The sequence below is a fragment of the Strigops habroptila genome, chromosome 9 (assembly GCF_004027225.2).
Source record: "Strigops habroptila isolate Jane chromosome 9, bStrHab1.2.pri, whole genome shotgun sequence".
Taxonomy (NCBI): Eukaryota; Metazoa; Chordata; class Aves; order Psittaciformes; family Psittacidae; genus Strigops; species Strigops habroptila.
This window is the reverse complement of record NC_044285.2, coordinates 20,354,340-20,423,494: the sequence shown is the minus strand read 5'-3', so window position 1 is coordinate 20,423,494 and position 69,155 is coordinate 20,354,340. Positions and strand designations below refer to the sequence as shown.

General features: G+C 52.1%; 3 protein-coding genes across 5 annotated transcripts in view; 2 read left to right on the top strand and 1 right to left on the bottom strand.

The window, feature by feature from the left end:
* The first annotated feature begins 24,206 nt into the window (after positions 1-24,206).
* CD276 (CD276 molecule) lies at positions 24,207-35,237 on the top strand. 3 transcript variants are annotated; one of them, XM_030498214.1, is made up of 8 exons: positions 24,207-24,278; positions 26,718-26,862; positions 28,178-28,528; positions 29,197-29,493; positions 30,595-30,735; positions 32,347-32,388; positions 32,784-32,819; positions 34,166-35,237. In XM_030498214.1, the coding sequence occupies exons 2-8, from the start codon at positions 26,733-26,735 to the stop codon at positions 34,186-34,188; spliced, it is 1,020 nt and encodes a 339-aa protein (XP_030354074.1). In that variant the 5' UTR covers positions 24,207-24,278; positions 26,718-26,732; the 3' UTR covers positions 34,189-35,237. The 3 variants fall into 3 exon arrangements, with proteins under 3 accessions (XP_030354074.1, XP_030354072.1, XP_030354071.1); XM_030498212.1 differs by lacking the exon at positions 24,207-24,278 and adding an exon at positions 26,372-26,519; XM_030498211.1 differs by lacking the exon at positions 24,207-24,278 and adding an exon at positions 26,372-26,597.
* A 267-nt stretch (positions 35,238-35,504) lies between these two features.
* Positions 35,505-44,352, top strand: LOC115613120 (zona pellucida sperm-binding protein 3-like). The gene is made up of 9 exons (XM_030498215.1): positions 35,505-41,225; positions 42,015-42,133; positions 42,215-42,318; positions 42,532-42,709; positions 42,783-42,903; positions 43,006-43,097; positions 43,167-43,312; positions 43,576-43,686; positions 44,191-44,352. The coding sequence occupies exons 1-9, from the start codon at positions 40,824-40,826 to the stop codon at positions 44,319-44,321; spliced, it is 1,404 nt and encodes a 467-aa protein (XP_030354075.1). The 5' UTR covers positions 35,505-40,823; the 3' UTR covers positions 44,322-44,352.
* A 12,399-nt stretch (positions 44,353-56,751) lies between these two features.
* The window catches only part of INSYN1 (inhibitory synaptic factor 1), a 12,447-nt gene continuing 43 nt past the window's right edge, over positions 56,752-69,155 (bottom strand). Inside the window, exons 2-4 of the mRNA XM_030498467.1 lie at positions 68,525-68,679; positions 67,488-68,221; positions 56,752-57,723 (exon numbers count right to left, since the gene is read on the bottom strand). Of these exons, the coding sequence (XP_030354327.1) occupies positions 57,025-57,723; positions 67,488-67,670 (882 nt within the window). The 5' untranslated portion in view covers positions 67,671-68,221; positions 68,525-68,679 and the 3' untranslated portion in view covers positions 56,752-57,024. The remainder of the gene's footprint in view (positions 57,724-67,487; positions 68,222-68,524; positions 68,680-69,155) is intronic.

Sequence of the window (69,155 nt, the reverse complement as noted above, 5' to 3'; positions counted from 1 at the left end):
CCAAAGCCAAGCATCCCTACCCTACATACCCATCTCTGGAGCAGTTTTCACTGCTCTTTTAAGCTCTGGAATGTAATATTAATTTCAGATTTTCCTCAAATTAGAAGGCATCATGTAATATTTTATGTCAGCCATCACACACTATGTTTAGCATCAGGCAAAGACAAGAGCTTCCTACCATTACACCACTTGCATGAATTTAACATGACTAACAGCAACAGCGCAGCTGAGCTCTGATTTATAACTGCATTTAAACCAGTTTAGCCTCACTTAATTGATTATTAGTTTTCAATGAGTATGACAGGAATTCAAACCCTTCTCCATTTGCACCTACAGAGGTACATTATCCTGGTTAAGCACCACAAAGCTTTTCTAACAAACTAGGCCAAAAAAACCCCACATTCCCAGAGTGCTCAGTCAAGATGGGGGTTTAAAAATGCACTCGAGCATCTGGTTTTTCAAACTCCTGCTGTACGCCTTCAGTGAATTATTTCAGTCTGCCATGGTGTCTGCTGGGAGGCTGCAGCATTGCCAAAAGCCTTCTCGAGCTCTTTTCTAGGCTCTGCAGTTCAATTCTCTCTTCTTTAAATTAAAATACAGTGCAAGTTTTACCCACCTCCCAGAATTAAATCCTTTTTTCACCCACTGTAACTGGAGTTTTGCACTGATTGTATCACATCTTCCCTTTTCTAGACCACTACAGAATCACAGAATGGTTTGGGTTGGAAAGGACCTTAAGATCATCCAGCTCCAACCCCCTGCCACGGGCAGGCACACCTTCCACTGGAGCAGGTTGCTCCAAGCCCCTGTGTCCAACCTGGCCTTGAACACTGCCAGGGATGGGGCAGCCACAGCTTCTCTGGGCACCCTGTGCCAGAACCCTCACAGGGAAGAACTTCTGCCTTAGATCTAACCTGAACTTCCCTGTTTCAGTTTGCACCCACCACCCCTTGTCCTGTCTCTACAGTCCCTGATGCAGAGTCCCTCTCCAGCATCCTTGTAGCCCCCTTCAGGCACTGGAAGCTGCTCTGAGGTCTCCACGCAGCTTCTCTTCTCCAGGCTGAACAGCCCCAACTTTCTCAGCCTGTGGCCTCGGCGTGGCCTCCTCTGCACTTGCTCCAGCAGTTCCATGTCCTTCTTACACTGAGGACACCAGAACTGCACACAGTGCTCCAAGTGTACTCCCCTTCCTCTTATATTCTCACGTCTTCGATAAGCCTGTTAGAAAAGGCATTTAGTTAGTTTACAAACACACACACAAGCTATAGTGAGAGCCACCATGATCCCTAGGTGTACTCAAACCTAGCAATAATTCGCAAGATGTGGGAAGTAGTAAGTAGCTATACTACTTAGCTACACTCAGCAGCACTTTGACTCAATAGTTTTGGTAATGTGGCATTTTAAAACATGTAATGTTAAAAAAAACCCTGTATGAATTAGAGCAATCCAAGACCCTTTCTTCTTTATTCAAACCAGAACAGGACATTATAATCTAATTTTCCTCTATAAAAAGTTCTCAGGATGCAAATCAATTTAGCTGGTCACCTACTACCCTGGGCACTTCCCTCATCTGGAATGTTTGTTCTTTCAGAACATCCCTGCTTTTTCTTTAATGTATCAAAAGGTTTCCAACTTGATATCAAAAGCTGACACAGTTGACAGAAACATTGTGTCCCTGAGATTCCATGTTACATACTGAAATCCCAGCTACACCTCCAAAAGACAAGACAGACATGATGCCTCTTCCTCCCTCCTTCAAAAGAAGCTGCAAAGCACAGCTCAGCTATTCCACCCCATCTCAACATCAAAGCCATTAAGAGAAGGATAAAGGTTCTGCTGTCTTACAGGTCTTCAACGGTGTGCCATTTGGGGTATATTTACTCAACATAAGCTTCCCAGGATCAGAGTCCCTTTTTCCACACGCACCCTCCAGCAGCTGAAACACTGGGCTGGTATGATGGTGCCATTTTCCACTGCATTCTGAAGAGGAATGGTGTGGAAAAAACCCCATCTTACTCTCAAAACCCTTCTTAATTCTAACAGAGATCTCCAGGTTCTGTCACTGCATGATGAAGAACCCTTCACAGCTTCAAAAGTTACTGTCTTCTTTTCTTGACTGAGTTTACGTCAGCGTTTAAGTGGTGACTTCAACCACAGGGATGACTCAAATAAGCTTCAAGTTTATCAACTGGGCATGAATGTTTTAAAGCCCACAGTAGTTATCTTATATGGGGATAAAATACTTTCAAGTTTTGGTACAGACATTTAATCTAGGCTGGAATTATGTTTAGACCCCATCTCCTTCAACACCAAAAGGCCACGCAGTACAAGACATCAAAAAAGTGTTAAACTTAGAGTGAAAATACATTTAACATATCAAATAAGATTTTTAAAGGCATGCAAATAGTATTTCAGACAATTACTGTGATTTGAACAACTGGATATTGTATTTGACATGGAGCTTTCATAAGTCCTGAGTTACATTTTAACAGCCATTCTCTCTCTTCTAACTTTCTACATTTATGAAAGGTATAAACCAACTTTATACAAGCCAGGTTTTATATTCTAGAATTAACTGGGGGAAATGACAAGCCACTACAATCACTATGGGATCCCGATGAGCAGCTTGGTTAAAGAAGTTTAACTCAACACATAAAGGCTCTTCTCAAGCATGTAATAACAAACTGAGTGCAGGATCAGATACTAAAGGTACACATTCAGCCCCCAGCTCTGGCAGCAGAAGCAGCACCTAAACCACTGGTGGGTTTCTACCAGCAACCTGAGCACGACTCTTGTGTGGGCAGAAAGGTCAGGTGGATGGAGAAGACTGGAAGGAGATCCTGCCATCATATATGCTGTTCAAAACAAAGCACAATCATAGAGAGATCAACAGTTTCAGGGAAGAGCTCTAAAACCAGGTTACAGGTTGCTTTGGAAAGTTTTGGAGGTGTCAAGCGGCTGGGTTTAATTCAACTCCTCCTGCAGTCCTTGCAGAAGCTGGTTGAATGGAAAAGGGCAGACAGTGCCCATGTTTAAAACATTAAAATGGAAAGAATATGGAATTGCAGACCAGTCGATTCAATTTTAGACTCCAAGAAGAACAAATCTGCTTGGAAGTGCTCAGAAACAGAGAAGCACTGTGGGGAAGGAAGAACTGAGCTGTATTGATACCTATGGTTTGATATAGCCCATGACCATCCGACCTCCTGCTATAAAGTTAATAAAAACCAAAGGTGACTCTAGAGGAGAAAGAACAGAGGCAGTTTTCCTAATTTTAGTAAAGCTTTTAATACTGCGCCATACAAGGGCCTCATAACCACAAATACAATCTCATTAATCTAGTTTGGTGTAGCATGTGTGTGGGTTTTATGAGATACGGTACATGAGGAGATGGAAAACAGAATGAAATCAGACTGATATGGGCTTGAGGGGTCTCTTAAGCAGATAAAACCAACGCAAGCTGAAGTAGGGGTGCATGCTCCAGAAGATAAAACAGGACTTTAAACAACTGGGGGATGACATCAGAAGCAGGTAAGATGCCATTTAACAAGAACATCTAAGAACTACTCAGCTTAGGCAGTAAAGAAACACAAAGTAGCAGTCCTGCAATGTAAGATCTGACCACCACAAAGGATCCCACTGGACACGAGTCAAAAATGTTTCACTCTAAGAAACCTTGTTCTTAAGGTCTTGCGATGCAAACGGGAATGCCATATGCAAGACACATTGAGAGATCCTTCCACTCCACTGAATCTTGGTCTGGTCCCAGCTGGAAGTGTCCAATTTTACACATCACACTCCAGAAAACGTGACTGAAGAAAATGCACAGAGAAGCACCAAGAAGGGCCAGTAAAATGCAGCTTATCAAGAACGACCATGACAATTCACCTGGGCAAGCACAGAATCACTGATGAGAGATAACGACCACCTCCTCCCCACTCTAAAATGCATGAATAAGAAAAATAAAAAGCCTAAACCAATAGGAAAGCAGGTTTGGGTTAGATTTACAGAGGAACTTTCCAGCTAATAGATAACAGAAGCAGCTTATCTAACTTTCAATCAACCATGGGAGCTGCAGCACCTCCAGCACTTGGAAGTGAAGAAGAGCTTGAATATTGTGGCTTTACAACCCAAGGATGAATCACAGGCTAGCATTGTCCTTTACAATGGAACTTCTTACAATTGCCTCCTCTGAAGTAGTACTTGCAGGAAAAGAAACAGCTCATTGTGAAGGAGATAATGCATCTCATTCACGAATTTCACAAGAAGTAGTCTTCATACAGTAGGATGTTGTAAGGATAGTTAACAGTCAGAGTATTTCAGCATTGAAATGTAGTTCAGAGTCCCTCCCTTCGAGTGTTTCTTGACATAATTAAAACTACTGTTCTACCTCTCAGTTCTAGCAGTTATTTCCTATTTACCTGTTAGCTGAGATCTGTCAGAACTCAGTGCAATTTGAGTGTTTAGGCATTAGTCATACAGCTTGTACTTAAGTTTCCTATGCTGGAGTTGTAGGAGGGAGAATAGCAACAGTGGGAAAGGGACCAGAACTTTGAACATTCTCCTCAAAGCTCAGCCCACACTCACACTCCATAAATGCTGTATGAAACTGGTTCTTAGTTTTATCTGGGGACCATTGAAATCATGTCAGAATACAATCCGTGCAAAATGGATGAGAATCAGCAGTCAGAAATAGCATTACAAGGATCAAAGGAAGGGGTTTTCACTTGCTCTTTTAAGAAGGAACTTGTCTTAGGCAGCCACTCTTTCCTGACTTTATGGTCACTTCTATACTGGCTTTTGCCAACAGAAAAGCCAGGTTCCATTTTTAGCAAGCTAGTTAGTTCCTCCTCACTCATCCAGAGGAGGAAGAGAGCACAGCTAAACAACTATCACCTAACTTAACCTCTATTTCCACTGATGTCCAGCTTTGAACAATCCAAGTAATTCTATTAAGCCAGCTTTCAGTTTTACAAATGTGATGAAGTTTCAGATTTCCCTCCTCTACACAATACATGATAAAGACTGCTTTGAAGTGCACTTTGCCAGACCAAAGCTCTGAAAATGGAAGAGCTGGAAAAACTCCTAGCGATCCAGTTCACATGCTGGTGTGCTGAGGAAGCACTGCGGATTTCATGGGGGCAGTCCAAGCATCTATTTTAGATGAGAGTAAAAAATACAGCCTTGCTCCTTTAAATCCAAACCTTCTCAGGTGAAGTACTAGTACACTACAGTCTTTATTTTTAAACAAGGAGCTGGAGAAGCAAAGATATTGCAAAGGTTAACAATCAGCAACTGGAAAAGACATGTTATTCATCACCAAACAGCAGGCGAAGCACCATTCCATAAGGAAGACGCTTTCTGTTTGAAGCTCTAAAGTGATTTTCCAACAAATACCAATTGCAAACTACAGGTTTAACACAAATTTTCTTGACAGACTGGCTTTTTCCAGCTGCTCCTCACCCCTCTTCTAACTTCTCCTTTCTGTCACTTCACCAAACTATGCTCTGGATACAAGTGACAAGCTGGTGTGCATCAGAAATGCAGCCTCAAAGAACCCAAAAAAGTTCCTCAGAATATTCAGGAAAAGTTACATTTCTGCCATCCAAACTTTCCTGTGATCTTTAGGTATTTATGCAATAGCTTTAAAAAACAATCCATACAAGTGTCAAAAAGCTACTTCCAGTTTTAGTAAGCTTAAATCTATAGGTGGGTCTGATTCAGAGTATTCCGAATTACATTCACTCCGGAAAACTCACTGGCAATTTTACAGCTATCTCCTGTCAGAAGCAGACAAAAAAGGCAGCTTCCCAGGGTCACTCAGGATCCTACTGGGAATTTTCTGTTCCAGGTGAGTGGTGACCTGCCCTGCAGCTTCAACAAGTACATTATGGTTCCTTCACCATCCTAAACTTGTGTGGTGTTACTGCACATTCAACAGCACTTGGACTATCAGCTTTCACTACACTGACAGCTCCGTATCAATAATGGATAACGGGATTCTTGCATATACACCCTGGGATCCTTCCTTATACCTTCAAAGCACACACCTGTGTGTTAGACATGTTATAAAGGAGTTGTCACTCACGTACTTGCATACGTCTGTTCAAACCACATCTTTTTTCTAATGACTTACAATGAGTATACACAACTCAGGAAACGGCTGTACCTGCTCTTCATGCCAAAACAAAAGAGGAATTGTTCAGTTTCATGAAGCATTTCTTGCTGAAAAAAACCCCAGTTCCTCTGCAGCACGGCCTGCAACCTTTAAGCTGGCTTTCCCCTGTTAGAACAGCATTCAAATTGGGTAAAAATTCAACAGCAGCAATAAACCTCATTCAGAAGGCTCTCCACCTTTCAGTCGGCTTCAGAATGCTCTGCTCCTTTCCAACAGGATTTTCGCTCACCCAACTAAACCCCTATAGCACTGCAGACACTCAGTCTCCCTTCCCATTTAATTGCTTGGATGACCCTAGTTAACCAAATAAAAATTAATGAGCTTTCAGGACACACCTGGGCTCTGCAGTCTCACCTCATGCCAAGAGCAGCTACTGCTTGGTTAGCTTCCCATCAGGAATGGAAGTCATGATTAACACACTGAAAGGCTAAAGCTTTCCATCTATCCCAAATATTCATTTAATTGTTGACCTCCAGACACATAACTACCATCAAACACCACATGCTTGCACTGCCTACCAGCTATTTGGAACTGTTATAGCAGCTGCCAGCATTTGATGCCTTGCCTGCTAATTCTGCATAGGAACAGCTTCAGGCACACGACCCATTTAACTTGCTTGTCAGAAGACTGCTCTCCTCACTCCACCCAAATACAAGGGGAAACACAGCACAGGCAGATTAACCCTGCCACGAGGATGCTACCACACAGCATCTCCGCGACAGAGAACCAGACTTTAGCCACAACTCAGCCCAACTAGCTCATTCCTGGGAGCTCATAGGAGCCAGGTCCATAATTCCCATTGAACTCTAGTGGGATTCACCCACACCCTTTTAGGCTCCACAGAAAGCCCCTCATATTGCAGAAAGCCCACAGTTTTCCTTCATACAGTGTGGATACCACAGCTGCTTCTGTTTGGTTAACAGAGACAGACATGAGGCTCAGTTCTGGCTTCAGACTGCAAAACCTGTACATATAATGGCAATAATTCTGATCTGGGATCTTTGGGACACTATTTCTTTCATCTGCATCTCTCTCATCATTGTCAAGTATGCTGAAAGCCCCAATGTTTCTTCTGCAGCAAACAGCCAATGAAGCTGACCTTATGTTGCAAGGCAAAATTCACCTCAACAGAAGGAAAATGCGAGGACTGAGTTATATCTGCAGAGCAGAAAGGAAGGAGAGAGAAAGACGGATGAAATGATAAAAACCTGTGCGGAATTGGTATATTAGTAAGGTATCCCTCCCTTTTAGGTATATTTTCCTAGCATACATAGACCGGAGAGCCTCTCATGAGCCAAGCTTCCTGCTCGTCACAGCATTTACAGGCCAAAGCATCCCTGACATTAGTCTCCCCACGATGCTGCATAAGAAGCCACTCCGGAAAGCCCCTTCTCCAGAAGCCTGGAGCAGGGAAACCCTGGAAGACAGGCATTCCACCCGCGCCGCAGGAGCGCGCTCCGAGCAGGAGGCTCGGCTAGGCCAGCCTCTTGGCCCCACTTTGTTCTGCCACTAATTGTCATGCACTTGGCTGCAAACTCATCAGGGAGGAGGCACGCCGCGCTACATTTAGCTCATGTTATCCTGCAAGGAAGACAGAAGGGTGGCTTGCTATTTTTTTTATTTTTTTTTTCCTCCTTCTTCTTTTACTCTCCTATCAGAAGACTTCTTTAGTTGCTAAGGAACTACGGTTTTATTGCATTATAAATGATTTAAGGCAGCAATTAAACCGGCAGATGCAGGTTCAGTAGGCGGGAGATGTTCCATTTTACCGGCAGCACGAGACGCCTCAGGAGGAGCGGAGGGAAGGGGGGGGACACACACGGGACGAGCCTCTCCCTCAGCCCCCCTTTTACCTTCAGCCCCCCCTTCCCCTGAGGGATCTTAAACACGGGGGATTCCCCCCCAAAAACCGGGGTCGCAGCCCGCCGGGCTCAGGGGGCAGCCGCCAAGCCCCAGGGTATCGTGTCGTGTGTCCCCCCCCGGTTGACTCTGGTCCCCCGCCATAGCAAACCCCCCAGCAGCGCGCCCGCCCCCCGCCCGCCGCCCTCACCGTTCTGCGCCGCGGCGGGTCCCGGCAGGAGCGCGGCCGTTGCCAGCAGCAGAGAGAATGCGGCGGGGAGCGGCCCGGAGCGCGGCATCCTTCCGTCTGCGGCCGGGGAGGGGAGGCAGGAGGAGGAGGAAGGGGGCGGCGGGGTGAGGCGGGCAGCGGCGGGCGCGGAGCGGCTCCGGCTCCGACTCCGTCCTTCTTCGCCGACCTCCTACCGCAGCGCAGCGCCCGCTCTCGCGACGGCGCCGCCACCTCTCGCGAGATTTCACTGGGGCGGGGAGGGGGGGAGCGGCACCGGGCGGGGAATGGGGGGAGACGCGGGCTGAGGGGGCCCCCCTCCAGCCGCCATGTTGCCGGTGTTACCCCCCTGTTCCGGTCCCTGTTACCGGCCGACCCGGTCTTTAGCCTCCCCTCGTGACGTGCCGACCTCCTGGGCCTCCCACCGGCACTGTGTTCCTCTCGGGTGCTGCGGGGTGGGCCCCGTCTGAGGCTGTGGTCACCTCAGGGGGGGAATGGCGGAGTCTGTCCTTGCTGATCCTTGGTCTCAGGAGCACCAGGCGCCTCCTCGGTTCTGTTATTCAGGGGCTTAAAACAGCGGCACATACAGGGGAAAGGAGGCAGCCGGTGTTTTGGCTCCGGTTATAGACACGAAGGTAATTTAGGATTTTATGTGCCATTCTGCAGGGGTCGGGGGGTGTCAGAGGAACACGATCCACCCCAAAGTGTTCAGCTTTAGGTTCACACAGCCATAAAAGGCCTAAATTATTTTAAACACCATTTTCTCAATCACAGCTACTCATTTATATATACATAAAACCATAATAAATGTGGTTTTTTTCCAAGGGTCCTATCCTTATGTGCACAAGTAAGAAAAAGAGGCTGCAAGAAGTGACAGCATTTGCCCCAGGCCAGTGGTGGAGCTGGGGACAGAAAGCACAAAAGCTGGCTCCTGGATTACCAGACATGCCAAGTGTCCTGAAAAACAGCCTCTGGTGAGCTTTGGGCAGCTTTTATCTGCATTTTCCTGTTTGTAGAACACAGATTCCAGGTCAGAACTACTCTATACACTGGTTGCTCTGTACCGTGCTGGAGACCACAGCCAACAGCAAACCTAATGTAGTTATTTAAGTCAGATTTCTGACTGTTCTCCCTCACAGGTCAAAGCAAAGGGCTGGAGCCTGCAGCTGAGTGCGAGCCCATCATTGTAATGCACACCCAAAGTGGGGAGATATGAGAGTTTCAGGAGACTGTGGGACAGAGCAGCAGAGAGGGATGCTGGGGTGGGAAAAAGAGAAAATCCCTCAAAACCAGATTTTTCTGCACCTCTGTTTCCAACCCAGAGATCTCTGCAGGCACTGGTGTGCCCACAATGGAGTGGGTGCAGCGCCTGCTTGCCTGGTGGTGGCAAAGTCCAAAACTCTCCTCGTTCCGCACACTGCTCTGCCGCAGCGGCGAGAGCTTGCGTGACCAGGGCACTGATTGCACCCTTGCTCCCCCTCATCCCTCGAAGCAGCCGCTTCTCTTGGTATCCCTCATCCTTTCCTTGGCCTGCTTATGCTCAGCTGATCATTAGCAAACAGGCTCTGATTCCCTTTAGTGTTGGTGTGACTCAAAGACTGGGAAGGAAGATGGGACACACCTTTTCCATGAAAAGCCTGCTGCTCACTTGAAGCCAGGGAAGTTGCTGCTTGAGCATTTCAGGATTTTGTTGATCACAGATTCACAGCTGCAGCTTTACAGGGCTGAGGTCACACGTGAGAAGCACTAGGGCATGTGCTAGTGCTGTATATAATCCTGGCTGCCCCTAACTCTGCAAGGATGCCGTCTTGTTAGATTTGATGTGCATCAGAGATTCCACTGTGCCGTGCAACCCATGTTGGAGCATTTCCATGGTGCATTTCCATGACTCACTATTCGTGCCAGCTGAATCATCTGTGACACTACTATTTGTTTTCTTGCCATGGTGCAGAAACATCCTCTTCTTCCCTTTCTGTGGAACAGTTCTGACAGTAGCCCTTGCAAACCAGAAGGAATAGGCAAAAAGATCCAGAAATCAAGGTTTCACACAGTGGTGTCCTTCCTCCTGCTCTTTGCACGCTGTTTCACCTGCTGAATGTTAGCTCCAGAGGATTCTGCTGCAACTCCTTTTTGCAGACACCCACTCGGCATTAGGCCTTACCTACACTCAACTGTTTTCCAAGTTTGGAACTAGTTAGTGATGTACTTGCCTCTGAGCATGGTTTGTATCTGCACAGTAATACTTGTTTCGTAACCATGGCAGCTCACAGTGACTCATACTGCCAGAGGCCTGGGCCAAAGTTAGCAGAAGGCTTTTTCTTTTTTCCCCCTCCATAACCAGCTCAGCACACTTGTGTTGTTAGATCTTCCCCCCACGATTGCATAACTCACCCGTCACATTCCTCTGGCTTTGTTCTGGGGACAATCCCCAGACACACTGCCCTGCTCACCACCAGTTTCACCCTGAACATGTGCTCACTGGGGGCTTTGCTCTGCTGGAGTTTCCCTTGAAGGCTCTGGGGTGGTTACCCAGAGGGGTTAATGAAGACACTGCACAGACTTGAGATGTTGCGAACATACTACACAAGAAACTTAAGAGGTCTTTGCCATGGCCAGAAGAGGACTGTGCTGACAGACCTGGTCTGAAGCTTGCTGTTGCCTTCAAGAGCCCTTTGGGGGACAAACAGGGTTCCTACAGATCCCTAAAATATATATATTGCAAGACCTATTCCTGCCATACTCCAGTATCCAGCCATGGATAGTATAGGGTAAAAACCTGTTCTACCACATCTGAGTACATCCTCTTACAACAGGTTGCACTTATAGTGGAGAAAATGAGGATTTGCCAGCAACAGATTCAACCTAGTGGCTTGGTAGGGAGGAAAGAGGTTTCTCACAAAGGTTGGTATTCCACCAGGTTGAGTCTTCCCAGGCTTACAGGTGATTGCTTTGGTTGTGTGGGTATGGTGATTCCTGAGCTCATGAGTGGCAGGTGGCAGGGGAAAGTCTGACATGTCGAAGTTCCCAAATGCAGTAACTCAAAATCCCTGCATTTCCCTTCACGCAAGACCCATCTTTTCACTTGGGATGTCTCAGTTTTGATTCTTCTCTGATAATTCTGTAAGTCTTCAGCAAAAGGCGGTAAGAAAATGTTGGATTCAAAACAAACCCCCCACATAATCAGCAGCAAATTCATTAAAGTTTCAGTTCTCATGTTTCAAAGCATCATCATCCTTTTTTCTGCACAATCTTTCAGCCTGTCTTTTTGTGACAGGAAGGGCTTAAGGGATCCCTGTTTATTCAGATGTATTTATTGATACGCTTTGGCACTTGAAGCAAGCTTTGCCTCTAGAAGGCTCACTTGCAGTCACCTTCATTTGCATCTATTATTGGCAAGTTGAAAATGTAGGGTAGAGCACAAAGCACTTGCTGACGTCTAGCAGCACAGCTCTGTTATTGCAGCTGCTTTCGGGGCTGAGAAACACCAGGTAATACTTTGAGGGCTACATGCTAGAGAAAACCCAGATCCATATCCAACAGGCTCCAATCAGCTTGTAGCCAAACACACACACAGAGTCTGTTTGCAAACCAGACTGCATTATCAAGTGCTTGATCAATATAATGTTTGTTTTGTGTGTGCACGGGGAGAGATGAATGAGCAAACACAATGTCATACATCTGTGCATGTCTATATATTATATAGGGCCAGCCAGACTCAAACTCCAGCCCTCAGTGCTCCTTGCTTGCCTTGCAGCATGGCAGAGGAGTTGGAGGTAAAGCATCCCAAAAGGTATCCCTGGCCTTTGGGTTATATGGTTAATGTATGTTAGATATATACAGATTAATCTCTCCAAAGGCACAGTAGTAGGCAGGGAACACCATTAACCTAATCAGAGAACAGAATGGAGCTACCAGCCAGAGGTGACACCCATCCCAGTGAGTCACCACCAAGGTTCTCTGGCTCTTCTTACAGACAGGGCTGTGCTGCATGCGGGATTCCTTACAAACTTTTGTCCTAAAGAGGCAGAGAAAGATTGAACTGGAACATAAAGTAGCGCTCAGAGGAATGAAGCACAAAGGAAAAGCTCATAAAATTATAGAGAAACATGCTCTGAGGAATGAGAGTCAGAGGAAAAGCTTCTAAAATTGGAGACAAGTGGCTTTCTGAAAAAAAAAGAAGAAAAGGAGGAAAGCTCCCAGGGTAGTAATAAGAGAATATAGATGTGCTTTCTTATTTTGCAGAAAGCTGCCTTTACACATCCCAACCCCACTGGGTAACGGCAGTTTGGTTATTTCCAGCAATCTCCCATCCTCCTCCATGTTCAAATGTTCCTGTCAGAACTAGTCAAAGTGGTTTAACTGATCACCCCCTCCCCTTCCCCCGAAAAGAAATGTCTTTTCACACAAAACAATGATTGTGACAGAAAGGGTAGTGCTGGTCAGAATTATTTATAGTGTGAACAAAGAGTCCAATGAGAAATATCAGCATATTTGATTTCATCTTTGTTAGGACAAAAATCTTAAGTTTGTTCAACCTTCTTTTCTGCAGAAAAGGAGCAAGAAGGACAGAAAGAAAGGAAAGGGCTTCCCCCCTGCCTTCTGACCCAACTTCACAGTTATTTCTCTCAATTGTGATTATTTCATCCATGCAATACTCGTTTTCTCCACCCAGTTTTTTAGGGAAGTGTTTCCAATAACTTAGTTGCCAGTTTAGACACACAAGAGCTGTTCCCTGACCTCATTATCCCAAGGGAAAGGATAACGTTATCCTCCTGCTCCCGCTGGGAGCTGTTCCAGCCAGCCACACGGGGTGACACCCATGTTACACCCAACTTGCTCTTACAGGCTGTGGGTTCCGGAGAGAGACCTTCAAGAGGGCTCAGGGGGAAACCTAAACATCTGGAGCAGTTGGCAGTGAAGCAGAGGTGAAGCTGTGGCTGATGCCGTCAGGAGTAGACAGCAGGTGGCACCCATGGATTAGCGCAGGGCTTGCTCGGGGTGAGCGATGCCTGCAGCTAGGGCTTCACTTCATCTCCTTTGAAGAGGCAGAAGAGCAGGGATGCATGCAGGGACATCTGTGTCCTGTGGGGGGTGGCTTGGGGCTATCACCCACAGGCCATTCAAGACAAGGGGGAATGGTTTTAAACTGAAAGAGGGGAGATTTAGATACGAGAAAGAAATTCATTACTCTGAGGATAGAGACACTGGCACAGGGTGCCCAGAGAAGCTGTGGCAGCTCCATCCCTGGCAGTGTTCAAGGCCAGGTTGGACACAGGGGCTTGGAGCAACCTGCTCTAGTGGAAGGTGTCCCTGCCCATGGCAGAGGGTTGGAATTGTATGAGCTTTAAGGTCCCTTCCAACTCAAACCAGGCTAGGATTCTGTTAGCCTATAAACTTAGCCTTGGCCAAGGGGTGCCCATAGCAAGTAGGGTTGTTTACCAGGAAGCACCAAGGGCACTATTCCCTAAGGGAGGGGGAAACAAGGGGACATGGTGGCTAGCAGGGATGCAGCAGCCCCAAGGTACCCGAGTAAGGAGAGCAGGAGGCAGCCAGGAGCCACAGTCTTCAGGCATGTTCACAGCAGTAAGGGAGGCCTGAGGCCAAGCTGAGAACTCAATTCACAGCTCAGGATCAATTCCAGTGAGGGCAACCAAGGTCAGACGCAGCCAGGATGATTCCCCAGGCAGGTTCAATGTGACAAAACAGAGCTTCAAGGTAGGAAGTCAGTCGGGATCAGGATTCAGATTAGTAGGACCCATAGTTAGGTACAGAGGTAGCTGGGGCTCAGCTAGAGGCCAGCACCCCAGGAGCACAGCACAAACAAGCATAGAGGGCCCCACGCTAAGCTTAAATAGGCTGCAAAGCCCACAGGCAGGTGTGGGTGTGAGTCCCAGATGGGGCTGCTCAGGGCCATTGGCATCCTCAGGACTTGTCACCCAGCCTGCAGGCATCGGCTGCTCAGGAGATAGATCGGCTTGTACCATCCCCAAAGCACTGCGCACTGTTTATTACATCAGGGGACACCTCAATGAGCCACATGGGCCCTCATCTTGGGGGTTGGAACTGGATGATCTTAAGGTCCTTTCCAACCCAAACCACTCTATGAGTCTATGTATCTGGCTGTGCCACCCTGGCCCTCTGCTCTTCCCTGCTGAGCTCATAGTTCTTGGTCCCAGCTATGACATGCATCTCTTCCTAAAGGAGCAGCCACATAGGGGCTGAAGCCTGGTTGGGGGGGGCTGGAGGCAGCCCAGTGACCCCGACATCAATGACAACTATGCTATCATGGCTCACATCGACTGCAGCCTCTCTTTGCCTCCCCCTGGGTCCCACTGCGTGCAGCTAATGAGGCAGAAACGCCAATGCCTTTCACTAAACGCTGATGATTAAAATGAAATGAAGAGGATCGGGATGGATCATTGTGGGGAGGACAGGGGGAAGTTCATTACAACTGACACAGCCTGTGGCAGCACAGATTGCTCGTGATAGTGCAGCAGGGACTGTGCATCACATGTGTGGGTATCGGATTTATTATATGTGAGGGTTATTTTCAGCATCCCCTGCAGGTCATGCTTTACCAGCTAAATCAAAACTAAAGGTATTAGCTGGCCTTTATGCCTTGTTGCAGTTAGATTACAATTTTCTGAATCCCATCTAGTGCAGGTCAGATTGGACCTATGGGGTTTTCTGTGATGAAGATGGCCCTGCTCATTGCAGGGGGGTTGGACTAGATGACCTTTGAAGGTCCCTTCCAACCTGTACTATTCTTCCATGATTCTAGCTTCAAAGGATCCTCTGGTCAGGCTTTCAGAGATGGGGCTGTCTGTGCTGCCTTGGGGCACATTAATATAGGCTAATGATGCAGTGGTTTACTAAAAGTGATTTGATGACACCTGAAGCTCCCTTCTCCCTAAAATAAACAGCAGTCATGAGGAAGAATTGAGCCCAGCCATGTGGGCACTAATAAGCTTTAGTGGCCTTGAGCAGCTTCACCTGGGAGCCCCACCTGCCCTCTGCCCGTTGCTCCATATAAGCCTGGAGCCAGGCAGTTGTTCCTGTTTTGAGCTGGTGTGTAGGTGGGTCTGTCTTAACCTGAGCTCCTGGGCTAGTGTTTCTGAGGTGGGGTCTACGTATCTCATGTAGGCAGCTCTGTTTTCTTATCTCTAGGTGGGCCTCATCCAATGCAGGCATCTTCCCTGGGGCTGCTTGGTGAGATCCCGACTTGTGCTGTGGTTGCCTTTATCTCTTGGTTCAATCCTATGCCTGTTCCTCACTGGCACTGGGGGAAGGTGGTGGATCTGTTGTTCACAGGCCAGCCTTTTTCCTGTATGGGCACCCCTTGGTGTGGGGCCTGGGGGGCTGCCAGGAGCCTCAACCCCTTTGTCTGAGGTAAGAGCTATTCCTTCAGGTTCACTTTTTGCCTGAGGAATGTGTTGGTGGCTGAAGTGAGGGCTTGCATGTCTCCTCCTAGCAGGTAGAGTGTTGCTAGCATCCTGCCCTGGGCAGTGCCAGCTCTGTCCCTTGGTCTGTAAGGGGCTTGTTGTGCCCATTTCCTTGGAAGTGGGAGCTTGGGCTCCTCATCCAGCAACATGGGGTCACCCAGTGAGACTTCAAGGCAGCATCAGGGCAATGAAAAGAGCTGCTTTTGTGATGCATTTGGCTCTATCCCTCCTTGGGAGCTGGAAGAGGAGGGATGGAGCATGGGGCAGTGAAATCCTTTCAGAAGCTCTGGAGTGATGCACTGTGCAGATCCAGAAACCTTCTCCCAGGTGGCTGGGGATAGCTGGAGTCCTTCAGTCACCTGGAGTAGCTAAAAAGCCTTTTCATAACCCCCAGAAGCTGGATTCAGGGCTGGGGCTGTATTGGTCAGTGTCATGCTCTGCTAAGGCCTGGAAATTAGCTAAAATGGGAAAACTGGGGATTTCTCATGGAGGCTTTAGGTTGTGTGTGTGTTGGGGATAATGTTTGGGCTTCTGACCTCTGGCACCTTTGAGAAACAAGGAAGCTGCTGTGGAAAGGGCTTGGGAAGAGCTTCTGGATGCAAATGCAGAAAGAAAAGCAATTTCTGAGCAGAAACATTTTTGATCAATAGGAGAAAATGGGCAATGGGGGATGGCACTGAGTGCCCAGGGGCTCGGCTTCAGTATCTCACCCCTATCTCACAGGGGAGGCTTAACTGACAGCTAACATTGTGGCTGGTACAGAATTAGAGCTTCTCCACACTGAGAGGGGAGGACTTTCATAGCACTGAATGGATGAGCATTGTGAAAGATGACTCTGATTCTTGGGGCATTGCTGGGTTAGATTGCAGTAAAATTGCAGCAAAAAGCAATTTGGCTTTAATCAACTCTATAACAAAGCCCCAACATGGAAAAGAGCAGAAGGTATCACAAGATAGGAAACTGTCAGCATTGCTGGAGCTGAAAGATAAGATTGTGCGCCCTACAGCTACACTAAAGGAAGATGAATTATCCATAGGGGTGACTCAGAAAGACAATAATGTACAATTAAAGTTGTTTGAATTACGGTTTTAGGGAAGCATGGGTGGAAGAAAAAGCCTGTCTAAGTGGAAAGTCTGAAACCTCTTTCCCATGTGCTTTTAGAAAACAGAACTAGTTTAGGGAAAAAAAAAAAAAGATAAATCAGGCAGGGCAATGGCTGAAGAGGAGAAAAGGATGACTTAAAAGGGACATTACAGAGGGATGCTGAGCATGGGGGATGGATGGGAAGTGAGCCAGCTCTGAGTGTGCCAGGAGCAAGAGGCAAGGCTGGGGACGCCTGAAGAGTGGCAGGAAGGCTGGGAATCTCATCTCCAGAGGCCCTTGCCAGCAGTCCTGGCTGGACTGCCTCCCAAAGCCTGCGGCTGGGTGGGTGGTGGAGGATGGCTGTGCTCCAGCAAGGCTGGGATGCTAGGAGCAGAGGTGGAACTGTGACCAGGAGCATGTCTTCACCTTCTATCCCCTCCCCAGGCCCTCCAGGCTCCACACCCAGTGTTGTACCTTGTGGTGCTGGTGGGCTTGGAGAATGGTTTCCAAACTTCAGATAAACCTTGGTGCTGTGTTGTCTCCATTAAAAGCAGCTGAGAAGGGTGCAGAGGTATGTGGTTATTTCAGGCTTGTGCTGACATCTGCCCTTCTCCAGGCTTGGTTTAAGCACAGTGCAAACAAATCACAGGCTAGAGAGTTAAAACAATGCTGCATGAGGAATGTGTTTGCATGAGCTCAGGTAACTGTCCTGAAGCACCCTGCATTCCTGGTGGGGCTTTGCTTGGGTCGGCCAGGGCAGGTAGGACCTGTGGCCGCATCCTGCAGCAGGTCAGTGGGGTCTGTGCTGCAAACCTCCTCCAAGGCCCATCAAGCTGCTGCAGAACGTGGGGGAACAAACAGCTCATCTTCAGCTTGTCATGCCAACCTCTCTGCCTGGCTTCATGAGTGGGAATCTCTTGGTGGGACTGTTCCTAAGCAGGAGGCAGGATATCTGGGAGAAAGTCAGTGTATCCTGTGCTGTAAGATCCCCTAAAAAGCTGCTGGTTCCTTTTGCTGTCCCACCAGCCACCTGTCGAGGGGGCTCAGCTCCAAACAGATGGTGATGGGGAGGACTGGGATGGGGATAATGGTGTGAACGTGGCATCTTGTGCATGATACGCTTGACACGTTGCCACGGGACAGCTGCAGTTTAGGAGCCTAAAGCATCCGCTGCAGACAAGCTTTGTAGTGACTTGTGCAGTTGCCATATTCCCTTCCTTGCAGGCAGCTGCCTTGGAGGAAGAGGAGGAGGAGGAGGATGATGGTGGTGAGATGGAGGAGCTGCTTTGGGAAGAGCTTTTCTTGGAAGAAAAGCTCTGTTCTGTGCAGCACAAGGGTGGGCTCCAAAAATGTGTGGGTGAGTCTGGAGATGTGGTGCACTAGCACTCAGCTTCCTGAATCAGCTGCTCTGGGAGCAGCAGTGTGAAGGTTATTCCTTCCCAAGGCTTCATTGTACTTCTGCTCATCCCTTTCCCACTGCTGTACTAACTCCTTCTCCCCAGTGACCTGCCAGGACAGCTATGGCACAGATTATGGAGCCAGGACATGAGCTGTGATGCCAGCTGGCTGCCACCCTGGGCTGTGTATGTTCCTCTGACTCCTGCTTAATCTTTAACCAAGCTGGTAGGAATCCAGTCATCCCTTAGGCTTTGACCTCCTTTCAGACTTAGCTAAAGTTTGCTAAAGAGAAGAAGAGGGACAGTAAACATTGTGATCAGCACTTAGTTTCCCTGGGAAACTGGGATTAAAAGGGATATTTGGAGCATCTAACAGCAGAGATGCTAACAGCATTGTGGTCCCTTCATTTCAGTGGTGCTGCTGTGCTGTGGAGGGGTTGGGATGCTGTGCAGGGGACTCTGGGCTGAGTGTCTGAGCTGACAGCAGGCTCTGCCTTGGGAGCTCTCACAGCAAATGATGGAGGCTGCCATGTGAGACCTGCTGTCTGTGCCTCTGTCAGGTCCTGCACCAACTCTGGTGGGCATCTTCAGCACAGGAGCTGAGGTCCAAAGTGCATTAGGATGTAATGCAGCATCTGACTCCCTGCTGCTTACATGAAGTCAGCCCCATGGATGATTAAGGTTCTGTTTTGAGGGGGGGTAGCATAAAGCTTTGTATTGGCTCGGTTGCACTCTATCAGGTCAGGCCAACTTCACATACCTTATGATGGTAAATAGAAGTGTTGAGTCGACCATTGAGAGTCTGTGCAGCTTTTGGGGAAACCTGGTGTTTGTGTGCACACAGCATATATCCCTTATCTTGTGTGTAAGTGGGCATCATTTGTTCTTCCCTGGTCTGAGATGTGAAGTTCTGCATGGCTGGATTGTGGTGTCACTGCTTTCCTTGGGATATGGTGATCCCGTCCTGCAGTGCTAGGGTTCCACTTTGGCACCATGCAGGTATTTATTCTGCTTCATTTCCCTCGTGTGTGCACTTGAGGTTGGCTGTGCTGCTGCTGCACTCCCTATGTGGAGTTTTCTTATTGTTGCAGTGTGGATTGTTGAGGGTATTTTTGAAGAAAACACCTTAAGGAAAAGCCTTGGAGATAAAACTTTTTTTTAATCATGACTTGATGAAAGTCCTGGTGAAAGCAATCTTGCAGAGATGTTGCTGGGGAAAAGAAAAGCTTTGTGACTTTGCCCTGATAAGAAAATACCTTACTAATATTTACAGATAGTCTGCTCTGAACTGAATTAATTTCCTGGGAGGTGAGAATGCAATACCTGCTTTGTAAGTGAACCAGAAAGCCCTGTGCTCCTGCCTGCTCCTCTGTGAGATGGCAATCTGGCTGCTGTGGTCAGGAGATGGAGCCCACAACACCGTGATGATGGGTACAGGGACACATGCTGGCAAGCAGGTAGGAGAAGGCCACATGGTAGTGTTTGGAGAGCTGCATCATCAGGGAGCAATTAAAGCTGAGGGTTTAATGGGAGTATCCATCAGGTAAAGAGGGGGGAATGCATGGATGCAACCTCCGAGACATCCCAACTGCGGAATTCCTCCTCTTGGGAGGGAGCTGCCAGTGTTATGGGATCTTCACCCCATGTTAGGGTAGACTCTGCAGCTTCCCACCTCTGCCTCACTCTATAAAGAGGACCCATGGCAGGACCAGAGCTGGGGTGTCCAGTCACTGCAGGACAGGGAGATGCCTTTTGCAAAGCCATCAGTGCTGGACTTGGGGCATTTCTCACCTCAGGTTTTGCATGTGCATTGCTCCTGCCTGCTCCTGGCCAGGCAGCACCACAGCTTGGCTGGAGGAGGATGATGAGGGGGAGCAGGCCCTGGCTGTGCTGCTGTAGGGTGGCTATGGGACAGCAGAGGATGCTGTAGGGGCAGATGAACGCTCTGGCAATGCCTGGAGCTGAGCACAGAGGGGTGATGCCTTTGGGGGAGCAGTTCTTGTATTTCTTAGATTTGTGGGGGGAAAGAGATGTTCTCCTTCATACTGCCCTTGCTGGCTGTTGGGTGCTGATGGGTCCCAGCACACGGGGGTTGCTGGAAGCAGTGATGGCTGCAGCAGAGGTGCTCCATGCTGTAGCTGCTTATGGCAGCATGGCTGGGCGGAAGGACTGGGGGATGCCTGGGAAGGATGTGGAAACAAAAGGGGAGGAAAAAAGGCTCATTTTCCATGTCTGGGGGAGGGGAAATGCTCTCCAAGGGCCTGGTGCACAGCTCTGCCTACCAGCTTGCTCTTCCTCCCTGTGTGCCTCAGCAATGCAGCTGAAACAAAGAGGAGCCTTTTCATCCTGCAGTGGCTGCTCCAAAGCAAGCTGCAGAAACCATCTGCACACAGAGCAGCTTCATCTTCCTGCTCCTGAGAGGCCCTGTGTGAAGTGGGGAAGCAGGGGGAAGTGTGGTTTTGGGGTGTCAATGGCAGACAGACATCCCTGGAGTCCAGATGTGGGCAAAAACCCCTTCATGTGCCCCAGCTCTGCTCTGGGGACTGACCTGTCCCACCAAGGAGCTCTCCTGAGCTGTGCCCAGCAGAGCAGAGGCACGGTCTAGTGAGAGGATCAGTGCAAGGATGCTTCCCCAATGTTGCAAGTTGAATACCATTGTAAAACACTAATACCCTTGGGTCTGTGACTGGGAATGCTGCTGGGCACAGCGGGCACATACCTGCCATGGGCTTTCAGAAGTGTTTCCTAAGGGGTGAAGCCCCCCTTGCTGTGGGGTAACCCTGTGCTCACCCTCCCTCATTACCCCTTGCAGACCCTTCAGAGCAACCTCACACCATTTGGGGTAAAACCAATTAAAGGTGGTTGCAGTGCTGGCCCCTTCCCCACTCCCCAGGGTGAATTTGGGGTGCTGATCCCACTACAAGTCAGCAAGAGTGGTTCATCTGCAGTTGTGGGAGCACCAGCACTGGCAACCTCTAGCACTTTTAGCTATTGTCATTTAGGACAGATAAAGCTCCTCCTGAATTTAGGGGGAACCATTTGCTGTAGCTGGTGTGAACTGAAGGACAGATGGAGGCTCCAAGCCTGTTTTGAGTATCTCCTGGTGGTGGGGTCTTATTGTGTCTGTGCTTGGGAAGGAGAGGAGGAAGGGCTGGCGTGTACCCCGTGCAGAATCAGGTTCATCCCATTCCTTGCTAGCTTCCCCTGGGGTGCTTCTGCATCTGGAGTCCATTGCTGGCCTCTCTGCTTATGAATGACCCTTCTGTACCACAGAAATGCTGACTCTCTCCAAAGCAGCCTCCTGCTCCACACACAGGCCTAAACCATCTGTGTGCAGGTGGTGCTGAGTGATTCACCATCCCCAGCCCTGACCCTGCACCTCAGGATGGCCACATCCAAAGTGTTCCAGCTCTGTTCCTCCTGAGTGAGCAGGATTGAGGTTATCCAGATGCAGCCTCATCAAAAACAGCTTGGGAGGCTCCCAGGTTAGTGTTGGGATTGTTTTCTCTTGGGACCGGCTCACTGCTCTGCCTCTTGGTCCAAAGCAACCTCAAAACCCCCTTCCTGCTTCTCCAGATCCTTTGCTTTTTGCCTCTGTGATGTTTTTGAGTCTGCAGCAGGAGGAGCCAGGGCTGTTTTCCATATGTCCAAGGATCCTGCAAGTGAAGTAGCTGCAGCCACTCACCCGCAGGGGTGACACAGTTACCACTGCATGGAGCTGGCTGATGTTTGCTTCCGAAGTGGATGATCCTGGTAGTTTTGGGGGAGAGAAATCTGCGTGTAGTCAAGGTGGGATTTACCCTCCTGCCTTGTACTGAATTGATCATGAAGATGTTGTGTGCCAGATTTCCTGTGCTGGAAGGAAATACAGGGGATCCTCCTGGGCATTGCAGGTTTGATTTCTACATCCTTGGCAGCTGGAAAGTGCTGGTGCTGTGTAGTATTTCCATGCTGGTGATGGGGAGGAGAAACAGCCATGCAAGCTTCCCTTGGGATGCACATTGCCCACATGCTATGGACACCTTGTTGGGAAGCTCTGGATTTGCTCTAGCACCTCCATCCATTCTTTCCAGTTATTCTTCCTCCCCTTGATCAAATCCTGTCTGAGTGAAATTAAACTTGCAAATTGCAGTTCTTTTCTTTGCCTGTCTATATTTTTTGTCATTATTATGCACATACCTTATGTACTGCAGGGTTTGAGGAAGGATAATTAGTCCCAAATAATCATTTGGGATGGGAACATCTACTGGTTAAATCCCTCCCCCAAAGCCCCATTGTTAATCATAAGCAGGCTTGCAAACAGCATGGATTTTAATTTGTAGCTAGTTTTGATGTTGAAAAACCTGCCTTTGTTTCCAAGCTGCTTAGTTTCTTCTTATTTAACAGTAAGAAAGCTCCTGGTGCTCAGATGCTCACTTTGCATCTTCAAAGACTAACAGGAGAGCAGAGTTGCACTCGCAGTTAAGGTATCAAAGCTGTGATGCTGCTTTGATCATGTGAACTGTTGGGAGAAGGGACAAAGTGATGGAGCTGTGATGGTGTGAAACCTTGCCCTGGGCAAGTTTGTGTCTTTTTGGGGGGGTGCCTTTTGCAAAACCCTTGGGTTCCACCTGCATTTTTGGGTTGCTGAGCTTTGGTGCAGGAGAAGTCCGGGGACCTATTGCTTGTGGCAGAGGGAATCATCTCATGCAGAAGGTCCCTGCAACCCACCCCTGTTTTGCTGCTGCAGCATTGAGAGGCTGATGGCTGGATCTTCTCCACATCCCTCTACGCATCCAGGCTGAGCACAGAGAGAGAAAGCCTCTCAATCTGCAGGGCACATCTCAACTGGAGCACTGGGCTCCCAGTTTAGTTGCAGGCTGTTGAAGCCAATACACTTTATCCTTGCTTGTTCTTGCTCCTATCACCCAGAGTGCCTGGGTCAAGGTGTGCTTTGTCACTGAAAAATCCTGCCTTGCCTGGCAGTGTAGGGGAAAAACTCAATTGGTTTTTAAATATAGCATGTTTCAGGTTATTCTTATTTGCCTTTTAATTTTAAGCTCTCCAGGTTTGGCTGTTCTGGCTTCCCTCTGTAATCAAAAGGGTGAGAAGCTTCCTTTGCTCTGGAGCAACAGGATCCAAACCTCCCACATGGGCACCTGGCTCTGTGGCATGGACTGAAGCTGCTGGAGCCTTTGGGGACACAACAAGAGCTGCTGGTGTTGAGGGACCCCCTAAGAAAATCGGCTTAAAACCAAGAAGCTGCTTCCTTTGGGGAAATGTGTGTGTGTGTTGCTGAGAAATCACCCTTACAAAGAGCCCAGCTCCCTGCTCTTCCTCCTCTTCCTTTCCCATCCCTCCTGTGTGTGTTGGGAGGGGTGCTGATGCGTGTCTGAGGCTGTATAAAGGAGATACTGTGTGTGGAAGCACCTCAGGGGTGTCCCCTTCTAGCACTGCAGCTCCCAACTCTTTGGGGTCCCCCTCTGCCCTCCAGAGCACGGCGTGAGGCTGCAGCTGCCTCTGGGCCACTGGTGTAAGTAAATCAGCCGGGCTTTTCCTTGGGGAGTGGCCTGTGTTTGGCCTCTGCAGCTGGAAACTCCAGTTGCCTTTTGTTGATCCCAGAGGAGATGCTCACTCTCCTGCCTTGCCAGGCACCCTAGGCCCACATTTGAGGGCCTGAGTCCAAAGACCCAGCTCTAAATGCCCAGTCCCCCTGTTTTGAGGTCTCCACAATCCCTGGCTCCATGCAGCCCAATCCGCTGGCTGGGGAGCATCACAGTCTCCATGTCTGCATCTCCCAGATTTAATGGGAAGGCTTCACATCCATTTCTGAGCTTCGTGCACCCCAATGCTCTGGCTGTGCATAACCCAAATCCCTTGGTTCCATATGCTTTGGTTCCCCAGCTCTGTGCACCCCAACGCCCATCTCGGAGCACCTATCCCCGTGCACCCCATCCGCTACCTCGGCGCACCCCGGCCCCTTGCACCCCGCTCCCCGGCCCTTCCTCCTCCTCCTCGGCCGGCGGGACCGCGGCAGGAAGCGGTCGCAGCCAATCAGAGCCGGAGCCGCCGCCCCGCGACCGGCCCGCCCGCGGCGGCGCGCGCTCTCCCGCCCGTCCCGTGCCGCCTGCCCGGTAAGTGCCCGCGGGGGGGGGGGGGGGGCGCTAGGGACGTGGCGGGGACCGGACCGGAGCTGGGGGGGGGTGGGGGGAGTGTCGGTCCAAGGTGGGTCTCAACCGAGAGCGGGGCCCGCGGTGCGGGGCCCGGCGGGAGGAGCCGCCGCCGCTCCCGCTTCCCCTCCCGCGGGCCGGGGCTGCGGAACGCGGCCGTTGTTTCGGGAGGGCGGAATGAATGACGCTCTCCCCGAGCCGTGTGCCCCGCCGGGGCGGCGTGGAGCCTTGCGGGGGCTCGGGGAGCCCCGGCCGGGGTTGGGGGTGCAGGCGGTGTCCCCACCGGGTCCCGTCGCCGAGGCCCATGGGGGTGCAGGGGAGGCGGCATCCCTATAAACCCATCTGGTTAAAAATGCCACGATTAACGTAAAACCCGCTCCCACGCGTGAGACAAAAACCCCAGCTCCGGAGGAAGTGATTGTTCCCCTTTTTGTGTCCCAAAGGGATAACCCTTCCTTTCCACCACCACATGCTGCACCCCAAATCACTGCCTTGGGACTCGGGGGTCGCACCCCTCTCTTATTTACCGCGCCCCCCAGCCCCACAGGGTGCTGCTTTGCAAGCGGGGAGCTTCTCCTTCCCACCCAGAAGTTCAGCTGGGACTAAAAATAGCCTAGAGCAGAGCCGGGCTCTTTGCTGGCACAAACCCCGGGTAGGAGAGGAGCAAGCTGGGGGGCTCCCTCAAAAACTGAGATGGACCTGGACTTCTCCCTGCACCAGCAGATATTCTCCTTATACTTCCACCCATCTCAGGGAAGAATTTGGCAGCTGATAATTCGGGTGTTACAAAAGAGCGGTGTTTTGGCAGCGTGATAGTTAATATTTAACAGGGAGTGGATGACGTGTGGTCCCGCTGCAGCAGAGGGTTTAATTATTCTGGGGGGGTGCTGGAGGGTTCAGCCATCCTGGTTTTCCATGCGAATGTGTTTGTAGGGTTCATTAGATCCCAACTTGTGACAGAAGCTCAGGTCTGGGGCAGAGCCCGTCCCGCAGGGATGGGGAAACTGAGTCACGGAAAGGTGGGAGACTCACTGAAAGAAGGAGGGTTGGGGACACGGGTGTCCCCTTCCTGAGACACCTCTGGGATGGTCTGGCAGGACTCATAGGTCATGGAACCTATAAAATGGAATTGATTTGAGCATCCCCAGGAAGAGGAAAGACCTCCAAGGGTGAGCGTGAGGAGGTGACTCATGTTTCCCTCAGTGGGCAGCTGAGCGATGCCCTGTCACCCTCTCCCACCGCAGCTCCCTCCCTTCCTGCCTGCCTGGGGCTGGCTCTGGGCTCATCCACTTGGGAAAAGGTTAGAGTCAGGGATGTGGTCTGGGGAAAAAAGATGGAGAATTTGTTTTCCCCAAAGGAACCTCGTGCTCGGGAGGGAAGGAGAGGGGATGCTGTCCCAGAGCTCTTGGAGCAGAGCTGTGCCTCGGTTTCCCCTCATGCCCCAGTTTCCCCCTGTGCCTGAGTTCCCCACCATGTCTCAGTCTCACCCCGTGCCTCAGTTTCCCCCATGGGACTGAGCTGAGCAGAGCTTCAGGGCTGACGTTTCCCCACTTCAAGGGGTTTTAAGGATTAAGGAGCCAGTGGCTGAAGTTCCCGCTGCACCCCGGGACACCGGTGCCGTGACATTGATTTATTGCAAGTAGAGCTATTGTGCCAAAACCTGTTGGTGCTAAAGGCTGTGGGTGGAGCAGCAGGGCTCTAGGATGTGCTGGGATAGGATGGGACACGGCAGTGGTGATGCTGGCTGCAGCTCCTGCTATGAGGGAGGAACACCGGTCACGAGGGGCCTGGCAAGCTCCAGGCACAGCAAGGAGGGATGCTCGGGAAGCGAGCCACGGTAGCCAGTGGTGCCGGGCAGCTTGCCCTTGCCTCTCCCCACATCCAGCTCTGAGATGCTCTGCTTTTATTGCCCTTTTCTCAGGGCAGCCTCATGCCAGAGACTTCCATGTGATGAGTGGGATGAACCTTGCAGCCCTCTTGCTGTTGTCAGAGCCAGGAATCTGCAAACCTCTTTGTGTTCAGCTTTTAGCGATTTTGGACATCAGGAGCGAGTTGCTTCCTCTTGGAGGACAGGGATGTAACAGCCCAGCGATGCGCTGGGAAAGAGAGAAACAAAAGGGGAGGAGAAGCAGCGAGGAGGGAAAGAGGCTCACGTGGCTTCCTCAGGGCACGGGCCAACGCCTCCAGCACAAGAGCTGCCTCCGGGTCCATCAGCTTCCTAAATCCTGGGCCCTTGGCTGGTTCCAGGCTGGAGGCAAACCCCCTCCTGCCTTTTACAACGGGGTGGGTGCTCTGGGTGCTGCTGGCATGGAATCCCCTGCCCGGTGCCGGTATTCTCCCTGCTCTTGCTCTTTGTCCCTGGTCCCCGGCACCATCTTAGTGTTCCCTTCTATTTTTCCTCAGCTCAGGGTACTTGTAATGAGAGAGAAGACATCCCGTGAGGACACCCAGGGCCACGCTTGCTTCTGCTTCCTCACCCAGTCGTTCCTTGTGCCAAGGATGCTCTGCCTGCTGCTTGCCCTGAGGGCACTGGTGCTTGGCCTGGCAGGTGAGTGGTGCTGGAGGGTTAGGGGTTGGTGGGGTCTGCATGTCACCACCCCGAAGGAGGTGTCCTTTATGCCACATTCATCCTGACAAAGATGCCTTTGACCCGTGGTACCTGGTGGCAGCACCCACAAGGTGTTTCTCCTGGTTTTGTGGTCTTATAGTGGGTGTGATGGCTTCTGGTGCACATAGGCCACCCTCATAGCAGGGACACCACCTTCTGCGTGCCACAGCTGAACAGCAAAGCCATGGGAGGAGGGAATCCTGAAGGTCTGTGACCCCCCTGGGTCTGTCCCTGTGTGCTGCATCTCCTGGTCTCCCAGGTTGCATCACCTCAACCTGGGAGGGATGTTGGGACTGAATCCTTTTGGGATGCTCAGCAGTGGTTCTGGCCGGGCTGGATAGTAGTCCTAAAACCCACTGACGTTGATTATTAGCTGGAGGGAGACATGATGCTCTCAAGCTTAGAGCCAGGCATGCTGCCTGAGCACTCTTCTGCCTGTCTATGGCCCCTGTCAGGTCTCCTCCAACCTGTCTCCTGCCCACAGCTCTTCATCCTTCCCACCTGCTTAAAATGTAATGGCTCATTGCTGCTGTTGTCTCCAGAGGGGTATTTGCTGTGGGTAGCACCTCTGTTGTGTTCTGCAATGGTTTTGAGGTTGGAATATAAAGCAAATCCTTGGTCTGAGGGGAGATTTTTTTTGTGGTGAATGAAATGTCCTGGGTCTGCTTTGGAGGATGTTGCTGCTTCCTGCCAATGGGCACTCCAGGACCAGCTCCAAGTGTGGAGGGTCCAGCAGCGCTGGCATGGTTGGCATTGCTCCCTGATACAGTGGCAGGGTTAGTGTCCTGCCATGGCTCGGCAATGTGGTTGTTGGCATCGTGAGGTGACACTGGAATGAGGTTGGCATCATGCCATGGCATTGGGAAGAGATTGGCATTGTGCTGTGGCTCTGGGATGAGGTTGGCATCGTGCTGTGGCACGCCGTTGGCATTGTGCTGGAGCACTGGTGCCATCTAGCGCCTTCCAGCCTGGCCATGGTGCTGCCCGGAGCTGCTGGCTCGTGTTGGGAAAACGGGGCTGTGTCCCCACCACTGTCACCCACAAACGTCCTCTACCTGTGGGAAGAAACCAAGCTGCTTGTCCTGGTGGGGTGCAGGTTGAGGTGCCCGTGGTCACAGCTGAGATGCGACCTCCCCATGGGTCCCTTCCATGGGTATCCCTTGATTTCCTTCCATATTACTGAGATGGAGAGTTAAGGAGGTGCTTCTGCAGGGTCTCACCACCATGTACTTTTGCCCTTACCACCCTCCTGCAGGTGCCATTGAGATCCAGGTCCCGGATGAGCCCGTGGTGGCTCTGTTTGGCCGAGACGCCACCCTGCACTGCTCCTTCTCTCCCGAGGCCAACTTCAGCCTTGATGACCTGAGCCTCATCTGGCAGCTGACGGACACCAAGCGCTTGGTCCACAGCTTCTCCGGTGGCCAGGACCAGCTGGAAGACCAGGGTGGGGGCTACGCGAACCGTACAGCCCTCTTCTATGACCAACTGGCCCAGGGCAATGTCTCGCTGCTGCTCCGGCGTGTGGAGATCTCAGATGAGGGCAGCTTCACCTGCTTCGTCCGGGTCCAGGACCACAACAGTGCAGCTGTGACACTGCAGGTGGCAGGTGAGAGATGGAGAGTTGGGGTGTCCCTACATGTCTGCCCAAAAAGAAGGGTTCTCCATCATGCTTTGTTCCTCTCTGGAACCTCTTTCTCTCTCCTCCTTGCCATGGTCTCCCCATGAAGTCAGGTCTCTGTTAGAGACCAACCAGCTGCATCGATGCTGGAGAGAGGCTTCATCAGGGACTGTAGTGACAGGACAAAGGGGTGTTGGATTCAAACTGAAACAGGGGACTTCAGGTTAGATATAAGGAAGAAGTTCTTCCCTGGGAGGGTGCTGAGGCGCTGGCACAGGGTGCCCAGAGAAGCTGTGGCTGCCCCATCCCTGGCAATGTTCAAGGCCAGGTTGGACAGAGCCTTGGGTGACATGCTCTAGTGTGAGGTGAGTGTGAGGTTAGAACTAGATGATCTGAAGATCCTTTCTAACCCAAACCAGTCTGTTATTTTATGATCTCCCCAAAATATTGCTGGTGGGGGCCGCGGTCTCTTCCCTGCAGTGTTGGAGAGGCTCTTAGTTGAGAGGCCACCTGGAAGCATGGCCATAAATGAACCAAAGCTGGGGAGGCTTCATCTGGTTGGTCCTATCAACTGGAAGAGTCTGTCCTGGGGCTTGCCCAACCTCATTGGGTTGCTCGTGATCCTTTGCTCATGCTGGCTATCCTCTTCCTTGCAGCTCCCTACTCCAAGCCCCATATGAACCTGGAGCCTAACAAGCACTTGAAGCCAGGAGATCTGGCAGCGGTGACTTGCCACGCTTCCCGCGGCTACCCCGAGGCCAACGTCCTCTGGCAGGACAGCCAGGGCAGCAACATTACAGAAAACATCACCACCTCCCAGGTGGCCAATGAAGAAGGTCTCTTTGACGTGCACAGCGTGCTCCAGGTGCTGGTGGAGCCCAGCAGCACCTACTCCTGTCTGGTGCGAAACCCAGTGCTGCAGCAGGAGACCCAAGCTTCTGTCACCATCACGGGTGAGCCTGTGGGGCCCAAACTGGGGAAGGGAAGTGATGGGCACTGTCTGAAGAAGGTGACTGTGGTGGCACCGGGATCCCTACTGGGGTTGCTACCCCATATCTCTGCTCGACCTCTCTCCTCATGGACCTACAAGGGTGACTTGAGGCTGTGCTGTCCCCCCTGTCACCCCGTGCCAGCGTCCCAGCTAGAACCAGCATCCTTAGTTCTTAGTCTCTCACTTTGCTGGTTGCCCCATCCCAGTCTAAGCCAGCACAGGGCACAGTGCTTGTCTTCTCCTTAGCGATGCGATGCTCTGGATTTGGAGTTCTCCATCCCAGCTGTAACAATTCTACTTCAAAAATACAGGCTGCAGGAGTTCATCGAGCATCTGGTCCATTCTAGTTCTGCCCTCCTGGAGCTCTTTAGAACCTTGTGTGCTCCTCAGCGTTAATTACTGTTTAATTACGCTCAGTACAGCACTGGGTTGGGAAAGTGAGGCCCTGGTGGAGCATTAATGTTTTGTCTGGATGCACCAAACCCTTGCAGGAAAACTTGTGTGGATGCTGCTGGTTGGGGACAGGGGGTGGCTTTCGTATGGCCTCATGAGCAAATGGTCAGCCTTGGGGTGACACTGTGGAGGGACAGGGTTTGTGGCAAGACTTCGTTTGAAGAAGGAGCAATATTAAAGCGAAAAACTGGATTCTTGGTGCTCCAGGAGATAGCCCCACATCCTGGTTGTCCCTTCCAGGCTGTCCCAGATGCTGGGGAAGGTGTCCCCATCCTTCCTGGGCTAAGATGAGAGGGGAAAGGGAGCAGGTCCTGCATCATCTAATGCCGCTTTGGAGCTTCTTAGCAAGTGAAGGCTCAGCCTGCCTTTCGAATTCATTAGTATAATGACTTAAAAGTTAATGAAGTGTTTTAAGGAGTGCTTCAACCTGCTGCTTCTGCTCATCCAGACCTGCTGGGGGAGGCCTTAATCAGAAGCACCAATGTTTTTACTTCCAAAACCACCTCTTGTGCCACCAACTCCCTCCATGGGGATGTCCCCTGAGCACACATCCCCCCTGTTGGGCAGCACTGCTCACTGTGGTGGTATTTGTCTTTCCTCCCCCTGCAAGGCCAACACCTCGCCTTCCCTGCCGTGGCTCTCTGGGTGACAGTGGGACTTGCCATTTGTGTCGTGGTGCTGCTCATTGTCCTGGCCTATGTGTGCCAGAAGAAGATCCGCCAGAGCTGTGAGGAAGAGGAGGAAAATGCAGGTAATGTGGTGGTTTCCCCCCAAAAAAGGGATGAGGTTTGCAGAGGGTGATGGATGGGGGGAGCCGGGGCAGCCAGTGTGGGTTTGCCTTGGTGGTGGCATCTTTTAGAGGATGAAGAGATGCTCGGAGCTGCTGGGGTTGGTGGGCACCAGCACATCTGTACCTGTGCTGGCTGTGTGCATTGCTCCAGGCAGCTCTTTCAAACATACACCTACTTTTCCTCCCTGCCTCCAGTGAAAGTGCTCCCTACTTTTCCTTCTCCCCCTTTCACCTCCCTACTCTGAGCATCCTCTGCATGTCTGGTACCCACAGCTGGGTGTGCGTGGAGCATCTCCTCTGAGAAGGTGCTTTTAGCACTTGCCACCATGGAAACGCCAAGTGCTCTGACACACTGAAATAGCATGAGAGAGGTGCTCCATGATCTTGTGTTTTGCATCCTCCTGTTTGGTGGCTTGTTTGGTTGTTTTTTTGTTTATTATTATTATTGTGGGGAAGTGTTTGCACACAAGAGGGAGGTTTTGTTGCTTTAAAAAGCTGCTGTGCTCTGAAATGGCTGCAGAGGCAAGCTTTCCTGGTGTTCCCATTTGTTTCCTCTTGCTGCCTCCCGAGGCGTTTGCTCTGCCAGAGCCTTTCCCCGCCAGCTCCATGCTGCAGGGCTGGGACCCGCAGTCTTCCTCCCTGGGGGCTCCTGCCTCGCTCCTCCTCTCTCTGTCTGTGCCCATGTCACCCTGATGCCTGGCTGTGGGGTGCCCCCAGCAGTGGGGACCAAGAAGGTTTTACCCTGGGAATGGTTTGCAGGAGATATATATATAGAAAATAATATAGATATTCTCCCTCTGTAACAGAGTGTTTTCCTCTCAGCCAAGGGATTTGCAGTGCTGTGATGCTCAGCTGTGGCCCCGGGCCAGCTGACCTCAGCCCTTTACCATCAAGACGCAGCTCCCAGCTTATGATGTGTTGCACTGATGGCTGCATGCCCTTAGCAATAACCTTTTGCTGTCTCTCTCGGTCAGCCAGAATCCAGGCAGGGACCCTGCCTGTGGGCCTGGCAGCCATGGGAGGCAGGAGCAGTGATTTTTGCTGGGCTTTCTGGCATCGTGGCAGGTCTTACCCATGGGGTGCAAAGCTCCCGGGCTCCCAGACAGTGTGGCAGCCTGGTGGGTGCGAAGGGGATGCTCATCCCTCAGCGCCGATGAGGTGTCCCAGAGGCATTGGGGGAATCTATGGTCTCCCTGTTAAGCCCCTTGCCAAGCACTGCTCCAGATGGTGGCTGTGCTATAAATAGGGAGGCAAGTGGCTGCGCTGTATCACCCGGAGCTGTGGCTTTTCCTGCTTTGCTTGTAGGGGATGGGCCACCCCAGCACAGCCTTGTGCTGCAGGAATCCCCACCATGGGGTGCTGGAAGGGGTGCTGGGTGCAGGTGGGTACCAGTCACCTCCTCTCTGAGCATCACCAGTGGCTCAGCAGCGCCTGGGCCTGAGCAGACCTTGGGATATGTGGTGATCATGGGTGGCTCCGAGCGCTGGGGATGGCAGTGATACAAGGGGCACCCACCAAAGCTGGTTCAGGAAGCTGGGGTGGAGCTTCACGCTCTGGTTTGTTCTTTTGCAGGGACGGAGGAGCAGGATGAGGAGGGGGGAGAACCCAAGACAGGTGGGTGCATGATGCTTATTATATACATGTACTTGTGCCACCCCGGTGTGCTTTACATCCTCCATCTGTGCTCAGCCCCCCGTGCTCGCCCACTCCTCGATGCACCCCCTCAGGCTGGCAGCTCCCTGATAAGCCACCCTATCTCTGGAGAGAAAAGCACTCGTGGTACTCTGCTGTTGTCAAACAGGTGAATTATATGCCAGTGATTGCCTTTATCTGCTGGCGCAGGAGCCCGCTTGGGATGCCAGCTCCTTCCTGCCGGCGAGATTTAGGGACCGGGGGTTGGTTTGCAGTGGAAACTGGTGGAAATTGGCAGTTATTGGGGTGGGTTCCCCAAAACAGGGCTCTTGGTTGTTTCCTCCTTGACTGACCAAATGCTGTTTTGTTTTTTGCAGCTTTGCAGCCGCTGAAGAGCACGGAGAGCAAAGAGGGTGAGTGCATTTGCCAGGCAACAGTGTAGGACCATGAGCTGGCTTGTGATGAAGGTTTCTTCCTAAGAGCACTGGAGATGATGCTCAGATCTAAGTGGAAAGCACCTGTTGCATCTCCATCATCCATCACTGGGTTTTGTGGGGGTTTTTCTCAATTTTTTCATATTTATTTCATTTTTTTCCCCACTTTTCAATCAGATTTTCTTAGGTCAGTTATTTTCCAGCGCCCATTTCCATTCCAGTTAGGGCTGCACTTGCTCTGGCCACCACTCGTATCTCCCACCAGTGATGGAGTGATGCAGCTGACAGCTTTGACACGGAGTTTCTTCTCTTATCCTTCCTTTTCTTGGGCACTCTGGGGCCAGGAAAAGCCTCCTGCCACCTGCCTGGGTCACTGTGAGGAATCTGGGTCTGTCTCTCAGTGTTGCCAAGAGGAGAGGAACTGATGGAGTTGGTCCTCACTTTGCATGAACTTCATCCCTCCCCCTGCAGAATTCCCCAGCAGGAGCCTGATGCTGAATTCCTGGTGGAAATTAATGAAAAGTGGAGCCCCAGCTCCTGGTTTTACCTTTCAGGACCTTTTCCCAACGTCCTGGCTCGGTGCTGCCAACAGCCCATCATGCACCCCAGCCCCGTGATGGACTCCAGTGCATTCCATGCTTGGTCAGCCCCGCTCCTCCCAAACTCATCCTCATTCCAAGATCTCAATCTTTTAACTCATTTCCTTTCCTATTAAAGGCAGAGCTTGGCCTCTGCTGATGATGAGTCTCTGCTAATTTAACCCTCCTTCCTCTTTTATTAACAGCCGTGTTTTTCCTCTAATGCCATTTCTGCTTCCCCGCCAATAGGTTAATAAAAGCCTTTTCTCCCTTCCCCTTCACACCTTTAGTGAAGCATCAGCCGACTCCACTTTTCCTCTTTTTTTTCCTCCTCCCTGCCCTTATCTCCCTCTCACAAGCCTCTACAGACCGCGCTCAGCTTCCCAGCCCCTTGGCTTTCCCTCCCCAGTGCAGCCTGTTTCCTTAACCCCATGCCAAAGACATCTGCTTGCTCCTCAACCACAGGAGAAATGAAGCTTGGATAATAACATCTCCCAGGGTTTGCCAGCTGGAGGCGGGGTTTTGTCTATCCAGGAGGATGGATGGAGGGATGAAAACACACCTACATGTGCCTAGTCTTATTTAGCTGGGGCTGGCATCGGACCTGGGTGTGGGGATCCCAGTTTTCCAGGGCCAGGACAGCCCAGAGCTGTTATCAGCTGGATGAACTCATTCATTTGGGCCTGTGAATTACTCTTTTTTAATGTCTTTGCACATTTTCATTTAGTCTTTTCTTTTTCTCCCCAGATAATGAGCAAGAAATTGTCTGATGGGAGCTGGGACACCCCCAAGCAGCGCCCGGTGCCCTGCACCAGCCCCAGTGGTGATGAGCTCCAGGTCCCCTGGGAAGGGCACGGACTCACTGCCACCCCTCATCCTGAGCCCGGTCACTCTCCTCTGTCCCCAGCCTTGTCTTTGGGGTACCCTGGGGCTGGAGAGTGGTTGAATCTCTTTAGCCCCAGCAAGCCCCAAAACCGGTGCATCCTTCCCAGGGATGATGTGGGGTGGAGGCTCTTCCCTGTCCATCTGGCTGTCCCCACGTGGGGCTAAGAGCAACCAGGGTCGACCGTTCCCCCCCATCACCCTCTGTTCCTGCTCCTGCATGGCCGCAGCTGAGCCAGCCACCTTCCAGGTGCCTTCCAGGGCAAATTTTGCTGCCCATTCTAAGCCCCGAGGCCTTGAGAGTGGTGATGGGCTCAGTGAACAATACATGGAGCCCTGGAGGCTCTGGGAAGACGGATGGGACCTGCAGGACTCCCAGGCATGGGGGACAGAGCTGGTGCTCTGGTCCTCAAGTGGAGGTACCACTCTGGGGATATATGGGGGTAACTTTTTTGTCCCGTTGCACCACTGTGGTTCCCACTGGACTTTCATTTCTGCCTTAAATGCAAAATGCCCTCGGGGCAGTTATCTCCTGCCTTTAATTATCCCAGGTGACTTTTTGGGGAGGGGACAAAAGGCAGGGCTGGGGGGGCACCTGCTGGCCGGGTGAAGCCCCCCTGGCCTCCCCATGGTGACAAAGCTGATGCTTTGGGGGCTAAAGCACTGGTGGGGACAAACCCAGCTGGTGCATGGGGCTGAGCATGGGATTGGGGGTCATTGCCCCGGTACGTGTCTGGGGGTCCTCCCACTGCTGCTGGGTACCTAGGGCATCCAATCTGCCAGGGTGAACAAGGTGGCATGGCCCTGGTCCTGCTCCGGTGGGTGGAGAAGTCCCTCGAGGACTGTTGTGCTGGTTTTTGTCTTTATTTAAAATCCAGAATCTGAAGGGGAATTTTGTGCCTTGACAAATAAATTTGGGGGTTGGTTTGGACAATGATTTCCAGGCTCACTGTGGTCTCTGGGATGCAGCTTTGGCCAGAGGCTTTTGACAAGGGTCTGTAGGGTCAGGACAAGGGGAATGGCTTTAACCTGCCAGAGCAGAGATTGAGATGATCTCTGAGGCAGAAGCTCTTCCCTGTGAGGGTGCTGAGGCGCTGGCACAGGGTGCCCAGAGAAGCTGTGGCTGCCCCATCCCTGGCAGTGTTCAAGGCCAGGTTGGATGCAGGGGCTTGGAGCAACCTGCTCTAGTGGAAGGTGTCCCTGCCCGTGGCAGGGAGTTGGGACTGGGTGAGCTTTAAGGTCCTTCCAACCCAAACCTTTACGTCCCCCTTTCAGCCCAGTCCCTCGGTCCCCTGCTGCCACCACAGCCCGTTGTGCCGCGCTGCCCTCATCCATCACCCAGCGCAGGGAGAAAACCACTCCAGCAATGGACTGCTGCCTGCCCTCATCCCTCCTCTTGATTTTCGTACCTCCAGCAGCAGTACAAAGAGCAAAATCCCGACGGGACATTGTCATCTGTCTGAGGTCACTCTGAAATGGGGGCTGGTTAATCCCAGTGGTGGGATGTGAGCTGGGAGTGCCAAGTGCAGCGGGGAAGGGACCTTCCTGAATCCCCTGTGGAGGGTTGTTTTCAGCTGCCCTTCCCCATGCGTGGAGCTGGGCTCTGCTGTTCTGTAGAAAAACTGCTTCTAAAAGCAAGACAAGGGGAAATGTGCTGGTGTCAAGCTCTGCTTAGGAAGGGGATGGATGGTGGGTTCATTTAGGGGCTTTGATCTACAGCCTGAATTTGGAGCTGGTGCAGTTTTTAACTCGGTGCTCAGAAGTACCATTAATAGCATTGAGGCACTGGGGAATGAAGTCATCAACCATCCCCAGCTCCTTGGTGCATGATGGGATGCGTTGTCCCCACATCCAGGACATCTATAAGGGTTCTGAGATGGTGCCAGCATCACTGGGGATGTCTCCTCCAACTGGAAGGTTTTGGGGCATTTCTTTGGGTCTGGGCCATGCAGGGAAGGGAGATGTTGAGGGTGGCAAGGGAGAAAATCACCATTTAAGCTGTGGCAGCTTGGAGGAAGTCCTGCTTAGGTGGCTCAGGCTGATGAGCCATCCCAAGCTGAGCTTCTGCTTGGGGCTGAGCCACTCACCACTGTCCCTGGGAGGATGCACTGTGCTTTGGCATGGGGTAAAGCACCCTAGGAGGAGCTTAGTTGTCCCCTTGTCCCAAAGTGCTGTCCTGCTTTTGGGGCTGGCCAGATGATGGGTCTTTTGTAGGGGGAAGGAAACTATCCAGCCTCTTCTTCAAGGTCTCAATCCAACATGCTGGTGTGTGGGTGCTGTGGGTGATACGCAGGCAGGGACAAGGCTGGTCAGCCACAATGCAGGGTTTTTCCCATTCCCAACAGCCCCAACATCCTTCTCCACCCGCTCCTGGATAATGACAAACCTGGCAGGCATGGAAGTGGGATTTAACAGGGATGCAGAGCATGAAAGACCCAGCCCTGAGAGCTGGTAGCAGCTCAGCTCGCTCGTGTTTGCTCATCCCTCTCGGGAGCAGGCGAGGCTGCAAGTTCATCACACACCCTCCATGGGTAAAAAACCCAACAACACAATCCTATTTGGCAGCTTATTGCAGAACGTGCTGGGCCGGACTGTCCCCAGTGCCGATCGATGCAGCTTCGTTCTCCCCATCAAGAATAAACTGATTCCTGCTGCTTCTAGTGACCTAATTCCAAGGAGAGGGGAGGATGGAGATACTGAGCCTTGTGGCTGCCTTTCCCCTGAGCACAGCATGGGGTGGGATGGATGATGCCCCTGTGGTGCTGGGGCAGGGTTGCTGCCTGTCACTGTTGTCCCCTCTTCCTGACCCAATTCACAGATGGGCCTGTGTCCATCTGTTCTGAAAACCCGGTCTCATTTTCTAGACGGGCTTATTTCCATGGGGTTATGTGCCTTTCCTGAGGATGAGCAGGATCCAGCTCCTGCATTGCCCTCAGATAGCCAATTCATAGCCCCAAAATTGCCAGGCCAGACCCGAATTCAGCTCAGAGCAACCTGGCTCAGCTCTGTTCTGATTTAAGGATTCTTTAAATGTAATATCTGACTTTCCCAGGGAAAGCAGAGCCCAGAAGCTGCCCCTGGGCTGGATCTTCCTGCACTCTGCTCATGAAAGCAAGGAGCAAAGCCCCAAGGCCAGGGCTGTGAGCCGGGGGGAGAAGGATTTTAAGCATTACTTTTTACCATTGCTTGTGGCTTTTCCTGGGAAGCAACATTCCCTCCCCCCAGATCGGTCTAAACCTCCGCGATTTGTTGTTTCCTCCCATTGCAACAACTGGGATGGAGAAACCATGCAATTCCATGCCAGCAATTTGCTTTCCATGGACCAATGCAAAGCGCTGGCCCACTCAAAAGCTCCTTTTCAGCCAATGAAAGGTCTTGAGAAACTCCCCACTTGTGCCATCAATCCTGGTACCTGAATCTTTTTGATAGAGAATGAAGCAGCGTCATGGTGTTCCCAAGGGAACTGTGTGGAATCATCAGTTTCACCTCCCAGGACCCATTTTTCAGAGCCCAATCCCAAGCAGGTTATTCCCAGCAGCTGCAATGCATCTGGTCCTGCTAAGGCAGAGTTAACTGAGGGGTTGAGAGACATTTTAATTACAGATTTGTCTATCCTGCATGATTTATCCCGGGTAACTCCAGCAATTTATCCATCAGCAGTTAGAAGGGCTCTGAAGCAGAAAGCAAGCGCAGGGAGTATTTATTGCGGTGACTCAGAAGTCGTCGAAGAGAGATTTGAAACGAAACAGCGATGTTGCTTGAAAAAGCACTACCTGGCATGAAGGAGTTGTCTCCAGCCAGGAAAATTAATGAGCACTTTCCAAACTCCAATTCCCCTTTTCCTGCGTTAGCCAAGTGGGGTTCATTTCTCCTTGGGATGCCTGGCGTGGCTACAAGGGAATTGGGGTGACATTTCAATGTCACTTTATGATCAGATGGCATTTCAATGTCATTTTACCATCATTACTCATGATGGGTGACACCACATCCCCCCTGGCAATGCTTTGGGAAGTGGGATCCCGGCCGGTGCGCTGCAGGCTTAGCGACAGCATCGTTTTCTCAGGGACTGCTGAAGAGAAGTTGGTGCTGCTTAATGAGCCTTAGAGAAGCATGTGGTGTCTCAGGTAAGGAGATGTTGTTTAAACAGTGCCAGAGGAGGATTCAATTCCCCTATAAACACAGTATTTAACACTCCAGTGAAAAAGCACCCTGGTAAATAAACAGATCCTTTGGATGAGAGGAAAAGCACTGACAGTGCAGTTCCTCTACAGGCCTGGCAGAGAAATTACTTTTCTCATCTCATGTGGTAAAATTGTGTAGAAAAATGAAGAATTCATAACAGACCTATCCCAAAGGGAGGATGTGATATTGCTTCTTACAGCACAGATCACAGGCTTCCACCATGGGGCTCATCCTGCTCAACCAAGGGCTTTCCAAGGAGCATGGATGGGGCGCAAGCAATCAGCAGCCTTCCCTATCTAGCAGGGGCTCAGTGAAGACCCTGAGCTCCCAATAGCCCAGGGAAGGACAGCGAAAAGGACAAGGTCCCCGACATCCTTCATTCCTGAAGGAAGCCTGCAGAGGACTTAGCAGACAGGAAGGGCTATTCCTTCAGAGCTGTTAAATACAGCTCACAGTGATGGATGCAGGAGCCAGGAGGTGGTGGATGGGGGGGTTTTGCTGCCTGTTGATCTCTTTTGCACCCAAACAAGAATAAAAGCTGTTCCTCACCCAATAGATTCAGGCTTATAAGGCCAGTGAATCTGCCATCCCTGTTTCATCCCAGATGCCTGACTTGATTTCTCACCATCCCACTCCTGGTGTTTGGACCTGCCAACCTTTGGCTGGAGCTATTGTGAGGTGTGAGAAACCCACTTCTGAGCAGGGGAACTTGGGGTATTGTTAGTGTGAGACACAGGGCTCAGGCTGTACATGGTTCCTGGGGTTTCTTAGAGGAGCTGCACCTCTCCCTTTGGAACAGGAGCAAAGGTGTGTAGGGTACAGGCACCCATCCATGTGGTTCCCCATGGTTCCCCATCAAGATGCTTTGCAGGAGGAAGGGTGAATCAATGCACGGACCTTCAGTGTCATGTCCTGCTGAAAGGCTGGGTGATGGGGCTGTGGGCAGCACGAGCATCAACTCCCGATCTCCTGGATGCCTTCGGCTGCAGGAGCCCCCCTGACGAAACCCAGCTTGAGGCATAAAAGACATCAATCTAGCACAGGGATGAGCTGGGTTTGGAGACAACCCACTGCTTGCTGAATTAATAAAGAGGGTTTGAGCTGCCAGAGAGGTTTTTCTTGTTGTATCATTTATTCATCATTTGCAAAAATATCAGGGGCAAGGCTGCGACACGGAGATCATGCCAGAGAAGGATGGTGTGGCATTATTCATGCTTCAGGTAGACAATAGCCAATGCCTAATGCATATGCCAGCAAGGGAAGGAAATCCCACCAGGAATTTGTATGCACCCCCATGGTCTTAGTGGGAGCTTTCCTCATCCAGCTCATTGCTGCAGTCTCCCCTACAAGCAAATGGTTCAGGTCACCCCTTCCCAAACCCACCCCACAGATCCTAGCAGGCCGGGAGGAAGATGCTTCAGCCAATAAACCCCATTTCCATGGGCACGCTTGTAAAGCATCATTACAAACACACCATGAATACAACCACTCAGGCTAAAAACACCCTCCTGGCTTGTTCAGCAACACCATTGTGCACAGGGCATCACCCCCATGCCAGAGGGACCCCCCCTCACCGGGCTCTGCTGCTGCAGCAAGCAGCTTTGGGTGACCCCAACCTCTCCATCCAGCTCACATGGGGATGTGGAGCCATTAGTCACTGTACTGAACACATGAGCAGCTGTGCCAATTAGCATAATTAACACATGAGGGCCAATTAATCTCTTGATTATGCCTGCCATTCACTTATTATGGGACTACCGGCTTTTGTACCTCTGCTTTCTATGCAAATACATTGGCTATAATGCCTTCATTACTTAGTACACAATTACCCAGCGCAGATAGACATGAAATCCAGCATGGACAGATTACCAGCACCCCGGGCCAGAGCCCAGGTGGATTCTGCAGTTCAAACTCCTCTCCATTTCTGAATGTGCCACCTCAATGATGCTCCAGGAACTGGGGTTTGGGGAATAGCTGATGCTGATGATGTGGGGTGAAACGCTTGTAGGACCCTGACCAAGCCCTTTCCACCTTGGTGGCCAAAACTGGTTCCATCTCATACAATAAGAAGGAAACAGGCAGAGGGACAGTGGCTGATGCCACCCCAAACAGGCAAGACAAAGGGACATGGAACAAACTGCTCCAAGGCAATTCTCAGGTGCAGGTCCAAGGAAATCACCCTCCATGCTCTAAGAGGGAGGGATGGTCCCAGCTGGGTCCCGTTGTCCTGAGCTGCTCCTTGCTGGGTGGGGGCCTTCCTGCAGCCCCCAGGTGTCCCCATCCGGTACAAAAGGCTCCTGAGCAGCACCTTCCCCATGAGCTGGTTTATCCTGGGGTCAGGATGGGGTCTGGAAGCAGCCTTGGTGTTGTTCTTTTCTGCTGGGCACTTGCTGAAGCAGTGTCTTACAGTCCCTGGGGGTTCCCTCAAAGGGGCTCAGGGCTCTTGAGGGTCCGGGGGGATTCCTCTTGGAGCTGGCCCCATGTGCCTTCTTTCTCCCAGCCTTGGGCATGGGTGGATGTGTCCCAGCTCCAGGCTGCAGCCCCGCTGCACCCTGTGGCCGTGCAGTGCCAGGAGGCTCAGGTGATGGTCACGGTGCAGAAGGACCTCTTTGGCACAGGACACCTGGTCAGGGCTGCGGAGCTGAGCCTGGGCTCGGCTGGGTGCCGGCCGGTGGCCCAGAGCGATGCTGAGAGCACTGTGACCTTCGTGGCTGGGCTGCACGAGTGTGGCAGCAATCTGCAGGTGAGGTGGGATGCTGGGGTGAGGGGCTGCTCCATCCCTAGTAATGCTGTGTGGGGAATGGACCCCCAGTACTGGGGTGGTAAATGGGGGTTATTGTGGGCAGTTTAACTGCTTAAGAGCAATGTGCTGTTGTGCTGCCTGATTCATCTCTGTCCTAGAAATGACCTGGTGAAGCTGATGGCAGGATTTGGGATGAGGAGGGGCCTTGTGTGGAGGCAGTAGTTGCCCAGTGAGGGGTGGTATGACCATTGCAGAGCTATACCTTAGAGTCTGGGTACCATCCTCAAGCCTTAGATGAGGCGCATGCTTGACAAGGCTTGTAATGGTTTTATGGCTCAGAGTTGTAACTGGATGTACATCCCATGTAACTGGATGAGTCCGTGGGAGAAGTGAGCATAGCTTTACACTGCAGTGAGTGTCACTGGGAAAGGGGCTTGCTGACCTCCTCAGCAGGAGAGGAGAAGGGCTGCTTGGAGCTGCTGTGCCCCAGCTCAGCTGGGGGAAGAGGTTTGCAGACCTACAGTTCCACAGCCCTGACCCACTTGATGTGGATGCTCACTGGAGTGCCAAACTCCTTGAGACTGACCTATGGGGCTGGCATCTTGTTGGGATGCCAATACTAAGCTTCATGGTGTCCTGTATGCACTGGATTGGGAATGTGGAGGACAGTCTGTGCTTTTCCAGCTGATGGGCTTGTGTGTCCTAGCGCAATCAGTGCTGGGCATCTGATGGTGCTGATTGATGTGCTTGTTTTACTGACTTCTCACCTCTCCCAAATCTTCCTTGTAGATGACCCCAGACTCCTTCATCTACAAAACGAGTTTGTCCTACAAACCTACTCCTTCTGGCAACCTGGTCATTGTAAGGACCAATCCAGCTGTGGTTCCTATTGAGTGCCACTATCCCAGGTGACCAAATGGGGGTTGTGTGTCTGCTCCTACGGATCTGAGACGATGGTGGCAACTTTAACACACATCTCTCTGGTTTAGGAAGAGCAACGTGAGCAGCAATGCCGTCCGGCCCACGTGGGCCCCCGTCCGCGCCACATTCTCAGCAGAGGAGAAGCTGATGTTCTCCCTGCGCCTCATGAATGGTGGGTGCAGACCTGGCTGCCCTGTTCCCCTCAGGTCCCTGCTCCTGCCAGCTCTTGGCCATGTGCTGAGAGCCCAAACAGCTGAATCTGAGCTAAAATCATGTCCTGCAGAAGTGACCCATGGGGTTGCTGCTCAGTTAAGGGGTTCCACGTGCAAGGGAGGGCAATGTGTTTGTCCCCAAAGTGACCTATAGCCTTGGATCTACCTTCCAGATGACTGGAGTGCTGAAAGACTCTCCAATGGCTTCCAGCTGGGAGAGAGCCTGCATCTCCAGGCTGATGTGGCTTCTGGGAACCACATACCTCTAAGGCTCTTTGTGGATGACTGTGTTGCTACTCTGAGCCCAGACAGGAACTCCTCACCCCGATATGCCTTGGTCGACCTCAGCGGGTAAAGGGTGCAGTGCTCTGGGTGGTGCTGCTGAGGCTGGTTGGGCTGTCCCTGACTTCTGACCCTTGCCCAGGTGCTTGGTGGATGGGAGACTGGATGACACCACTTCAGCCTTCATCTCTCCAAGGCCAAGGCAGGAAACACTGCAGTTCATGGTTGATGCATTCAGGTTTGCAGGAGATGAAAGGAACTTGGTGAGATGTGGTGCCCACCCCACCTCCTACACTGTGTCCAGAAGCTGTGCTCCTCTGCATGAACAAGTTCAATCTTGGATGTTCATTTCCTTTCCCTTCCAGATCTACATCAGCTGCCACCTGAAGGTCTCCCCAGCTGACCAAGCCCCAAACCCATTGAACAAGGCCTGTTCCTTCAACAAAGCCAGCAGCTTGTGAGTACCTGGTGCATACAGGGAGGGGACCAGCCTTGAGAAGAGGGCTTACAGGTAATTCTGTTTCAGGTGGGCTCCTGTGGAGGGTACTGGAGACATCTGTAGCTGCTGTGAGACAGGCAACTGCCCATTGTATGGAGGATACTCCCGGAGATCTAACCCTCCAGCCAGATGGCCAGGGAGGCGCTTGAGGAGAGACATCTCCTCTGAGCAAGGTAGGGCTCTGTGTATCCAAAATGTACCCCCAGGGCAGGGTGACCATCCAGGCTGGGATAGCTGAGATGCTGGAAGGTCTTTAGCAAATGCATCTCACCTTTAAGGGCAAACTCTGCTCTTCCCCAATGTCTTTGGGCAAGTAGCTGTGTCTGTGTGCGCTTACAATTAAAACTACTAGAAAGATGCTCTCACCTTGCCCAGAAATCCAGGCTAAGCAGGAGTTGCCTCCCCTGTGAACTCAATCATGTCCATCTCCTCTTAGGTGGGTCCTCAGCAGAGGCTGAAATCTCAGTTGGACCGCTATTAATCCTTGATTCAGCTCAGGGATTATGGAGTTCCTCAGGAAGTCTTGCACCAGCAGGGAGGACACATGGTATGTGTATGGGTTTGCTGTTTGACTGTGTCTTCAGGTCTCAATTGAGGGTGGCTCCAGGTTGATCTAGTCATGAATCCCCCATGATTTCATGGACAGGCTTTCTAGCAGCATCACCAAGAGACAGTCTGGGGGACTCTTTCCCAAAGCTGCAAGTTCATCCACTGACAGATGGTGGAAAGATGTTTAATGTGTCTCTTATAGAATCCCAGACTGGTCTGGGTTGGAAAGAACCTTAAGATCATCCAGTCCCAGCCCCCTGCCACGGGCAGGGACACCTTCCACTAGAGCAGGTTGCTCCAAGCCCCTGTGTCCAACCTGGCCTTGAACACTGCCAGGGATGGGGCAGCCACAGCTTCTCCGGGCACCCTGTGCCAGCGCCTCAGCACCCTCACAGGGAAGAACTTCTTCCATATATCCAACACGAACTTCCCCTGTTTTAGATTGAACCCATCACCCCTTGTCCTGTTTCTACAGTCCCTGAGAGTCTCTTGTCTCTTCCAGGTGCTGCTGAAGGACTTCCTATGCTGGCCCAAGCTGCTGTGCTCACAGCAGCCACTGTGCTGAGCTTAACTGCTCTGGGGCTGTTTCTTGTGTGCAGAAAATGCAGCTGCCCTCCTAGGGTGTCACTGTAACTCCCCAACCCCAATAAAAAGAAGTGCTTCTGTCCTCCCCTTGTGTCCTCAGTGGGGAGGAGGGACATCAGTCAGCCTTGGCTGGGAGTCGGGGTTGTTCTCATGCACATCCTGCAGGTAAGGAGCATCTTTGGGTGGCTGCAAGCTCTTGGGAAGCCACCAATGAACCAGTGGTGGGACAGATACATGGAGAGCTGTCACCACCTGAAAGCATCACTCAAACAGCAGTGCTTGGAGATGGAGGCTGCCTCTCTGCAGGAGGGCTTCCCAAATGCCCAGCGCTGCTGTTGAGGCTCTCTCTATGTTCTACCCTTGGCACACAATGTGGTGCAGGCAATGAGGATTCCTAAATACTGCCTGCAGACAAGGTATGGCTCCTATTTACAGGTAGTAAGGGGAAGAATTGGTGCTGCTACCAGATGCTGAGTGGATTCCTGACTCTGGAAGTCCCTTTTGCTCTGCCTTCATAGGGGTGGTAGTGGAGGATGTGAGAACAGCACCTCTGTTGGTGTGACTTGTTGCAGTCCGGGTGAGGAGGCCCTGTCCTCTTGAAGGACACAACAGCAGCTTTAACTGGGGTTTTTGTGGATACTGAGTATGGCTTCTGCTGCTGGGAGAGACTTGGTGTTGGAGTTGGAGAAGGGCAGAAGATGGGTGTTGCTTCTAGCTGGTGTGGCCTCAGCTGTATGGACAGCGGGGAGCAATGGCTGGATGGGGAGGTGGAACTTAGTAATTAAGAGAAAGGGGACAAATATGGGAAGCTGTTGGTCCATCCACTCAAAACAGGTCTCTATTGTAAATATGAAGGGGTGGGGGAAGCCCACAGTCTCGATTATAATCACCTCTCCTTGCAGCAGCCTTGGGGACTCTCCTGCTCTGCTATAGGGCACAGGAGTCCTCATCACACTTAAATTGAGTCAATAGGCACAATACAGGCCTTGAAACTATGTTGGATTGCTCTTCTTGCTCTGTGGCTTTCCCTCCTATGCAGCATAGGCTTATCTATGCATAAGCTTACCTCTTGGCTTAGGCTGCTGAAGGCTTGAGGTGTCTTCTGCCTTGTGGGATTCAAGTTGGGTGTGAGCTCAGAGTGTCTCAGCTCTAATGTGGTGAGATGAACACCAGTTCTGCCTCTCAGGAGCTTGGGGAACACTAATATCTCTCATATTTCTGGAGCCAGAAGCAGGAATGTCCCTTGGCTGGTGCTAGTAACCCTTGTGTGCTCTGCAGGGAGAACTTCCCAAGCCTCTTGATTTCCCCTCCATCCTTCAGGTCTGAACGGCCTCATGTCCCTGCTTCCTATATGCTGGGAAAAGTGAAGGACCTGATGCTTACCACAGCCTTTCTGAGCTGCGGAACCTTCTCTTAGCCCTAGGAGTAAATGAGCAAAGCAGTGAGACTGACTCAGAGCAATGCCAGCAGCATGTTTGGTCCTTTTCTTTTGCTTTCTGACAACTGCTGCTGTTAAAGGCATTAGCTGCAGCTGAAGGCTGGAAACGGCTCTTTGGCCATGCAGCTCTTGGTCTGCATTCCTCAAGCCATTAGGCTGCAGTCTAGTGATGCTGATTCTCCTCGCAGTGTGGTCTGAGAAAGCCCAAGCCCAGCTCCAGCTCTGCAATGGTGCTTCCCTAACCCTGAGAAACCAGCTCTGGGGGCTTGGCGGAGGGAGGAGCAGGACCCCCCTCCCCAGGCAAGCTTGGCTTGAAAGCCCAGCCATGGAGTGCCTGGGGCAAAAGGCTCCTGCTCCTGTTCTCAATGAATTCAGCAGCTGAGCTGAAATGAGCGGGTGGGAAAAGGAGGCAGCCATGGAAGGCTTTGTGGCTGAAACCATCCCAGCTCAGGCTGTCAGCTTTCATGTTTTATGCACAAGCTCCTTCCTGAAGGAGCTACAAAAGATTAAAACCCCCTTTCTTCTTAATTTTCACCTTGACAGAGGGCCATGCACTGAGTGTATGGTCACCCAAAAGGGGTGGTGGTGTCCTTCTTGAGGACATGGGGTCACTGCTGTGTCCTCTGGGTCATCATCTGTGGGCAGTCCCACATGTATGGTCCTCTTTGAATCATAGAATGGTTTGCATTGGAAAGAACCTTAAGATCATCCAACTCCAATCCCTCTGCCACAGACAGGGGCACCTCACAGTAAACCATGTCTCCTCTAAGGGCTTCAGCACCCAAGCTAGGAAAGGGGGAGGGGATGTGGCTGGGTCTCTGAGTTACGGCTCCGAAAGCTGGGGTTGCTGTAGATGGATTAAGGAGACAGGCAAAAGGTGCCTCATGGAGGATAACGGAGTGTTTATTCAACTAAGGGACCAGGCAGGAATTTGCCACTGGATGCTCTTAAGGGTTGGGCAGTGCCAGATGCTGCTCCACTGTCATAGAATCATAGAATGTATTGGGTTGGAAAAGACCTTAAGATCATCCAGTTCCAACCCCCTGCCACAGGCAGGGCCACCTTCCACTAGAGCAGGTTGCTCCAAGCCCCTGTGTCCAACCTGGCCTTGAACACTGCCAGGGATGGGGCAGCCACAGCTTCTCTGTGCACCCTGTGCCAGCGCCTCAGCACCCTCACAGGGAAGAACTTCTTCCTTATATCTAACCTGAACTTCCCCTGTTTAGTTTGAACCTGTAAAGTCCCCAGAGGCACTGAGACCTCTTGCTGGAGCTGTACTAGGCAATGTTGCTGGTCCTTTTTTTTTCCTGCCTGGTTTAACACAGCCCTGTGCAATTGCTTGCTCGGTGAAGAGGGGAAACGTGCTGGGGGGGATGCCCAACTCGCCTGTTCTGAATCCAACCAACCGCTCTCCCATAACTCTGCTTCTGGGCTTTATTAGCATTCATTTCCCTCACACTCATGAGAACAGACTTAATTAGGAAGCTGGAAGATGCTGGAAGAACAATCAATTTGCAGGGAATTAATAATGTGAACAAGGATACAGCGTGGCTATTCGCATGTGGCTCCAGCTTGCTGTGCCCTGTTACATGGAGATGGTGGTGACAGGCTCCAAGTGGCGTTCAAGGCAATTAATTAAAAGAAAAATAATTTACCACCTAGGAAAACCAGTAAAATGATTTTTACAGGAATTTCAGGGGAAAAGGAAGATGCTTGGTATTTTTTTTGCAGCTTTGTGGTATCCTGTGGAAGTGGTGCGAGCATCAGTGCTTCCTGCACAGCAGGAGCTTCTCTGCCCTGCCCCTCCCTGGGCATGGCCCATCTGTTGTTAGACAGCAAGAATCATTAAAGACAGGGTAAAATAATTAATGGAAGATTTCATCAAGTGAGCCGGGGCTTGTAGCAACTTGCTCTTGCAAGCCTGGAGGGAGCCTGGGTGGATTTGGAGGCCCTGTTTTATGTGCCTTGGTGGGTGACTGGTCACATCCCCGTGGGGTTGACATCAAGGAGATGGCAGCAGCCTGGGACTGGTCTGGGTGCTTGGGAGTGGTGCACAAGCTTTTACAGGGCTGTGGCACTGAGAGCAGGCTGGAGATACAGGTTGGACTTGATGATTTTAAAGACCTTTTCCAACCTGGTTGCTTGTATGGTTCAGTTTATCTATGGGAATATCCCCTTCATGGCTGTGCCATGCTTCCTACAGCAGAAGGGACCTTTCCACAAAGGGTTCCTGGTCTGCACGGTAGCCTTAAAATAAGAAAAGGCAACCAAAACTTCCAACTCTAATGGAAACCTCCAGGTCACTGCAGCCAGGGTGGTACTTGAGGGGTTTCCTTTCCAGTATGGAAAGGAAGGAGCCTCCCATGTTGTCCCTGAGCAATTCAATACAAAGCAAACCTGGTTTCTGGAGCCCTGCAGCCACAAGGAGGTTCATCAGCTCAGCCCAAGGCCTTCCCAGCCTTATTTATTGCCTTCTACATTTATTTTTCCCAAGCCAAGAAAGCATTTAAGCCTCTTGCCTTAAATGCTGCATGTATCTTAGTGCGGATCTGGTTGATTAAAGAGGAGGCCGAGGCACATGTGCCCTGTGGTCCAAAGGGCTCCTTTCCCCTCTCATTTTACTCATGAGAATAAGCTCTGTGAAGTTGCAAGGATCCTATTTCTTCTCCCTGTGTCTTCTGCATCTCACCCTGCCCTTTTGGCTGTGCTTAGACCCCAGTTGGGGGCTTCAGCCTGCTCCTGAGGTCCTGCGGATGCATGGGAAGCGCCTTAGAAATAGATATTCCCTGTACTGAAAAGAAGCTGGAAAAATACCTTCTGGTTTCAAAAATTTTATTTGTTTCTTCTTGAAGAGGTTTGAGGAGAGGGGTCCTCGAAGAGGGGCTTTCCTATTGCTGATGTTACATGGGGCTGGCTCATGTGCCAGCCCAGATGGGATGTGTTTGGATGCAAAGGGATTTATTTCCTGAGTCATGTCAAGCAAGGGACATGACACGAGTTGTGTCCTTTCTCAGCCCTCTGCAAACAGATAGTAGAAAGGTCATTAAACTTTGCTGCCCAAATGTACGCATTAAGCATGTACAAACTGGCAGCTGAGCATCAGGGCTCATTTCCCAAGGATATGCATTATTAATGCCCTGCCTGAATGTGTCCAAGGGAATTGCTACACTCTTTTTCCCTCCTTTTTCCCTTTCTCTGATCATCAGCAAAGCAGGACGTTATTCTAAGCCTTGGGATGCTGCTGGTGGAGCTTTAACAGGCGGTGACCTTTGCAATGGTGTTTCCTGAGCACTTGTTTGTTGTAATACCTATTTTCCCTGTGCAGAAGAAGCCGAGAAGGAAAACTTCTGGTATCTCTTATGGATATTTATTCCCATCTGAGAGACAAAAGCATTTCCCCAAGGAACTGGAGTTAATTCACTTTTCGGGTTTCTTCTGCCAGAAGAAACGTGCTGGGGTGTAAATGAAGATGAAGCAACAGAAGCAATTTGAAAACAGCGCCGGTAAATGGAAGCTGTGCTGTATTTGGGGGGATAATTCAGCGTAATTCCCTGCTAACGGATTAATGCACCACTTCTTGTTCATTAGAGCTTCCCTAATTTGATTGGAACTTGAAGTGCTGGCTTCATTACCAGCAAGTATTAATGTAATAAATCAGGGTTTGGTGGAGTCCTTCCTTCCCAGCAAGTTCTGTACCCAGGTGATGTGCTGTGGAAGGGCTGGGAGGAGGAGGAAAGTCAGGGATGCTGCCCACCACTGAGGCTTTATGGGTGCCTGTCAGCTTCTGGGTAAGAAGCTCCTTATCCTTCTTTCCTTTTCCTGGTACAGCAGGAGCTTTTCTTCAGGTGTCACAGACCGGTTTGTGTTGGAAGGGACCTTAAAGCTCATCCAGTTCCAACCCCCTGCCACGGGCAGGGACACCTTCTACTAGAGCAGGTTGCTCCAAGCCCCTGTGTCCAACCTGGCCTTGAACACTGCCAGGGATGGGGCAGCCACAGCTTCTCTGGGCATTTCAGCATCATCTCTTGGTGGCCACATCCAAGGGCCATGGGGTTGGCATGAAACACCCCATTTCCCTGCTGCATTGCAGCCTGCCAGTGAGGAAAACTAGGAGCTAAAACTATGGTTATTGAGTTAAACCCATCACTAGCTGTTGGCTCATGGGCAGAGGGAGAGAAGCAGCTCCATCCCACCTTTGCAGCCAGCCCTGACTTTGCTTTTCTATAAGCAAATTGTAGGAAAGGTGAAGAAGAAAGCAGAGCACGGGTGACATTTGTACCTGAAGACTGGTAACCAAGTGGCTTTGATGGCCATGCAGGAGGAAGCATCACTCTGCAGCCTCTTGTACCTCTTTTTTCATCTTCTTCCCTTTGTAAACTTGCACCAGACACTTTGGCCAAGGCTGATGCTGGGATGGGGGATGCACGGTCCCAAGAAGCCTTCCTGCCATCCCTTCTGTGTGGCCAGGGAGCTGGGAAGACCAGGACCAGCTCTGCTCAATGCTGTTCTTTGATGCAAATGGCTCCATAATGCATAATTTAAGCTCTGTGTTGCTAACACTAAGTACTCATCTCTGCTCTGGCTGAGAGGGGAAGGAGAGCTTGCTTTTTTCAAGCCTTTTGTTTTAGTTGTTTTCTCCCAAGCTTGTTTCCTAAGGTTTTCCTGCCAGACCCCAAGATCTGGGCATCATCCAGCATCCCAAAGATGACTGTGGATGATGTCCCAGGGCACTGCATGAGCCAGTGAGGAAATAATTGGTTTTAATCCATCATTTGAGCCCATAGTTAAGAAAAGACACGTTTTAACATAAAGCTGCAATGGGGATGTAATCTCAGAGCTCCAGATATGAGGTTTTAGAGTCCCAAACCTCATCCTGATACCTCCTGGGATTTTGGGCACAGGCTTTCAACAAACAGGCTGGGTCCCACCTGGCTCAGGTGGCTCTGTGGACACCGTGTAGCTCCCCACTGAGGTCAGGACATCACCCACCCCAGTAGCAAAGCTACTTCCCATGGGCTGGTGCCGATGCCTTTGGGGTTTCCTCTTCTATTTATTTCCCATTCTAAGATCCTCAAGGTTTTAATTATTTATTTGGTGATGAATGTTTTGTCTGACATTGTTCTGCGGGGGGAGCCCCGGTGCTTTCTGCTTTAGAGACTTCTAATTAAGAAGTTTCATCAAGCATGTCATCCCTTGTCTTACAAGTACCTCCAGGGCTCCTCCGGTGTGGCTGTACTGCAGCAAGCTCTGCTGGACCTGATGGATCTGAGGGACCTGGTGCTCTTTTAGGGGGTGCTCTGACCAAGCACCCCTTGTCCCAGGGTCAAGGCAAGGCCCACATTGCTGCTGCCTTCAGGCTATGGAGGTAAGAAGCGCTTTTGGTCTCAAGTTTGCTCTCTCTGGCTGAATTTTGGGGGGATGCTGGGGGGAAAGCAGGATGTGGCCAGGCTGAAGCTGCCTGGTCCTCACTGGGGCTGAAACGTGGGGTGGTGACAACAGCCACACATGGAGGTGATGTGGCATGGGGCCACCACGGCACCAGTGCTTGGCACAGGGCTCTGAAGGGGTGATGAGGATGGAGCAGCCCCTGCGTGGGGCACACGTGTGCGTGTCCATGCTTGCCCATGCGTGTGCATGTGTGCCCACTGCCACCCAGTGGTGGGAGAGCACTCACTCATCACGCGGAAAGTGCTGTTCGTAGTGCGAGGTAATGTGAGCAATAAATACGTGTTTCCCATTACAGCAAGGGCTGTATCCAGGTACCGAAGGGTCGAGCCACTGGAGAAACCGGTTTTGCTGGGCTGGAGGTGATGGAGCTGCCAGCTCAGGTCAGCTTAGCTCAGCTTGTCAGGCAGAGACCCCCACCTCGAGTCTGGCCTCCCACCACCCTGGGGGCATTATTTGGCCTGGGCAGCCTCACCTGGGACCCCCACCCTGTCCCTGGCCCCACGAGCCCATTTAAGCTCAGCCTGGAGTTATGGGTCCCTGCTTGAGCTGTGCTGCAGGGATGCTGCTCTCCAGGGATGCTGCTCTCCAGGCATGCACATTGACCCATTCCTACCTTGCCTTGGACTTGCCTCATCCTCACCCGCTGACACCAGCAGTCCCTCATCCCGGTTGCTGGGGTGGGATGATGGCTCCTGCCCCACTGCTGGGTATCCATCCCAGCTCCTCCTCCTTCTCTTTCCTTTTCCTGGCACAGCAGGAGCTTTTTTTCAGGTGTCATAGACAGAATGGTTTGTGTTAGAAGAGACCTTAAAGCTCATCCAGCTCCAACCCCCTGCCACGGGCAGGGACACCTTTCACTAGACCATGTCGCCCAAGCCCCTGTGTCCAACCTGGCCTTGAACACTGCCAGGGATGGGGCAGCCACAGCTTCTCTGGGCACCCTGTGCCAGCGCCTCAGCACCCTCATAGGGAAGAGCTTCTGCCTAAGGGCTCATCTCAGTCTCCCCTCTGGCAAGTTAAAGCCATTCCCCCTTGTCCTCTTGCTCCAGTCCCCTGGAGTCCCTGGAGTCCCTCTCCAGCATCCTTGTAGCCCCCTTCAGACACTGGCAGCTGCTCTGAGGTCTCCACGCAGCTTCTCTTATCCAGGCTGAACAGCCCCAATGTTCTCAGCCTGTCTTCATATGGGAGCTGCTCCAGCCCCTACTCATGCCCGTGGCCTCCTCTGGACTTTCTCCAACAGCTCCATGTCCTTCTTATACTGGGGGAGGCAGTGCCCAACCAACACTGCTCCATCCTTGGGCTATCAGCCCCAAAGAAGGTTGGAGCTTAACTGCTCCATCCACGAGCATGGGGAGCTGCCATGGCACAACTGGCAGCTGTCCTGTGGCACGGAGGCCTCCAGCAAACACTGTAATTAGAGGCTGGCAAGTGCCGGGAGCAAAGAGGGATTAATGAGGATGCCATGGCCATGAGCACCTGTGTCAGGCCCATGTCTGGCCAGGCTCAGCCAGACATGGGCCATCTCCATCCCATGGCTGCCAGGAGGGCTCAGCTGGTGGAGCCCGGAGAGGAGCGTGAGCAGGGGAGCTGCTCTGGGGGGGGTGGGTTTAGTGCCAAACTGCATTGGGGTGAATCCATAACCCAGTGCTGAGTCATGAAGCGGCTGATCCATGGCTCAGGGGTGCTCCTGAACCCACCTTTCTCCTCCAACAGGGATGCTCTGGGCTGGGGATGAGATGATGGGATGCAGGATGCTGCGATCACACCCCAGGGAGTGAGGGCTGGGTTTGTGCTCAGCAGGGGCACAGCTTTGGGGTGCTATGGGCAGTGTGGGTCTGCTCTGCGCGGTGCAGGGCTCCTTGCCTCCTTCCCATGCAGCTCTTTCTTGTGAGGAGATAACTGCTGGCAGCCAGTTATCTGGCTCTGAGGCTGGAGATAAGGAGAAGTAGGGGGGATGTGACCCCAGCTCACTGCACTGCAGAGCAGAATCGAGCTGCACTGGCCCATGGGGACTGTAGTTTCCGGGGGGGTGCTCCTTTTCTCCCCATGGAGCAGAACACTCTGGCTGGAGGGGTGAAGATGAGGGGGGAAGAACCTTCACGGTCCACTCACAAGGCACAAAATGGGTTTAACTCCCTGAGAGGGTGAAGGAGCGCTCCTCTTGCAGCTACAAAGCAGCAGCAGCATCTGAAGCACTGGTACACCACTTGCGGCAATTCAGCTGTGGAACAGCAAGGAACAAACAAGACATGATGCTGCACATTAGCAGAGGCATAGGAATAGCCTCTCTCTTCAAAAACAAAGCATTTGTTTTCCAACCACAGTGAGCACCCAGCCCCAAGCGGTGCAGCTAAAATCCAGGGATGCTTTTACCAGCTGATGAGCTACAAGGGGACTGGTTGTAGCCTGGTCTGAGCCAGGGTTATGTGAAAAAAAGCCCATCTCTGCAGGGGGAGAGGTTTCCACAGTGCTCTGAGAACGAATCATCATAGATCTGAGCAAAAGAGATGCATCGACGTAGAGGGACAGCTTGACTTTGGGTTTCCAGGGGGCTGGGGTGAGCATAGCAACCCATGGGTGCTGTTTGGGGTCCTGAGTGCATCCCATCCCCGTCAGAATTTGCCTTTCCAAAGCCTGACCCTGATCCGGAGCTCTTCCTTAGGCTGGAAAATATCCTGTTATCCACTTTGATGGCTGCCTTTCATGTCAGCGAGCTCAGAAGTGAAGTCTCCAGGCACCCAGGATCTATTTTCATCCCTCACTGAAGCAAGATGTAGCGAGACAGCTTCTTCTAGGGGGAAACTTCCCAGCTGGATTTCATGAGCCGGAGGGATTGGGTGAGCTCAGAGGAGTTTCTTCAAAGCACCAACCCCAGCAGAGCTAATCGTAATTCAGGTCAACTCGAACAGGAGCCATGGGTAGGGTCAGAGCTGGAGGATTCCAACGTGAAGCTGAAATCCTGCTTTAAACCCCATCAAAACCTGGCTCCGGCCAGAGCAGCTGCTGAGCATCCTTCCTGGCCAAACACCAGCAGGATGCATGGCAGAGGTAGCCATAGTTCTGGATCACCAGCAGCCTGTGTCCTCATTTGTTTTGCTGATGGTTTCTTTATTGCTTCTTGCAGGAAACATGAGCCCTTTGCCCCTTCCTTTGCTGGTTCCAGTGACTCTCTGGTTGCTGTTTTGGGGGTTCCTGAACAAGTTTTGGGGTCCGGGAAAGGGTTGGGGCTGGACGACAGGGACATTGCTGGGATGCTGGGGGGAAAGGCTTGTTAGTTTGTTAATATATAATGTTGATGTATAATACTTGTTCACATAGAATGACAATAACAAACAGAAAGATGAGGTCCTTTCTCAGTCAAGCTCCATTCCACCCCCCCATCACCCTCCTTGTGGCCATGGACCAACCCCGATGAGCTGCATCTTATCCCTGCAAGTACGAAGTCCATTCATTCAACATCATTAATAATGATTAGGTTGGTGGTGCAATTAATAGCATCATTCATAACTTTGTTACTGATGTAACAAAGCAATTTTTTTCTAGTTTGAATGGTTCCTCCATATCCGTGTTGATAAAAATTCCCATCTTCTTCATTTTTACCCTAAAAAACCCCAAACCAGCAGCTTTTCCTGCTATGTAGTAATAACAAAACCCGTCTGGGTGTGCAGAGGAGAAGCAAGGACATCACCTCTGGTTCTCTATATGTCAGTGGTGGCTTTTATTACCCCTTACTCTGAGCAAAGGGAGCAGAGGAATTGCCCTCATTTCTGCTTACCCCTGGTTTATGGAGGTTTCTCATCCCTCGGCCTAGAAGGTTAATACAGCGCTTATGGCTGCCATCACTCGGATTTATCAGAGAGCACGAAATAAAGCTTTCATGGCTGTAAATTCATTCCTAATAGAAACGTGGGGGGAAGAAGCTATTACTCTTGTCCACACAGCCCTGGCTGCAGCAATCGATTTTAAATCCCTGGCCCCAGGGTGAGCAGCTTTGCGTCCCCAGGCCGTGCCTCAGTTTCCCCTTTGGCTCATTCCTGGGCTGCAGGGGATGTGGGTTCCCCCACATCCGAATCAGTTGATGAACATCTCAGCTGCTCTGTTTTTTTGCCTCGTGTTCTTCCTGGCATCCTTTAGGAGGAGTTATTAAAGAACAAAGCTACATCTATTAATCATGCTTTTACATTGGGGCTAGGCTGGAAAAAGCTCTTAAAATAAATAAGTAACCAGCTGTTGACATGCAGAGTAATGGAGGGAGTGGGGCGAAGTTGTCCCCACATCTCCCTGTGCTGGTACTAGGTGAGCCTGGCTGTCCCTCTCTGGGATGCGGGATGGGGCTATCCCATCCCTCGGTGTGAAAAAAGAGCGGCTGATGCTCCCCTTGGGGTCCCAACCCTGGGCATGGGGAGATACGTGGAAGAACCTGATGCATTAGCATCAGCATTGGCATCTTCCCCTCACAGTCCCCTCTGTAGGGCTCTTCCTCCTCCTGGCTTTGTCCCAGCTTAGGATGTCCTGGTGGGGATCCAAATGGATGTTCCCTGGACCAAAGGCATCAAATCCTCCAGGCTCTGCACATGGTGGGAATGTACACTGATCCTCCAAGTGATGCCACGTCCCTTGGGTCCTAAAAAAGTAATTCAACATCATTTGGGTGAAAGGCTTTTATTCCTCTATGATTTGGGTTGAATTGAGAGTGATTTGGTCACTGCCGCTTCCTCTTTGATGGGCGTTTCACATGAGCATCCCTTGCTCATGGTAGTGATGCTGAGTGGTAGAGTGGGTCCTGGCTCTGGGGTGACACTGAGAAAATGCTTGAAACGGAGCATGTCTGACCTGGACTAAAAATGAGGACTCAAGGTGGTGGGTTTTTGCTGCCAGGCTTAGAAAATCACCATTGTGCGAGGGATGCTCAAGGGCTGGTGGTACAAATGCATCTCTGCAAGAGGAAGAGCTGATGGGGAGGACACAAGGGGTTTGGCTCTAGGACAAGGTGCTGCATGGATGCCTTTGGATGCTGAAAGCTTCAACAAAACCTGGAAGCTGAAAAAATGCCGAGGGTGGATTTGGAAGTCCAGATTCCTTCATAGCAAATCTAGCTTTTCTCTTCTCCAGATCAGGGCAAAAACAGAAGTGGGTACCTAAAGCAAAGCTGGAGACATCTCCCCCATCATTTAAGATGGTTGCAAAACTTGGAGGTCACTAATATTTCCCCTGGACCTGGAATAAAGATGGAAACTGTGTGTGTGAGGGTGTCCTCACCCCAATTCCTCATCACTGCTGTGGCTTAGCTCTCCACAAGCCCCTCTCCATCCCTCTTGGGTCACATCCTGGCTGTGGAGGTGATGTCCCTGGTGACATCCCCACTCCATTCAGACATTGACTATGACAAAGCAGATTGCACTGGCTCTTCTTACGCCAAACAGGGATAAAATATCCCAGGAAGCGGCATTTTTCCTCCCTGGTCCAGCCACCCCCCAGCTCCTGCATCCGCACCTCCCCATCCATCCCCCAGCCACAGCCTCAGGTGCATTGGCTTTCCCCTTCATAGAGGCTTCCCTTTTTGGTACATATATACATATAATATATATATGTTGTTGTTATTTCTCCATGGTGGATGGTTTATTGATCTGAAGCTTCTGTCCACAAAAAAAAAAAAAGCAGTTTAAAATTCCCTGAGCCTTAAAAAATGACGGGTAGGTAGTTGGGACATTTGTCTTCTTTGCCACCTTTTCATGTTGATTTTTATTAGTAGTATCGATTTATTTAAATATATATTTATATATATATCTTCCTTGCTTTTCGTGTCCCTCCCCAGGGATCCCCCCATCCCCCCACCCTCCCCAAATCCATGCGGCAGAGCCGGCATCAGTTTTTGTTCTTGATTTTCTGCTTGGCCGGGATATAAGGCAGCACCGTCTGGGTGCTTTTATCGGCTACGGTCTGCGTGCTGCTGTTCCTCATCACCCGCCGTGCCGGGGGACCACCGCCACCACCACCACCACCACCAGTGGAAGGATGCTTGGAGGGTGGCCCCACCAACGCCCTCCGGCCGGGCTCTTCAGGGCCATCATCCCCTGGGGATGCTGTGCTGTCACCGTCCCGGTCATCATCGCAGCACAGCGCATGGTAAAGCACCTTGTCACTGAACCGGACCCTTTCCCGTGTGCCGGATGGCCGGTGATGGGAGATCTTCTGGACGGCCGTTGAGCCAAAGGCTTCCTCGCTGGATGAATCCGGGGTCCCCCCGCCCCGGGGGCCATTGGTGATGGGGAGCCCCCCATTCATCAGCCGATAATCGGGCTGGCGAGCTGGCGGGGGCTGTGGCTGTGGCCTTGGGGCCTCTGGGCCGTCGCCGGGGTCAGAGGGGGTGGAAGTATCCAGGAAGGAGCAGAATTCCCAGCTATCGGAGAGGATGTCGGAGGCGGTGAAATCAAGGGGTCCCAGCTCGAAGGCACACCCCCCCTTCTCGCTGCTGGAGGTGCTGCTGGCCGTCGCCGTTGTCCAGTCATCCGGCTCCAGCTCGAACTCGAAGTCGGATGTCAGCCGGTCGATCTGGCTCACCACCTGTGGACAGATGGACGGACAGTCGGGCAGACAGGAGCCCCTGAACAGGACCCTCCTGTTTGTGCTCTGTAATAGTACCACATCCCAAAATCTCTGCCATTTCCCCTGGCACCACTGGTGTGATGAGTTGAGAGGTCTCAACCCAAGTAGAGCCACCCTGGGAGCCCCTCAGCAGGGACCAAACCCCAGCCAGTGGCACAGCCCCATGGCACCCGGTGCAGCAGGATGGATCTTCCCCAGGGTGGCCCTGGGGTCTGCCTTGTCCCCTTGGACCATGAGTGCCACCCCCAAATCCCCACTCACATGTGTTCTTCAATCCCTCGCACTTGACCATGAGAAGCCACCAGCAACTGCCAACTCCTCCCCCTGGAAAATGCAGCTGTCTGGGTGGGGAAACTGGGTTGGGGGTGGAAAACATCCCAGAGTCATGGGACAAACACATGGGAAAGTGTGGGACTGCAGGGAAAGCACTGTCACCCCCTGCCCTGGCTGGGATGCTGATGGCGTTGGTTCCCAGTCCTCCATCTTTTGCAATGTGGAGTATAGAAAGACCTGTGGTGGTTTGGGGATGGTCTCATGGCACTGCCATGCTGCAGGAGACGGACTCCATGTGGGGCATGAGCAAAACAAATCCTTAAAACACTAAAAATAATAGATGACATGTCCTAGGTGATGTGTGAGCCATGGGCAGGGCTGGAAGGGGTAGGGAAGGAGGAAGGACCTCCTTCCTTCTGTGGACCATGCAGCATAGTATGAAGGTGGTAAAATACTGGAACAAGTTGTCCAGAGAGGTGGTGGGTGTCCCATCCCTGGAGACACTCAAGGCCAGGCTGGATGTGGTTCTGGGAAACCTGATCTAGTTGAAGATGTCCCCGCTCATTGCAGGGAGGCTTGGCTGGATGAGCTTTGTCCCTTCCAACCCAAACCAGTCTATGATTCTATGATCTAATGACCTTGCCAAGGTTTTGGATGTAAGAGGCTCCTCACTCACCTTCAAGCCTTTAATCCCATCCAGCTCAAGTGCTGCCCACCACCAAGCACCGCACTAATCCTGCCCAGGGAACCCAATCCCAGCCGAACCCTCGCTGCTGTGGGGGCTGTTTCTCTGTGGTATTTCTGGGTGTTGCTGTGTGTGTACCCGCGTGCGGAGGGTGTGTGGTTTGGTTGTGTGCGGGAGGCAGAGCACGACGTGCGCATCCAGCTCGGCAGCACTGGAAGGGGGTATTCTTGGCTTGCTGCAGGAGCTGGCAGAGGGCCTGGCCTGTCCCAGCGCTGCCAAGCAGGAGGTGGGCAGCAGCAGACGAGGAGGGGGGATCACGGGAACCCCTCCAGACTCCTCAGACCTGTTTGTACACCCAGTGGATGCGCTATGTGCTCCCCACCTCCTCCAGCATGGGCACCCTGGCCCCGTGTCCCTCCCGCTGCTCCCCAGCCTCCCATCCCACACACAGAATGTTTGGGAGCAAACCCCTTTGCCTGGCTTTTCCCAGGTGGTTTCTCCATGCACAAGTATCTTTCCTGGTTATTTTTCATTACTGCCTTTCCCTCCCCATCTTTTTCCTTCTGCTGCCCTTCCTCATGTCCTTTCCTGGTGGAAATCAGCCACAGATTTCACAAAGCAAGGGAGGGAAGACATTATGTTGCCAGACACGTTTCCTTTCCTTCTCCTCATGCCACTGAAAAGCTCTGCTACATCTCCACCAGTCCCACGGTTTGTCGATAGGTGTTTGACCTCCTCATCCACCAAGAATAATTAATCATGGCACATCTCTCCATCCTTCTGGGGCTGTTCAGCCTGGAGAAGAGAAGCTGCGTGGAGACCTCAGACCAGCTGCCAGTGTCTGAAGGGGGCTATAGCGGTGCTGGAGAGGGACTCTGCATCAGTGGCTGTAGTGATAGGACAAGGAGTGATGGGTTTAAACTGAAACAGGGGAGATTGAGATGAGCTCTCAGGCAGAAGCTCTTCCCTGTGAGGGTGCTGAGGTGCTGGCACAGACTTTTCCCAGAGAAGCTGTGGCTGCCCCATCCCTGGCAGTGTTCAAGGCCAGGTTGGACACAGGGGCTTGGAGCAACCTGCTCTAGTGGAAGGTGCCCCTGCCCGTGGCAGGAGGTTGGAACTGGATGAGCTTTAAGGCCCCTTCAACCCAAACCATTCCATGATTCTGTGATTTTTATGCAGCTGTTATCCCATAACTCCATTTTTTCTGAGCACTTTTCCTGGGGGAAACCGAGTCCTTGGACTCAGACACCCCAATCCCATCCTCATGTTGTGTAGCCAAGGGTGGGCACCCCAAAGCTGCTGTCACTAGTTGCCCTTGGTCTCTGCAGCCCTTTGCTGGAGGTTTGGGTCAACACCATAAGCCATGGCTTGGCAGGGCAGGCTCCTCACAAAGCCCTCGTGGTGGATGAGGACGTGTGGGCAGAGTTAAGTGTAATTTAACATGTCTGGGCATCTGGAACCAGCAGCCTGGGGAGATGTTGCAGGAGCCAAAGTGGCTCCCTTACATTCTGCTGACCTAATTTTCATAGAATTCTCATATCCAAGGTCCAAATTTCCCTGGGTCCACAATCCTGCCCATGCAGCTCCTGCTCTGCCATGCTCCCGAGGAGATGGCACCAAGGATGGGGCACACCAACCCCTCAGCTGCTTCTGGGGGTACTCAGCCATGGGCACGCAGCCCCCTCTCTTTTAAATCAGCTGCATGGGACAAGTTCAGGCTCTGGCTGCGCCAGGATCATTTCTGTGGCCACCAAACTATGTGACAACCTAAATGAACATCTCTGGAGGACACAGTGCTGTCATCTCCATTGGGGCACAACCCCAAGGGGCACAGGCGTCCAATGCAGGTTGGGCGAGGGTGAAGGGGCTGGATGTGCACATTTGCTGCCTGCTGCGAACATGGATTGGGGAGACTTGGGAATGGGGAGACCTGTTCTGAGATGGGACCAGCTGGGGTCACCAGGAACTGAAGGTGGAAGGACTGGAGATTGCTGTGATAAAAGATGCCAAACCCCATCTTTGCAGGGAAAAAAGGGTGGATTGGAAACAAGGGGAGTGCTCCCATCATCAGACCTGAGCACATGGGGATGGGCACTAAGAAACCTTAACGTTCCTGATGAGCCCCACCTGGGACTCCCACCTCACCCTGCCCATGGCCCAGGAGCCCTTATAAAGCTCAGCCCTGGTCCAAAAGCCCTCTCCTGAGCTGTGCTGTTTCCCAGCCCCATGTGCAGGCCCCATGGGTTGTTTCTCTCCTGAAGGACCTCATGAAGCCCATCCTGGGTCCTGCTCGCAGGGTGGAGATTAGACCTACATCATGTCCCTGTCTCCTGGAGGGACTTTGGGTGCCAAATGGAAGGTAGTGCTGGGGATAATGGCCTGAGTGCTTCTCATCCCAGGCAGCAGAAGGCAACAGGCTTTACCTAAGCTCTTCACCCATGATCTCCGACTTAATTTTCCTGCTTCCTTGTCCATGCAAGGGAGGCTGGGCAGGGACCCATCTGTCCTTCAAGCTTTGGCTTTGAAGGGTGCTGAGGGTAAGCCAGGAGCATGCACACCAGCATCAGTGAGAAAGTCTGGAAATGAGAAGAGATGATTTCTTCTGCTCCCAGTGCACCTCCAGATTTATTATCTTTTTCCTTTTTTTTCCTCTTTTCTTTGGGGGAGAAAGGGTGAAACTCAAGGGAAAAAGACAAGTGACCTATTCTTTCTCAGTGACAAGAAAGACTTAGGAAAAAGGGGAGAAAAAGAGCTATCTTTGGGAAACACCCAGCTATTATTATTTTTTAATAAGGCAGCAAATGATGTGCTGAAACCCTCAGCTAAAATGAGATCACCTCTGCTGTCACAGCAGCTTTGTGGTTACAATGATGGGTTCAGGGTGAGCATCTTCGTGGGCTTCCATTTGGGTTCCTGTCATCCGGGGTCCTTCCTCACCCTCATTAAAGGGACCTGCTGCCACTGGGGCCCAGTCGGTGCCAGGAGGAGGCACAGCCCCATCCTGGTCCTTGTGGTGGCACTTGGGGATTAGTGTCACATCAGCAGTGGCTCACTCGGGGCTATTTTTAGGAGCGATGTCTATTTTAGACGGGTGATGGTGGTGCGGGTTGGAGGGGGGGAGTGTTAAATACCTATGTGACACTTGGTACCCACTGAGGATTTAAATGTAAAGTAGGATTTGGGCTTTTCTCCTTCCTGAGGCAGGTTGTCAAAGCTTTCCTGGCTGAGGCCATTGCTGCTGTCAGAGCCAGGGTGAGAGGGATGGGGAGGGAGGAAGGGATGGATGGACCACACCTGGGATCGGGTGGTGGGGTAGTGCTTTTTGCCTGTGAATTGGGGTCACTCTGTCCCCGTACAAGCAGGTGAAGATGGTTGGGGTGTCCTCAGCATGTGCTGGAGGTGCGATGTGTCCCCATCCTCCCTTGCCTTTAGGTTTCACCTTGCTGCAAAGGGCCACCTCTTTGGTGAGAGCAGAGCATCCCTGCTCAAACCAGGAGTACCTTGCAGCAGGAAAAGAGGGAGCAAAAAGAAGTCCCCTTGACCCCTCGTCACCAAGGGGCCTCATCCTGTTGTGTCCAAGTGCCCTGAAAGCAGGTGCTGGGTGGCCAAGGGTGCTCAGCTCTTGCCCAAAATGTTTTGAGCAGCCAGAGGATGGAGTGAGGCAGAGGGATGTGCCCATGTCCCTGCGGTAACCCATAGGGATGAGCATGGAGCAAGGATGCACTACAACCAGTTCATCCCCACCCCAAAAAGCAGCTCCCACCATTCAGCCCAACTGGGAGTTCTGGGTGCTCCCCTCGCCTCTCAGATCATGTCGGCACCCATGGACATTGCTGGCAGCCAGAAGCTTTCCAGATAAAAGCCTGGGTGCCCCAAACTGCGTGTTCACCTCCCCAGATAAGGCAGACGTTGAACATCTGGAGCATTGTTGGTTTTGAATGGGATTTTTGGTTAGTGGTTCCAAATCAAGCCCAGAGGCCGTGAGCTGGGCTTGGTGGCTCCAGCTTCCACATTTTGGCCATGCTGTTTCTTCCCAAGGAGCTAAACCCCCTGGAAGCTCGAGAAGATGATGGAAAGGTGAGGGACGAGGCAGGAGGATGAGAGGGGACTTCAAAGGCTTCATGGTTGGTAATTGGTAATGCATATTCCCGAGGCTGGGGAGGGAGCTGGGAGCTGCTGGGATCAAAGTGGCGCGATCTGACGGCCCCTTCATCCCAGCACAGCCTTTGAAGAGGATGGGCAAAGCGAATCGGCGCTCGGGGCAGGTACCGCTGGATGAAGGGGGGGTCCAGGGTGGGGACATGGGTGGTGCTGCCTGGGATGTCTTTGCTTTAGTGAGGAGGGGACCTGTGTGTGTGTCCCCCCTGCTGCCCTCCTGCAAATGCAACTGTTCCCCCAACCCAGAGCCAAGCATCTTGTCCACAGCCAGGCTGGGAGGGGAGCAGGGATTTATGAGCATCCTCCCATGCTCCCTCAGCCTCTGGATCCATCCCCAGCACCCGCTGCACACCTGCAGCAGCATATTTTGGGGCCCAAAGCGTTTTCCCACGCTCCACAGCTGCTTTCCCTGGCTATATCCGACCCGCCTGGCCCTGCGCTGTGCTTTGCTGCCAGCTGATACACTGAGGGGATGTGCAATGAGACCATGCAGCAAATCCCCAGCCCTCCTCCCAGAGCATCAGATCACCCCAAAGGCATCACCTTGGACTTCAATTCCTCTCTCCATGGGGGAAAGGAGCCACCCCAAAGCCACATGACCCCATAGCCAAACACTCCTGGAGCAGGGCCTTTCCCACATCTCCCAAACCACTTCCCAGTGCAGGCAAAGGTGAGTAAATATTTAATAAGGAATAAAAGATTAATTGGAGCTCACAAACCAAAGCTGGGTTACAGGGGCCTCTCCTCCCTGAGCTGCTGCTCACAAAGGAGCACGCTGCAGATCTCGGGATCATTTGCTGGATCATCAGCTGCTAAACAGTTCAAAATCACTGCGCAGATCTCTGGAATGTGTTATTATTAGAATAATAAGCTGCCTTCTCACTGTGAACTTTCCCAAGCATTCCCAGCTCAGGGAAGTTCACATCGAATCAAACCTATTGATTACACCATTATTAAGGTATTTATTATCATAAGGGCTTGCAGGGAGGATTTTCCTCCTGCCACATGCTTGGAGGGGACCCCTTGCTGCGTTGGGACCCCACTGCCCCTATAACAGGGGATGCAGGATTGATAGGCCCCGTTCCCATAGGATTTTAGGGGGGTTGCACATAGGGAGACATGCCCAGATATTGGGTTTACTTCCCACCTCTGAATATATCCCATGGATGGTTCCTCATCTCCAGCACTAACCCCTAAGGTTGGGAAGGAGCTGAGCCTTGCAGCGGAGGTGGCTGGGATCTCCTGGGGTATCATCTTCCTTGTGGCATCACCCTTATTCTGGCGGGAAAAGGCTGGGGCTGGCAGGAGGCGTGTGGGAAGGCAGGCAGCGTGGTGAGTGCTCAGCGGAAGCGCCTTCCCCGCCTGCCTCCTGCCTCACTTCTACTTCCAGTGTGCAATTTCAATCAAAGGTTTTAATAATCATTTTCCCCACACATAATACAGCCCTGCCGTGGAGTGCTGGGAATAATTATATACACAAAAGGGAAAGAGGGAGGGAGGGAGAGTGGGAAGCTGGTAAAACAGCATCCTGGAGCTAATGGACATCTGGAATGACAGCCTTCAGGTGGGAACTGCTCCCGAGAGCCAGGGATGGAGCCTGAACTAGGGTATGGTCCCACGTTGTATTCCCAGGGATGGGCCAGCAGAGCGGGATCCCCCACTGAAACACCCCTCCAGAGCATCCCTCAATCGTGTCTGGGGCTGGTGAGTGCTTTTGGAGCAGGAATCATCCCTGGGTGAAAGCTCCTGTGCCCACACAGGGGGTTTGATGGCTTTGGGGGTTATGTTTGCCAAGGTGGTTTTAACCTGGCTGCTTCTTCCAGACCTGTAAAGTCCTGGTACCCAGATCACCTTGCAAGGAGGAGCTGGAAGGAGCAGGTCCAGCCTCACCCAGTGAAGGTTTATCAGTCCCCTGGGTGTGCCTGGTGCAGCAGGATCGGGCCCACCACTGCCTGCACCGAGCACTGTGCCCCAACCCACTAGTGCAGAGGAGATGGATACAGAGATGGATATTTTCGAAGCCCTCATGGTGGCTCCACTGGAGAATATACCGATATCACAAGTGCCACAGGTCACTGAAGGGCTTTGGTGGCCCTGAGCAGCCCCATGTGGCACCCCCATCCATCAGCCCACTTAAGCTCGGGGACATCAGTCCCCAGGGTCCTTGTTCCCAAGTCCTGTCCCTCACCTCCAGCTAAGGAAAAGCATTACTATGTGCAAGGTAGACAGCCACAGAGGCTTATGTTCTACTTCTCTCTCACCAACATCCTGGAGCTTACTATTACGCAGCCTGGTCTCTACTACAGACTTTTCTGGGTGGCTTTGGGAGTTCCACATGATGTGCTCCCATCGAGCTTGCTCTGAGTGATCTGAGGACAAAAAGTTGCATTTCTAAAGCCTCCAACACCCAGCATCTGCTTGGCTTGGGGAGAACCAGACCTCTGTTTCCTTATAGTCACTGGAGCCTCATTTAGCCTGGTTGGACCAGTGTGTTTTAGCTCCAGAGCCTGCTCTTGTGCTGAGTTTTATGCTGTTCTGTATAAATTCAAGTAATTGCTGCCATGTGGGTATTTGTAGGAGTTGTTGAGAAGCGTTTAAGTTCAGGACCCACCTCATGGTGGGGACCTTATGGCTGGCTCTACACTGACTTGCCCATGTTGTCCCACAATGTGCAGGGCTCTTCCAGGGCAGCTATGGGATGCAGCCTGGGTGCCTAGGGATGTGCCAGCTCTATGGAAAAGTTATCCCCAGGCCTCAGAGCTTCCCAGTGCCCTCTGGAGAAGCCATTTCACAGGGCATGGGTCCCCTCCCTCATACAAGTGCAGGGTCTCCCCAGGCTGAGGGGTGGAGGATGGGTGTCTTCTGGCCACCTTCTTTTCTCTGCTCTGAGACACACTGGTGCAACCTACCACAGATGCTGCAGGGATGCTGATGGTCTTTCTGGCTCCAAGAGCTGTACCTTGCAGAGCCACCTGAAGCTTGGTGGGAAGCACCAAGCACTTCGAAGTCTCATCCAGGTCCTTCTTATCCCTCCGCATTCTTGGCAGGAGGGATGCTCATATGGTCTCACCTGGCCTTAAATCCGTGGACTCAATGGAAGGGCCAATTGTCATCATCCTCACTTTAAAGGCCTCTTTAAGCTCCTGGAGGAGCATGACGTGAGCTTGGGCTAAACAGCAAATAGCTCTGCCTCCCAGTTATTACTATTATGACTCTTCTTAATCCATCAGAGGTTTGTTGAAGGGGTATTGGGTTCCCCCATTAGTGTTGTGGGAACTGGGGAGGTGCTATGGGTGGCCAGGTTTGCTTTCTGCTGCAGGAAGGACCAACAAAGCCATGAGAGAAAGGAAAATCTCTATGGGTGCCATGGCCAGGTCGAGCTCTTGCAGGGATCCAGGGGCTGGTGCGGTAGGATTTGACATTCCCACCGCTAGCTTTCGCAGTGGAACGGCCTCCCTAAAATCTCCTGGACCAAGCAGAACCAGCCCAAAGGAGGACACTGCATCCCAGGGGATGCTTCAGGCTAGAAGATGTCACCTCCCTGACCAAGGCCGTGTCTGCACCAAGGATGATTTTGGTTTGCCTGCATCAGCGCTCTCTTGGTGGTACCCAAATGTCCCCCACCTGTGCAGGGCTGCTCTGTGGTGGCCCCATGGCAAAACCTCCACCAATTCTTGCCCTTCCTGGGGGGAGAGAAGGCTTGGCACAGTGCTGAGTATAACCCCATGCTTGGCTCAGGCCATGGAGAGGATTCAAACACCTACCTGCCCTATTCCAAAACCAAGCCCTGAGCTGTGCTCAGGGGTACTGCACGCTTTCCATCCACCACATCCCGTCACCTACAAGTGGTCCTAAATTACCTGCCCCATCCACATCCCCTTCCCCTCCACCTTGGACATGTGTGGCCCAATTGCTTGAGCTACAGAAATGTTAAATTCCCCACCAAACGTTAAATACGAGATTCCTCCACACTGGAATTCCAACCACACTTTATATATGTGTATATATATGATTTTTTACATAGAATCATAGAATGGTTTTTGCAAGAGCAATGAACCCTGACAGCCAGGCTGTGGGACAGGCAGCTGCTTTGGCCCCATGGTCCCCCCTCTGATTGCACCCAGGGCTGATGCCATGTTTTCAGTGCTCTCTGCAATGCCAGAGGGACCCATCATTCCCTGTCCATCCACCTCCCTGTTTGAAAGGTGCCTGGAACCCGCCCAAGGCAGACCAGAGCTGACTGTGACATGGTGCCAACAGCACTGGCTGCCCCAGCCCCATGGTGTGACCATCATGGTGCTTCTCCCACCACCAGCACCTGCAGGGCCGGTGCCTTGGCCGGGCCCTGACCCCAAGCAGACCCTAGTGTCAAGGTCAAGAGCAATTTTACAACCAGGTCTGTTTATTCCTCCCCCTTTTTGAATGTTCTATTGCCCAGTGGCCGGGCTCTGCCCCCCAGGTCCCTCCTGGGGCTGGTGGATGCTGAGCTGGCTCTGATACTCTAGCCTGGCCCTGGAGGCAGGGGGACAGGGACAGACCACTCATGTTTTGGGCTCCCGTGACCCGCGCAGGGATGCAATGGCACCCTTAGGTAGGGCTTTCCTACCTCCCGGAGCTCCTTGGCCACCTCCTTGAGCTCCTGTAAGATGCCTTCTAGTTGCCCGATCACCATTTTCATCCGGCTCCGGATCCTTTCCCTTTCACAATTGCTCTTGCTGCTGCTACAATTGCTGCTGCTGCTGCTGGGGTGGTCACTGGGCTGCCTGTCCTGGCAGGTCTGGGAGTCCATCGTTCCCTACCAGCCTTGGTTCCCGGCCCCAACAGCTCTGTCCATCCTGCTCCCCCCTAGCCGGGTGGCCTGGCGTCCGTGCAGCCCCTCTCGGCTGGGGAGCTTTCAACATCTTAACGTTCCCTTGCCTCCAAGGAAGTCCCAGCCGCACGCTCGCCTCCCTGCGAGGTCGGGGGGCTCTGGTTCGGAGCGGGGAGCAGGGTCGGGATGCAGCATATGGAGTTGGGAATGCTGCAAAGGGGGCTCAGCCGGTGGTCATGGGGAGATGCAGGGTGGCCATGGGGCGAGCGGAGGAGGTGAGTGCTGCTTGGTCAGGTGAGCAGGAGGAAGAGGAGGAGGAGGAAGAGTCTCTTGGATGTCCCAGAAAGCTAAAATCCAGCAGCTCACGCCTTGCCCGCTCTCTGATGCCGGGGAGGGGGACGCAGGGCTGGGTGTCCCCAGGGAGTGATGCTGTTCCCTGTGCCGGGCCCTCTTTCCGGGGTCGCCAGCTCCAGCGCTGGGTGGTGGTGGTGAGGTCCTCACGGGTGTCCTGGGGACCCCAGGCTCCCCTCCTGCAAAGACAGACAGACAGACAGACAGCATGAGGGAGCCATCCCTTCCGGAGCCAGAAAGCTGGGGGGGCTCTGCCCACTCCTGCTTTGCCTTGATCTCAGCCCTGGCATGAGGAGAAGCACCCAGGTACCTCCACAGCGGTCCCCCCTAATTGAGGGAGAGGGGCAGGATGGTGACACTGCCCCTGTCACCCCCTGTTTTTGTCCCCCTTCCCCATTTTGAGACCTGGAGACTGGGCACAGCAGGGTCTTGCTGTGCCAGATGGATGGATAGACAGACAGACGAGCAGCTCAGGAACTTACCGTCACTATCCAGACCCCGCTTGGCTCCAGCCGAAGCTCTTCCTTGTCCTTTTTTTTAATGCCTTCTCCTTTTCTTACTTCCTCCCCCTCCTCCTCCTCCCTCAGGGCTTTTCCGTGGCACAAGAGGAGTCCGGAGGCCACTTTCCTTCAGGTCGCTGTTGGAAGGGGTGAGACGTTACCAGAGGTGACAGCCCGCAGCGGGGGAACACGTCCCAGGGGACCCCTCCGCTTTGAGGGGGGGGGGGTCTGGCAGCTTCCTCCCACCGCCATCCTCCTCCCGGCTTCAAGCCCCAACCCCGCCTCGGCCGAGGAGGGGGGAAAACCCACCTTGCCCCCAAATGCCCCCCCCGCCATTCCCGCGGGGGGGGTGAGGGGGAAGCACAGGTGGAGGCGGAGTGGGGTGGGCGCATACCCCCAGCTCTGGGGTGCGCACAGGGAGGAGGGGGGGATGTCCCGGCATGCTCGCATCTCCATCCCTGCTCCCTGCATCCTCCATCCCGGCTACTCGTATCCTTCCTCCCCGGTACCCGCATCCCCGGGGATGGAGGATGCTGGTACCCGCAGCCTCCATCTCCGCTCCCCGCATGCCCCCGTGCCCCCGCTGCCCGCACCCCCCGCTCGCGGTGCCCCC

What these genes read in the sequence shown, in the direction of transcription:
- CD276 (XM_030498211.1), top strand. Translation starts at nt 26,406, where the DNA reads ATGCGCTGGGAAAGAGAGAAACAAAAGGGGAGGAGAAGCAGCGAGGAG. An exon ending in TGTGACACTGCAGGTGGCAG is followed by an intron (nt 28,529 to 29,196) that starts GTGAGAGATGGA and finishes TCTTCCTTGCAG; the next exon opens with CTCCCTACTCCAAGCCCCAT. An exon ending in GGGGGGAGAACCCAAGACAG is followed by an intron (nt 32,389 to 32,783) that starts GTGGGTGCATGA and finishes TGTTTTTTGCAG; the next exon opens with CTTTGCAGCCGCTGAAGAGC.
- LOC115613120 (XM_030498215.1), top strand. Translation starts at nt 40,824, where the DNA reads ATGGGGTCTGGAAGCAGCCTTGGTGTTGTTCTTTTCTGCTGGGCACTT. An exon ending in GCCTTGGTCGACCTCAGCGG is followed by an intron (nt 42,710 to 42,782) that starts GTAAAGGGTGCA and finishes ACCCTTGCCCAG; the next exon opens with GTGCTTGGTGGATGGGAGAC. An exon ending in TTCAACAAAGCCAGCAGCTT is followed by an intron (nt 43,098 to 43,166) that starts GTGAGTACCTGG and finishes ATTCTGTTTCAG; the next exon opens with GTGGGCTCCTGTGGAGGGTA.